The sequence below is a fragment of the Primulina eburnea genome, chromosome 15, assembly GCF_022965805.1.
Source record: "Primulina eburnea isolate SZY01 chromosome 15, ASM2296580v1, whole genome shotgun sequence".
Classification (NCBI taxonomy): domain Eukaryota; kingdom Viridiplantae; phylum Streptophyta; class Magnoliopsida; order Lamiales; family Gesneriaceae; genus Primulina; species Primulina eburnea.
The window spans coordinates 36,686,547-36,750,049 of record NC_133115.1 but is presented as its reverse complement, the minus strand read 5'-3'; the positions used below and the strand labels follow the sequence as shown (position 1 = coordinate 36,750,049).

General features: G+C 38.2%; 8 protein-coding genes across 16 annotated transcripts; 7 read left to right on the top strand and 1 right to left on the bottom strand.

The window, feature by feature from the left end:
• The first annotated feature begins 3,426 nt into the window (after window positions 1-3,426).
• On the top strand, window positions 3,427-5,628 carry LOC140814779 (transcription factor bHLH30-like). Its single transcript, XM_073173873.1, has 2 exons — window positions 3,427-3,900; window positions 5,077-5,628. Exons 1-2 carry the CDS (start codon window positions 3,697-3,699, stop codon window positions 5,530-5,532), a joined length of 660 nt encoding a protein of 219 aa, XP_073029974.1. The 5' UTR covers window positions 3,427-3,696; the 3' UTR covers window positions 5,533-5,628.
• A 659-nt stretch (window positions 5,629-6,287) lies between these two features.
• LOC140814788 (uncharacterized) lies at window positions 6,288-9,426 on the top strand. Of its 9 annotated transcripts, none has more exons than XM_073173881.1 (6): window positions 6,288-6,403; window positions 6,920-7,045; window positions 7,269-7,563; window positions 7,653-7,772; window positions 8,875-9,011; window positions 9,113-9,426. In XM_073173881.1, exons 1-6 carry the CDS (start codon window positions 6,323-6,325, stop codon window positions 9,287-9,289), a joined length of 936 nt encoding a protein of 311 aa, XP_073029982.1. In that variant the 5' UTR covers window positions 6,288-6,322; the 3' UTR covers window positions 9,290-9,426. The 9 variants fall into 9 exon arrangements, with proteins under 9 accessions (XP_073029982.1, XP_073029980.1, XP_073029981.1 ...); XM_073173879.1 differs by having other exon boundaries at window positions 7,653-7,871; XM_073173880.1 differs by having other exon boundaries at window positions 6,290-6,403; window positions 7,653-7,865.
• Window positions 9,427-10,431: 1,005 nt separating this feature from the next.
• On the top strand, window positions 10,432-12,425 carry LOC140814600 (senescence-specific cysteine protease SAG39-like). Its single transcript, XM_073173632.1, is given in 3 exon segments — window positions 10,432-11,253; window positions 11,256-11,603; window positions 11,694-12,425. Coding segments are annotated over 3 exon segments (999 nt in total). The 5' UTR covers window positions 10,432-11,192; the 3' UTR covers window positions 12,284-12,425.
• An 852-nt stretch (window positions 12,426-13,277) lies between these two features.
• LOC140814451 (senescence-specific cysteine protease SAG39-like) lies at window positions 13,278-14,635 on the top strand. The gene is made up of 2 exons (XM_073173450.1): window positions 13,278-13,743; window positions 13,844-14,635. Exons 1-2 carry the CDS (start codon window positions 13,314-13,316, stop codon window positions 14,428-14,430), a joined length of 1,017 nt encoding a protein of 338 aa, XP_073029551.1. The 5' UTR covers window positions 13,278-13,313; the 3' UTR covers window positions 14,431-14,635.
• Window positions 14,636-18,149: 3,514 nt separating this feature from the next.
• On the top strand, window positions 18,150-19,244 carry LOC140815708 (uncharacterized). Its single transcript, XM_073174771.1, has one exon. The coding sequence runs from the start codon at window positions 18,150-18,152 to the stop codon at window positions 19,242-19,244; it is 1,095 nt and encodes a 364-aa protein (XP_073030872.1).
• A 12,788-nt stretch (window positions 19,245-32,032) lies between these two features.
• Window positions 32,033-34,111, top strand: LOC140813680 (magnesium-chelatase subunit ChlI, chloroplastic-like). Its single transcript, XM_073172313.1, has 3 exons — window positions 32,033-32,262; window positions 32,483-32,601; window positions 32,937-34,111. The coding sequence occupies exons 1-3, from the start codon at window positions 32,157-32,159 to the stop codon at window positions 33,984-33,986; spliced, it is 1,275 nt and encodes a 424-aa protein (XP_073028414.1). The 5' UTR covers window positions 32,033-32,156; the 3' UTR covers window positions 33,987-34,111.
• Window positions 34,112-35,810: 1,699 nt separating this feature from the next.
• LOC140815707 (pathogenesis-related genes transcriptional activator PTI5-like) lies at window positions 35,811-36,278 on the bottom strand. Its single transcript, XM_073174770.1, has one exon. The coding sequence runs from the start codon at window positions 36,276-36,278 to the stop codon at window positions 35,811-35,813; it is 468 nt and encodes a 155-aa protein (XP_073030871.1).
• Window positions 36,279-39,174: 2,896 nt separating this feature from the next.
• LOC140813834 (uncharacterized) lies at window positions 39,175-46,266 on the top strand. Its single transcript, XM_073172588.1, is given in 16 exon segments — window positions 39,175-39,957; window positions 40,102-40,157; window positions 40,672-40,730; window positions 40,874-40,945; window positions 41,208-41,291; window positions 41,786-41,893; window positions 42,042-42,104; window positions 42,211-42,291; window positions 42,948-43,013; window positions 43,600-43,755; window positions 44,054-44,131; window positions 44,697-44,735; window positions 45,195-45,277; window positions 45,589-45,661; window positions 45,820-45,927; window positions 45,929-46,266. Coding segments are annotated over 16 exon segments (1,920 nt in total). The 5' UTR covers window positions 39,175-39,232; the 3' UTR covers window positions 45,998-46,266.
• The last annotated feature ends 17,237 nt before the right edge of the window (window positions 46,267-63,503 follow it).

Here is a 63,503-nt window from a genome sequence, read left to right as displayed (position 1 = left end):
ACCAGTGACTGTCACCTTTTGCATGCATGTCCATATCTAAGTCAATATTGTCCACTCCTGACAAATAAATGCATTCCTCAATCAGTAATATATATTTTCTAAAGAAGACTCAAAAACTCTAGAATGTTATATCCTGGAAAGCCAATCTTTCAAGTATCACTTCACAACTTTTATGGTGTGGTGCAAATCTCGTTAATCATGCAGATTCATGAACATTACAAAGTTCATGGCCTGTGTGTGTTCGCAGAAAGAATAAAACTTACTGTTGTCATATTGAGAATTTACAGGTGTCGATCTTTCTTGCCATTTATATGCCAAATAGGCAAATATATAGTTGTGAAACTTTCAATTTATATATACGCAAGAGGCTCCTGCACTTGATTAAGTTTCAATAATTGGAGGAGGAACTGTATTTAAAAGCTAAGTTTGATGATAACTGATTACATTATATATAAAAACAATTTGCATATAGTGCATTATTAAAAGAAAAAAATTTAGAGGCGCTGAAGATTTAATAACAAAAGAATTTAGAAGTGCTTCATCTCCCCAACTCTTGTGCTTCATCTGCCATCTTTAAGACAATCTTTGGCATTTCGTATGAATGGTATTGACATGTATAAATAGGGATGTGCCTAGAAAGACACACCGAAATCCGATTTCTCCTCGTTCTAGTGCCCTTCTACTTCTGCTCGTTCTGAAAAGCTTATGCAGTAAGCAAATTAATTAGAATCACGAGTAATCCTAGAGTTGAACACTTGAAAGCTATTATCTATGCAGTAAGCAAATTGATTAGAATCACGAGTAATCCAAGAGTTGAACAATTGAAAGCAATATCAGATTGATAAGATACTTAAGGTACACTCGTGATCATGGACTGCGATATACCAGATACCCTGCTATTATGGAAGCATACAGTGATGCAAATTGGATATCTGTTATGAAATACTCAAAATCTACAAGTGGATTTGTATTCATTTTAGTAGGTGCAACATTTGTGTGAAAATCTTCTAAAAAACTGTAATAGCCAGATCTACGATGGAATTTGAGTTTATAGTTCTTAACAAGTGTGTTGAAGAGGCTGAATGATTGCGTCACTTCTTTGGAGATGTTCCAGGATGGGAAAAACCAGTGCCGGCTATATGCATACATTATGGTAACCAATCTGTGATTGAAAAGACACAAAATAAAATGTATAAGGATAAGTCTAGGCATACACATCGTAGACACAATACTATTAGACAACTACTCTCAATTAAAGTTATTTCTGTTAGCTATGTAAAGTCAAAGGATAATATAGCGGATCCGCTAACAAGAGATTAAACGAAGATTTAATTGCGAAAATGTCAAGGGGAATGGGGCTCAAGCCAATAGAATAAATTGGTGTGAATGAGAACCCAACTTACGTTGAACGGAGATCCCAAGAACTAGGTTCAATGGGACAACCTAATCGCAATGACTTGGTATATATCACTGCAGGGTTTATCCCTAGCCCATTTTTATTATGAAACAGTGAATGTAGAGGATAAGCTTACGGTTTTTAATGATTGTGATGAGAAGAATATAGAATCACATATGTGACAGATAAGTGGGGCTTCTTCGAAAGAATTGTAAGGCTCAATTATATACCCTCTCGTAGAACCAAGCGTGTGTTTATGACAAAAAAAAAATACCTTTTTATATTTTGATGGATGTGAAATTAGAAAACTTATAGTCGATTAATTAATAATTCAAATATACTCAAGATACGTGTAAATTGTGTATTGAATTCTCATGGAATACAAAAATCACATGTTACATAGTAATCATATTTTATGGCATGTGTTTTATCCGTGTAAAATATGACATTAGGATATGCCCTTTCATACTTTTGTGCCGGCTAGGTCTTCAAACAGAAGCCACAACTAATTCATTGACGTTATGTTATTTTTCTCTATTTTGACTTTAAATATTCGGCCTAGACACTGTGATTAATTGCACCAATAATAATAGTTCATTCGTCTCTAATATATAATAATATTTATTATGTTATTTTAGTAATAATATGCTTATATTTAATTTGAATTCTTAAAATTAATTTAGTTGTTAAACACTCACTAAATAAGGATAAACTATAAAATTTGCATATATAGATGTCTTTTCTTTTAAATTTATATATGTGAAAACAATATATACATATATACACACTATTGGAGTAATAATACTAATCATTCGTGCCTTTGTATGTGGAAGTATATTTTGTTTGTGGTTATGGTCGTTAGGTCTGGGTGAAATGAATACGGACATGGAAATGCCGAAGTCAGAATTCAGAGTTTTCAATTTCAAAAGGAATAACGTATAACGTGTAAATATCTTCTTCAAACATATTAGTTTTTGGTCGGCCCAATAAAATAGTTTGATTGGTAGGCATTTAAGGCTACTAAATACTAATATATTTTAGGTCATAAACCAACTAATTATTTTTCGTAATCAGGTTAAGTTGTAATCGATGTAAATTTATTTATTAACGATGATGCAAAGAGGAATATTAAGAAATGTAGATCATAAACTTCAAATATAATCATCTATATTTATATGGGTTTTCATTTTAATTATGATGAATTTTGAGTTCTGTCAATAATATAGACATTTGAAATTCATTATTCTACTATGTGTTACTAATGTCTAAATAAACAAGATATAGATTTAAGAATTCATCTACTGTTTCAATGTTAACGACAATAATATAATCGAAATTCATATGTTTCAAATTCATCTATGCAAAAGCAAGAGTTTTTTTGTTTTATTTAAAAAAAAAAATCAATTTCTAAATCTAATGTTTACACCTAATTTTTTAATTTTCTTCGAAGTATATATTAACGTATTTTAACCTTCTCTCATACTATATATTGTTTTTATTGAAGTAATTAATAAAATTATATTTTAAAATATATTAACATCTACTCTATAAATTGATTCTTAATATATTGCTATTTGGCATGGAATCTAGTTTATGAATATTTTATTCACAATATACAAATGAAAATATATTATTTTCAGCTTAATTTCTGTATTTATTATATTAATCTATTCATTAAAATAAAGATAAGAAATTAAAAATGTTACCTAATTTTTTTTTTTATATTTTGATGCATTTAGAATTATTGGTGCTGGACTACCGAGGCTATAATGTTCCCCTGATAAAAATAATAATAAAAATCTTAAATGTAAAATAAATCGTAAATCGATATTTACAATAATTATTTTCTGAAATTTTGTTATTGGTATTGATTTTTCCTTATATTTTGATAGATTGAATTTTATGTTATAAAAATTAATGTACAAATTTTGTACCTTTACATTATTAAAAAAAAACATGCCCACCCAATTGACTTTTCTTCTGTTTTGTCTATTTATATTATATATATTATCATTTTCTCGTAATTTTCTATTGAAATGGGCTAAGTTCCGACTCGTGTTCTTTTGTTGCCAATCTCGAGATTTGTTCGGCAACGCTTTCTTTCGGGTTTCCTGCCTCTACTTTGCCCACATCTTTCATGATCCTATATATAAATACGTAAGTTTCTGTCAAAAGATTCAAGATTTGGATTTCACGTATTGATTACGCTTGAGTTGGCGTATTATGATCAAAATCCATAATTCATAAATATCGATCCTCGAGTCGTTAAGTTTATTTGAAACATTTTTGTGGCGGGTTCGATGCCGGTTAAACAATCATTGGTTTTGGATGGTGAGAAGGATGAGTTAGTGAAAATCTCGGGGAGATTGGGAAAAGAAAATGGGGTCTCAGACGCAAAAACATTGGCTGCCCTGAAAAGCCATTGTGAGGCAGAAAGGAGGAGGAGAGAAAGAATCAATGCACATTTTGCAACACTTCGAGGTCTTGTACCCAGCAATGAAAAGGTTCGTAATCTCCTTGTTGGCTAGTTCGTACTGATAAATCTGTAGCATTTTTGTTTGATATCCATGCATAGTTTACCCGTGAATTGGATATGATGTTTTACATACCTCACTTGTCTAATGAGATGAATGAGATTTTAGCTTTAGTATATTTCTCAATCCCCTTTTTGTGCGACTGTTAATAGCAAGGGATGGTAGCGAGGCTTGTTTGTGCTTAAGATATATAAGAAAGAATCTTTTAAGTCAATTTTAACTGCTCTACTCAAGTTAACTCAAAAGTTAGCATATTCTTGTTGGCCTAGGAGTTAATTTTGAGCTGATATGTTTAACATAATACCTTGTTTGTGAAAATGGAGATTTATGATGCTCAGTGCACATATCAGGAATTGTTTAATACTTATGTTCATGTACATGCGAGTTTGGTGCATCACGAATACGGTTTTGCTTGGCATTAGATTGATGCCTGTGATCGAGTGTGTGCGTCCCCTCTTCTCTTCTGCGATCTTTGTCCATAAAGTCATTCTTAAAATGTCAACATACTCTATTGCATTAAATTTGAGGAAGAGAAGGTGAAAATATATCACCTAGTCTCTATATGCATAGTTTTTTTTATTACAATATGGTTACAAGGTCAACATGTATTATCGTGATTCATTGAATTCTTCTTTTTTTATGTACAAGGTTTTTTTTTTTGGGTTATATCAGCGTTGAACAAACGTTGAAAGAGATGTTTATAGAATACGTAAGCTCACATAATGAATAGATTAAGTTAGGTGATATGTCCTGTTCGTTGTCGCAAAATTTAACTGCCTCAAACTGCGAAGACAAAACTGGCCCTCTCCACGCACGAGATGCTTATTTGACTAACCTGAAATAAAAATCGATGCTTGTTAGTCTTTGGCTTTTTAAATTTGACTTTCTTATTGTACTTTGGAACTGTTGGCTGAATTTCATATTTGTCCAAGAGACAAACTTAACTTAGTTCTTTGAAGAACACTTGTACCAACAGAGAAGAGATCATTTGTGTCTAATCTTTAATTAATGAGATACACGCGCAGGATTGATTTGTAGTTTATCAAGGATATCAATAAATTACAAAAGAAATTAAAGTACTTTCATTCTAAATATACATCTGAATGCTCAGATGGTGTTAATTCTCTAAGATTTGTTGGTAAACAGATGGATAAAGCCACATTACTAGCTGAAGTCATCAGCCAAGTGAAGCAAATGAAGAAAACCGCGGCATGTGCAAGTGAAGGTCTCCACATTCCCATGGACCACGATGAGGTGAAAGTCGAGGAATTTAATGAGAATCAAGGCGATGACACTAGAACATTCTCTTTCAAAGCCTCTCTTTGCAGTGATTACAGGCCTCATCTCTTGTCTGATTTAAGACAATCTATAGATGACCTTCCTGTGAAATTGCTGAGGGCTGAGATATCTACATTGAGGAGTCGGGTTAAAAGCGTTTTCTTCCTAACTGCTAGTGAAGAAAGGCCTGAAGCTCGGGATGTACTAATAAACTCTGTTCACTCAGCTTTAAGTAATATTCTTGATAAGGTCTCTGCATCAACTCAGTATAGTCAATCATTCTTCCCTCGGAAGAGGTCAAGGGCTTCTTACTTCGATTCCTAACCTATTTTATGTCACAAGAATTCCTATGACATTTTGTCATGGTTGGTGGTCAGTTCAAATCTTTAAAATTCATGCATACATCAAACTACTTCAGAGTAAAACCATCGTTTTGTGACATTCAAATAATAATAAAAAAAGGTATTTGGATATATTTCTTTCAACCAACACCGTACGGTTAGTGGCATGGACCTAAAAAAAATCTTATTTTGTAAAAAATATCAAGTTAAATTGCTTTTTTTTTTTACCACAGCAGCAATGGTCCAAGTGGTAGAATAGTACCCTGCCATGGTTGAATAGTTTTCATGGCATTGGCTCTAGGAATATTTGGAGTTAATTATAAGAATTGACGTAAAAAATCTCCAGATCGTGGAAGATGGATTTGACATACGGATGTTATATGTATTTCCAAGTGTATGGACATTAGATTTAATAATAATAATAATAATAATAATAATAATAATAATAATAATAATAATAATAATTCTTCTGCAAGTATTAGGAAAAGAAATCGAAATTCTCACAGCTAAAAAATCTCCAAACAAGTTGAGTAATCCAAATCTATATATTTTGAAATATTTGCTCCTGACAAAAAGATAAGTTTTAAAAATTAAGTTAAAGTATTATTTTTTCTAATTGGAGAACAAATTATTATTATTGAGTTTTGAAATTTAAAATCTCATCTTAAATTTAAGATTTTTGTGTAAGTACAAATTAATTTCTACATGTTAAGTATTTTCAAGAATTTTTTAGGAGTCAAATCTCTCTTTTTTACTTTATTATCTCGATTTCCATGATCTCTGCCTCTGGGGTTACGTCAGTTGCCTACGCTCGTCAAAGTCCTTGTGTTCGTCTACCTGCTGCCAACATATTCGTATTTCTTTTATCTCTTACATTTGCGATTGCGAAGCCTTGTTCCGTTAAAACTCTTGATAAATTTTTTTTTGTGGATTGATCGAGGTCTTTGAGTTTAAGGTGATCGGGGCTTTTTGCTGTTTCTCTAGGTCCAATGTGTTTCAAACTTTTTTCATAACAATTAGCACTGGTTTCAATTTTCATCTTCGTTAATTTCGTGTGTGAGTTTTCGATTTTTTTGTTGTGCTCGAGTTCTGATTCTTTTTGTGGCTTCTCTTGTCTTGTATTTATGATTGTTTCTTTGAGTTCTTGTAGCCTTTTAATCAATTCGGTTCCGGAGTTTGATTCCTCGGCAACTGAGTGATTTTTACTCTTTTTCATTAGTGGAATGCTGAAAATACTGGTTTATCACTTTATGGCTTAAACGTGAAAATGTTGAATTTTCACTGTGTGTTCGTGTTATTTTTTAGCATATGGAGTATGTTTTTATCTTCAAATTGCCAATCTTCTGAATGATGGTTTGTTTATATATTAGTTGGGGCTATCTGCAGAACGTTTTCTGAGAGTCATGGATTCTGGGAGTAAAGGTCAAGCTTGGGTTGAGAACCTACGTCACCGTTTTAGTACTTTCTGTTCAGAGGCTGATGAAATCATATGCCAGGTATTACATGAAGTATTGCAATTTTTTACAGTAATATTACCTCTTTATATTGCTTGCTTAAATTTTTACTCTATTTTAAAGCACTAGCGCACACACATTCATAAATTCTTTCATAAAGTCCATTCATTGGTAATGATATGGTAGTTACTGCCGTACTTCATCTAACTTTGGACTATAAAAACGATGTCTTGACATCCTCTGACGTGATCTTTTACTTGGACAGGATTCTGTCAAATACGTTCGAACTCAATTGATTACAGCAGGTGAAAATCTCATGCACTTGTGTTCCGAAATAGTAGAAGATGTTATCCACGACATTTCTGTGAATTCTGCTGGAGAAAATGGTCTAGCTTCCCCTACACTGGAACAAGATGTGAATTTTCCTGCTCAGAAAATGTTGAGCATTGGTATTGATACGGACAAGGACGGGAAATCATGTGCAGTGAATTCTGCATCCAATTTATTGTTAATCGAACCTGTGGGGGAGAGATGTACTGATATCCAAGCCGATGGAAAAGGTAATAATGTAAAATTTGTGAGGATGCTTCTGTTGTGGAGACGTTAGATTTCTCTCAAATTTCAGTTTTAACCGCCCTTCTTGAAGCAGATGAGGCGAGCAACCGTTTCGGCAAACATACTCTTGATGGAGATGAATGTAACGTTCATGCTTATTCTTCGACCTCAGCTCAAACTCCGGCAGCCAATTCTTCTGAAAAAACAGAGGAAAGTAAGAATTTCGTTGAGTTTCAAGGCTATGAACTACCAGACGATGAAGTTACCTGTTCTAGTTCTGTGTCTACTAAAGCAATTAAGTCTAATGGTGATGGTCCGTTACTCCACGCATTTTTTTTTCTCTTTATTCGTAATAAATAATTAAGTGTTTTTGCGGAGTAAGCCAAGGATTTTGAAATTGCTTGGAACATTGAATCTTGATTGCTCATTGAATATTAAACCTTTGCCCTTTGTTTCTCTGATACCCTTAGGCCTGATACATTAGTTTCTTTTTTTTTCATTTGAAAACTCCCCAATAAGCCAATTTTTTTGAAAGTAGTATGAAGGCCTGTCAAAGACCTTCTAAGTTTGACATGTTTGTGACTTTCACATATTCTGCTATGTCAGAACTTGAGCTTGAAACCTTCGGTGATCCCGGGAAGCTGGGATTTCTGTGTTAGCCTATTGCTCCTGCAGTTTACCAGCTACACATTTTATGTTATTCTGAACTTCAATCTTTCTGGGATTATTTTTTGCAATGAATCTTCTGAAGTTATATATGATATTTGACATGGTTCGTTGTCTATGTTACATTCTTTAGATTTGCCCTAGACGAATTTCTCCCCCCTTCCCCTAAAAGAATTTAATCTTTCTTTCAATTTAAGAGCTGAATTCTGTGGCTATAGAATGAAGTAAATTGTAACAATACTGAGGCTCGGGTTGAGATCCTCCAACCTTTCTGTTTAGATCCTAAACTTCGCCGAAATTCCAAGGAGATTCAGCTTTTGGTCTGCATATTCCTTGCATGGAGACCTCGATGCTTCTTTGCTATGGAAATTAAGAATTGGCTTGCCTTTGCCTGCCCTCTGTATAAAGTTTCCTCGTATACTCGCCAATCACATTGACTCAACACTGTGTGAATTGAAAATAAATCACAAATATCGATCAGTCATTACCATTTGTCATACATCTAAACTTTCATGTCCCGCAATTTACATTAGTTTTGGGGAAGATATAAAATGACAGTAGTTGACTAGTAAATATTGATTTAGCAACTGCGTGAATGTTTCAGAAAACTTAAGGCAAGTATCGAAATCTCCATTTGATCTTTTGTACAGTGTGCACTAGGCAATTTCCCATTACAGAGTCTGATCAATCAAGTTGCTGTCAGAAACTTGAGGAAAGCATCATCATGGTGAATAGTGATGAATGCTATTCAGATTTGGATATGGAAACGAATTACCGTTATCTTGAGGTTCCTTCATCTCATTCTTAATTCTGTCTTGAAATACATTGCAATTCTCCTTTTTCTAGTGTGGAATGTAGTCATGATGTTGCGTTCTTATTTACTCACAGAATACTAAGGTAAAGTTATGTCCATTGAAGAAGAAGATAGCCAGTGAACATTCATTCGACTGTCAAGGTATATATTCAGAAACAGATCGAATGACAGAGAAGTGCTGCACAGAATTTCCATGTGCCAAGGATTCGAGGATGGTGAGTGAAGATTTCTGTGACTGGGAGATTATCTGATTGGGATATTTGGAGACCAAAACATTTGGTACGGAAAATGAATAATACCTCGAGACATTGAATTGTTTAGATATTTTTGAAGAGAAAATAAGGCGGAACTCGTGAAATAATAATTTGAATTGCTTGGAGTTATTTTTTAATTTTCTAACATAATTTATTCTTATGTTAATTAGTCAATGACCATGAATGTCAAATTTGATATTAATATTAATCACGATTTAAATTCTATAATCATTATTTCTCCTTATAATTTCTTTGAAACTTACATAGGTTTCATCTTGTTGCAATTGTTGTTTATAGTATTTGTAAATGGCTAAGGAATTAAGATTGAAAATTTGATATTTTCTTGAAATTGCATTTATCCATAATTGTTTTGGCCTCCAGTTTCTCTCAAAATAATTGCATGTGAGTAGGTGCAAAAGGAATAGAGAAGAGTTCATTTAATTTACTTGTTTGGTTGTCGTTTTCTTTTTCAAGTGATATGTCATCCGTCTTTTTTCGATACTTCTAGGATATATATTTATTGAGGGCAAAAACTTGTGTTAGACGGTCTCACGGGTCGTATCCGTGAGACGAATCTCTTATTTGGGTCACACATGAAAAAGTATTACTTTTTATTCACACATGAAAAAGTATTACTTTTTATGCTAAAAGTATTATTTTTTATTGTGAATATGGGTAGAGGGTTGACTCGTCTCACAGATTATGATCCGTGAGACGGTCTCACATGAGACTCACTCTTTATTGAGATATTGCATTAATGATAATAGATTATTGAGATCATGCTATAAATTTGAATTGACATATGTTATATTATCTATATATTCTGCATATCATTTCATCTTCATCTAAATTGAATTGTTATTTTTTTTTTTTACTTTCTTTAATATATAGTGTATGGATGAGTAAACATTTTTTAGAGTTTGTTTCAATCCAGATTGTTTTACATGTGTGTTGTTTATTATCATTTACTAGTAATACAAGTTTTTGAGATTGAAATTTTAATTATATATATATTTTTTAATACATATTATATATAATTAGTAACTACACATACTTCATGCTAATTGCTATAAATAAAGGAGAGAGTTCTGTTTTTGTCCTTTAAAATGAAGGTATGAGATAATTTTTCTGTAGTTCAGCAGTCTCAATAGCTCAGAAATTTATATTTTGCTATCTTTTTAAGTATTTGTCTAGCCTTGATTGAATGAACTCACTGGGGATGGGGATAAATTTTGTCAATCGAAAAAAATGAAGAAAAGATAACACAGAACCAAGAAAGGGAAATCAAGCCAATGTAAATAATAATTAAGGCAGAAAAAAGGAAATAAAAGCACTGTAATTTGAAGGAACCAAAAATCAGAGCACATCAACTGCTCAACTGTCGCACCAGACGGCCATTTTTGTGTTATTCAGGGGTCTGTTGTTTGGCCCATGGATTCTCATGACTGAGTCAAAGGTAGAATGCGAGAATATAGATATGACTGTTGTTACAGAATCTTTGATCATCATTTGGATACTTTTCGATTCTGTTCTAGTTATAGTTCGAATCCATTAAAGAAAAGTTAATGATAATAATAAGACGTGGCTCATGAGGTCATCGACCTAATAACCAAAATAGATATCAGCAACAGAATATTTTAGGCAAAATGGAGCAACGTCCACGGAACTGAATCTCAAATGTCCTTCTACAACTTGCCGGGCATTCCAGGGACTTCGGTAAAGCTCCTTCCGTTACCTTCAAAGCGACAAGGAAAATCTGATGTGACCTTTGAAGAACACAGAACTCCATTAACTTTATAAATTCCTGTTGCCTAATGAATGGATTTCCAACACTTTCCATTCACATCACTAATTGGATTCATAGAAGAAAATTCCGCTTTCCAACGTATAATTATAAAGAATGGCCTTGTCACCTTCTTGGAAGCTGATTTTTGCTGCGATGGTGGCGTTGGTGATGTGGGCTGTGCATCTATGGCCGAGAGGCATGAGTCGTGGATGGCACAATATGGAAGAGTCTACAAAGACGATGCTGAGAAGGCGAAGAGATTCAAGATATTTAAGGAGAATGTGGATTACATTGAATCTTTTAATTCAGCTGGGACTCGCTCTTACAAACTTGCAGTAAATCAGTTTGCTGATTTGACCAACGAAGAGTTCCAAGCATCACGTAATGGATTCAAGATGAACTTCCACCACAAGTCATCAAAAATAATTTCGTCCTTCAGATATTCGAACATGACTGCAGTTCCACCGAGTGTTGATTGGAGAAAGAAGGGAGCTGTTACAGGTGTTAAAGACCAAGGACAATGCGGTGAGTTAAACAAACCATTAAAACTACACTAAAATCTTGTTTCTGCATATTTTTGGATGATTTTTCAAGTTCGTTGGGAAAAAAATACAGGATGTTGCTGGGCTTTTTCAGCCATTGCAGCCACGGAAGGAATCCACCAGCTCAAAACCGGAAAATTGATTTCGCTGTCCGAACAACAACTAGTGGATTGTGACACAAGTGAAGATCAAGGCTGCAATGGTGGTCTAATGGACTATGCATTTGAATACATGATTGGAAACGATGGCATAACCACAGAAGCTAACTACCCATACGACGGAGAGGATGGAACATGCAACTCCAATAAAGAGTCCTCCCATGTTGCCAAGATCACAGGCTACGAAGATGTCCCAGCGAACAGTGAGTCGTCATTGCTGCAATCGGTGGCTAACCAGCCAGTATCTGTTGCCATTGATGCTGGAGGATCCGATTTCCAATTCTACTCAAGTGGGGTTTTTACAGGAGAGTGTGGTACTGATCTAGACCACGGCGTTACTGTAGTTGGGTACGGAAAAACTAGCGGCGGAACCAAGTATTGGCTGGTTAAGAATTCGTGGGGAAGTACCTGGGGTGAGAATGGATACATTAGAATGGAAAGGGATATTGGTGCTGCAGAAGGGCTCTGTGGCATTGCCATGCAAGCTTCTTATCCAACTGTGTGAAATTGCTGATGTACAAGTCCCCCTAATACGTGTATTATACTGTAATTTTTATGATATATGCGTCATAATTTATGTGTATCCTTCCTTGTTCATATGCAGGTGGATTTACTTGTAAATCTAGCTTGTAAAAGCAAGGCATGTTATCTGGTTAAATCTTTGGTGGCAACTGATCGATTTTTATTGTTGTGGATGTTAATTATGAAGCACGTTCGAATAACTTTTATTTTGACATTATAAAAAATTGTATTCAACACTAGATATATTTAGATACAAGACCCCCACAATATTTCTTTATTTTGATCGCACATTTATTCGTCGACGATCCGAATCTGATGTCTGATTCCCATGATTTTTGGGCATTAAAATCCGTAATAAATTTTACATTCTCTCCAGCGTAGTCTTAGGTCCGGGTCTGATGTCTTATCTTCCCAGCTTCCTGTGATGCGTATTTTTAGAACTAAGGCAAGTACGTGGAAATATTGTCCTAATATGTATTATTCAAACCAAATGTTCACTGATTTCAAAAAAAAAAAAAACCAAATGTTCACTCCTAATTTTTTTTTTAAAAAAAAGGAAACTAGTTGATATTAGTAAACCCGTTTAATCGTTTACCACACCACTATTCTCACATTTTTATTACTTTTAAAATAATCTTATTAATAATAAAACCCATAAAAAAATAAATTATGATTATTAAAAAAATAATTAAGATAATAATATTGATAAAAAGAAAATAATAAATAAAGTGGGGTTACATGAATGAACAATGAATAACCATAAATTGAAAGTTACAAATGGGAATAAATGGCAAGTTTAATTTAAGTGAGTCGAGTAAATATGCATGAGAGTTAAAACTTGCGGGATCTAATTTATTCAAATCTCGCCCCTGGAGACTCGTTCAATAGATCATGATCAATTAAATGAATAGGTAGCTGTCAAGGAATTTATTACAACCTATAAATACCCCAATTCTTGCCTGTTCATTTCCATCTTACAATTAAGGTTTAATACAATAGTATAATTATCCTCCATGGCTTTCCAATTCGGTAAAATCATTTTTCTTGCACTTGTATCCCTTCTTGGGATGTATTCATCTGTAGCAACGTCTAGAAGCATTCCAGGCCGAACCATGGCCGAGAGACACGAGCAATGGATGATGCAATATGGTCGTGTATACAACGATGGCGTCGAGAAGGCCAAGCGATTCGAAATATTCAAGAACAATGTGGAGTTCATCGAATCTTCTAACCTTGACGAAACCAAGTCTTACAAGCTTGCCATCAATGAATTCGCAGATCTTGCCAATGAAGAGTTTCGCGCTTCTCGTGGCGGATACATGATATCACCCGACATGAAATTTTCCACAAACTTTAGACATGAAAATGTGACTAAAGTTCCAGCGAGCCTTGACTGGAGAGAGAAAGGAGCTGTTACTGGAGTAAAGAACCAATTTTCCTGTGGTAAGTCGAGACAAAAATTCGAGTAAATTAATGAATTTTTTCCGTAAAAGTTGAAATCTCGTTCTTACTTGACAACTCATGTATGCACATACGTACACAGGGTGTTGCTGGGCATTTTCAGCAGTTGCAGCCACGGAAGGAATCAACAGGATTAAAACAGGCAAGCTTGTCTCATTGTCCGAACAAGAACTAGTGGATTGTGATACCAAATCTAATCAGGGCTGCCACGGAGGATACATGAATGATGCGTTCAAATTCATAACTCACGAAGGCCTCTCAACAGAAGCCAAATATCCATACAAAGGAGCAAATGGCATGTGTAACACCAAAAAGGAATCCTCAAGAGTAGCAAAGATCACCGGATACGAAAAAGTGCCGGCTAATGATGAGTCAGCATTACTCAAGGCGGTGGCAAAGCAACCTGTGTCTGTGGCTATTGATGCGAGCGGACCCATTTTTCAGTTTTATGCAGGTGGCATATATACGGGTGAGTGTGGAACTAATCTAAATCATGGTGTCACAGTTGTTGGGTACGGAAAAAGCGAACACGGGAAAAAATATTGGTTGGTGAAGAATTCTTGGGGCGCAGCATGGGGCGAAAATGGATATGTAAAATTCGAGAGAGATTTTCGTGCTAAGGAAGGGCTTTGCGGGATAGCCATGGATGCCTCTTATCCAACTGCTTGAAATAATTGTTTCCAGAGCCATTTTTTGCTTCCTTAATAGTTGTGTGGGTTAACCAGTATTGTGAGGTTTGCATACTCTTAACTGTATACCTCTCAGACTCAACAACTCACATATATATGAGTCTGCTTTTTTTCCTTCTGATCATGTTTTCCCGATTAATTACTTCTGCATTTATCGAATGCAGATAATGAAATATCTTCTACAATTGAGCCAGTTTTTTCATCGTACGTACGAGAAATCTTGCATGCAATTATCAGCAAATATAAGCACATTTATCGTCAAGAGAATCTTCAACAAATAGCTATACATTTGAAGACATGATAAAAATTTATGAGGGCCGGATCAGATATCACAAAAAGTTAATAAATTTTTGGGGGACATGCAGGCAAAGAATTAAATATAATCAATAATCGGATGTAATTTTAAAGTCATTAAAACATATTTTATGCATGCATGCTCTTGCTCACGCTGAGATGATCTTCGATAACATATCGGCCATATGATATGAAGATTAAGAATCAATTGAACTTCCAAAACTAGTTAATCCTGTAGATGAAAAAATCTATAGTAAAGCACTATATTGTAATTTTTCACATTTTAAAAACTTCTCATGACTTAATTCTTCCAACCTATATATCCTTTATCTAGTTATTTAAATTTAATATTTTTTCACCTTACTAAAATTGTATAGATATAAAATATTTTAGGAACATGCATATATATATATATATATATATATATATATATATATATATATATATATATATATATATATATATATATATATATATATATATATATATATAGCTTGCACTTTAATTTGCAAGCTACTTGTTATATAACTGATGATATATATAAGTACAATGAATCGCACTATATATAATTGTCATAATGATAAAAATGAAATAATAAATGAAGTTGCAAAAACTAATGAACTTCCGAATTTAATTCACATTAATTCAACTTTTTATGAGGGGGTTCAGCTTTAGTATATTATCCACGAACAACTTTTTTAGTCTAATCTCACCCCCATGAAAGGTAGAGTAGATGCTACCTGTGGGGGCAGTGTTCTCACAGGATCTCAGCCATTGATTTTATATGGTGATTAAATATGGGCTTTTGATCACTTCATGGGGTGTATGTGTGTTTAAATCTGGGCCTTTGATCACCTCATGGAGGCAGTGCCTCACAAGATAGGGTGAAATGAACCCCCATGAAATATAATTGATCGTTTTTCCGTTCTTCATTATAGCCGTAAATGGGGTCACATGAATGAACAATGAATTGCCATAAAAGTGAAAGTGATCACAAATGGGAATAAATGTCATGATTAATTTTATTAAGTGAAAGTCTCACAATAAATATGAGTGAAAAATTGTGTCGACAATGGGAATTTGATCCTTCATATCCTCTACACGAGTCGAATCATCACGAATGCCAAAAGCTTGGAAGGTATGCACTATCAGTACCCCTTGTATTTTCAACTTTTTAAAATTCGTAAAATCAGAATAGACTCGGATAAAAAAAAATTTGTTCTGAGCCGTCCCTTCATTTTCTAATAGACATGATTTTGGGTACAGATTTGATGGTGGGCACATCTTAAGGAGATGGAAGGGGGAAAAGATAAAGTTTGGTGATGACTCCCTAAGTTTAAATTAATGGAGTTCTTTAGAATGTATCTGCGGTTCCCAAGGCCAACACTACCTTCAAATAAAAGGCCCAATATCTCAAATCACATTCGAGGTCAGATTGCTTCTTTGTCAATTCAACTTTGTTCATTTTTTGTGCAGGATCAAAATGAATCTATGATATGCAGGATTATCAAGTGACCACCATATTTCTGTATTGGACACCAAAACTTGAAAGAAGAAATGATACATTGATGTTTGGAGTATTTGATGTGTTGGAGAGGAGTAAAAGAGACACCAACCATTTAGAACCGATTGCCACAGAAATTTAGTAACCAACAACGACTGCATTTACAAAATATGTTTAAAATATTTTTATGAAAACTTTATGTTGTTACGGTGAGTGACTCTACAATAGCAACAATAGCAATCTCATTCCTTGGGTAAGTTATAAATTAAGCCATTTGAATTTTTGTTTCGGCATTAATGTCATGGTATATGTCTTAATTAGTCACATTTTCTTACTATAATAATCATGTTAAAATCAGACTTTGTAGTCAACGTTGTACTGACTATACGTAATAGGTTTCTAAAATTGCTGCAATTTTAGTTTTGCTAATTCCAAGTATAAGCTTACACAGTCAATTAAGTAATGTAACCAAACAAAGTTCTTTGACATCCTTGGTTTGATGCATCATTGATATGAGAGGTGGCGAAAATTAACAGCACGAAACAAGCAAAATTTGTTCTTCCCCATCTCAGCTAAGAAACTAAAAATATATTACAAGCAGTGGAAAAATCTTGACTGATTTGTAACATTGTGGCTTATATTTTGAAACTTGGATTAGGAAGCCAGATATTAGAAATGTTTGAGATGATGATATGGATCAGGTCCTTCAGGACTCACTCTTTCAGGCCATTTGTTGGAGCTTTGATTCATCTCTTTGGTTCCAAATCGAGCCTCCAGGGACCGTCTTGCCAATGTTATAGGCTTCACAGGGTGAGCTACAATAACTGCAGATGAGAACAAGAGCCAAGTTATAAGGCACATTATGTAGTGCTTGAAGCCAGACATCGTAATTTGTCTTAGCGGATCTTACATGGCTGGTTAATAGATAGCGGACCCTTTATATATTGTTTCTCGAGTGCATTTGTTCTTATCTTGTCTAGGCCGAATGAGATTCAAAAGCCACGTTCATGTCATTTTTGTTGAGGCGTCGACTTCAGTTGCTGTCGTTGAAAGAAAACAAAGCCCACATTCATTCTGTTAGAAATTCACTGGTTTAACTTTTCATGCTCATGGATAAAGCAAAGTCCACACAAGATATACATTTTCGAATGGATATTGCTGATACAGAAACAGAAATTCAATGGACAGAAGGCAATACTTTATTAACTTTGGAGTGTGATCGTTGATTTGGTCTTCGTTGGCAGATTTGATGATTGGTCTTATTGACAATGCCTACCTTGATGGGATGGGATCTTACTCCGATCCCTCTAAATGCGCAGAAAGATTCCTCATGATCACAAGTTCCACGTTACTTCATGAGCCAGAGAGAAATGCGGAAGGTAGGAGCAACGAAGAAGAAGATGATATATTAGAAAGAATAACGTACGAGATTCATGTATCTAATTTGTTTTTGGGTTTTTATCTTTTGGATGGCTAGTCACCAAAAGGCTATACTACAGAAGATCACAACGCAATTAGCTCGCCCTTGGTATTAGAGTCAGTTACTTGTTACTCAGCTTCTGTTAGTTGGCTTCAGTTGATTAGTTAGTTTAGCTTCTGTTAACTGCTTACTTGTATAAATAGGACATATGAGCTACTGATTTTCCCTCTCTCGAAATAATATTTCTTTCAATTCATCATTCATAATATGGTATCAGAGCAAACCTAATTTTTTTCCGTCTCCAACTGGATCGCCGGATGCATTCTCCGATCACTGCTTATCTTTCTCGTTGATCGTAATCACAGCTGCATTCTCCGATCACTGAGGTCCTTCATCGAATATCTACTGGATTAAATTCCGATCTACGGTGAGTTCATTTCATCTCCGAATCCATAATCTTCTCAAATAGAAGCACACATCCATGGCAAACACAAATCAATCTGCGTGGAATTTGCCATCACGATCGGTATTTGATGATCCTTCGAGCCCCTATTTTCTACACCATTCAGATAATCCAGGGCTCATACTTGTCTCTCAACCCCTCACGGGTGATAATTTTGCATCATGGAGTAGAGCGATGCGAATTGCTCTTTCCGTTAAAAACAAGCTGGGATTTGTTGATGGTTCGATTTCCAAACCAGCCGCTTCTGAAGATACCTTGCTTAATGCGTGGATCAGGAACAATAATATAGTCATTTCATGGCTGTTAAACTCAGTGTCTAAAGACATATCAGCAAGCATATTATTTGCGGAATCAGCGAAAGAAATTTGGACTGATCTCCAGGATCGTTTTCAACAAAGCAATGGGCCTAGAATCTTTCAACTACGCAGAGACCTCATCACCCTCAGACAAGATCAAGATCCGGTCAGTGTTTATTTTACCAAAATCAAAGCTATTTGGGAAGAACTGAATCACTTTCGACCTATGTGCAACTGCGGAAAATGTAGCTGTGGTGGAGTCAAAAATTTAGAAACTTACTTTCAAATGGATTACACCATGATTTTTCTTATGGGGCTAAATGATTCATTTCATCACATTAGAAGTCAAGTATTACTTCTCGATCCACTGCCACCGATCAGCCGTGTATTTGCTCTAATGGTCCAAGAAGAAAGACAGCGATCCATTGGCACCCAAATTTCTGTGAATGCATCAAACCAGCACATGGCATTCACAATCAAGAATGAAGAATTTTCCAATCCAAACTCCATGAGTGTGCCAAATCGTAATATGGCCTTTGCAAACAAGAATGATCAAACTCAGTCACATCTCCGTAGTAAGCCACCACCGAGATTTCCAAGAGGCAGACCATTTTGCACTCATTGTAATATTCATGGCCATACAGTTGAAACATGCTATAAAATACATGGTTTTCCACCGGGCCTCAAAACCAGATATAAATCAGGGACCAAGAATTATGCAGCTCTAGTCAATCATGGGGCTGATCAAGGTTATCACTCTAATCAATCTGAAAGTTCCCCCAGATTAACATTGACAAAAATCAAATGGAACAACTAATGGCCTTAATGATTCGTCAGCTTTCTGGCACTGATAAAAATGACAACCACCTTGAAAGTGCCAACCATCTATCTATCTCAGGTACATGTTTATCCGTTTCAATCCCAAGTATACTCGATTCGGCTAATCATTGGATAGTTGATTCGGGTGCTTCTAGACATATTTGCTCCACTATAAGTATGTTTACTTCTCTAAAGGCAGTGGAGAATTCGAGAGTAACACTACCTAATGGTGCATATGTGGATGTTCGTTTGTGTGGTGACATTAGACTGGGAGATTCTTTACTTCTATTGGACGTCCTTTATATACCAGATTTCAGATTTAATTTGTTGTCTGTCGGCTCTCTTATTGGAAATACGCAAAATATGATTAGTTTCTACTGTAATTCATTCATCATCCAGGACATGACAACAAAGAAGATGATTGGCAAGGGTAAGAGGATGGAAGGTTTATATGTTCTTGATGCTCGCTCATTGCACTCAGAAGTCTCGGTCAATCAAGTTGGAGTGCAAATTTGGCACAGTCGCCTTGGACATCCATCAATAAAGGTTCTTCAGAATTTAAAGACACTTATTTCCTTTGATAAGATTGATTCTCATTGTGAAATACCTTGTTCGATATGTCCCATAGCAGAACAGAGAAGGTTACCTTTTGTTTCGCTTAATAACAAGTCTTCAAATGCATTTGATCTTGTACATTGTGATACATGGGGGCCTTATCATGTCCACACAGTCAATAAACAACGGTTCTTTCTAACTCTAGTGGATGATTGCACAAGATTCACATGGATCTTTCTAATGCAACACAAATCCGAGGCATTAGGTGTAATCTCCAGGTTTTGCACCATGGTTGAGACACAATTTGATAGAAGAATCAAGGCATTTCGAACCGACAATGCTAAAGAACTTGCTTTTACAGAACTCTTTCAAGCTAAGGGGATATTACACCAATTTTCATGTGTCGAAACGCCTCAACAAAACTCGGTTGTAGAGAGAAAACATCAACACCTACTCAATGTGGCTCGTTCTTTATTTTTTCAGTCAAAGGTGCCTCTAGATTTATGGAATGAGTGTGTCATGACTGCTACTTACATAGTGAATCGGATCCCTTCTCCGTCCAGTCAAAACAAGTCATCGTATGAACTGTTGTATCAGAAATCAGTTGATTACTCTTACTTTCGAGTTTTCGGATGTCTTGCTTTTGCATCCACCCTCACAGCTCATCGTGACAAATTTATGCCACGTGCCCGCATATGTGTGTTTTTGGGATATCCACCAGGCATGAAAGGATACAAGCTATTTGATATAAGGAACAAGGAGATATTTGTTTCACGCGATGTACATTTTCATGAATCAATCTTCCCTTTTTCTTATATGTCGTTTGGAACAGAGATCGTTGATCCATTCCCATTCACTGTTCTTCCACAACCAGCTCCTGTTGACACACAAGTTCCTCTGGAATGTCTTTTTCAGCCTCCTACCCATATAGACACAACACTAAATGATCCTACACATATCCCACATGAGCCACATGACATGGTCGATGGAGATGCTCTTGGTGATTCTCGAGTCCCTGTCTCTGATTCATTATCTTTACCCGTCACTCGCCACTCCTCCAGGTCGTCTCGACCACCTTCCTACTTAAAGGATTACCACTGTCATATGCTCAAATACAATTCTCCGCCTACTTCGACGAGTGCATACCCTCTCGTTCAGTACATATCATATGATTCCTTATCTCCATCTTATAGAACTTTTGTGCTCAATGTTTCCTCTCACAGTGAACCGCAATTCTATCATCAAGCTATCAAATGCGATCTTTGGCGTGCAGCAATGACAGAAGAACTTGATGCAATGCAGACCAACCACACGTGGTCTGTGGTTCCACTTCCAGCGGGGAAACAACCAATTGGTTGTCGTTGGGTATATAAATTCAAATACAATTCTGATGGCTCCATTAACAGACATAAGGCTCGCTTGGTTGCTAAAGGATACACGCAACAAGAAGGCGTGGATTTCTTTGAAACCTTCTCCCCGGTTGCCAAATTAGCTACTGTCAAAGTTCTTCTTGCCTTAGCAGCAAGTAAAAATTGGGTCCTTGTTCAACTTGACATCAACAATGCCTTTTTAAATGGTGACCTCTCCGAAGAAGTATACATGGATCTTCCTCTTGGACTTCCTACCCCTGATATGCATTGTCCGGCAGGTACAAAACTTGTATGTAAACTTCACAGATCACTTTATGGTCTTCGCCAAGCGTCTAGGCAGTGGTATATCAAGTTTTCCCATGCCTTGCTGGACTCTGGCTTTAGGCAGTCTTCTTCTGATCATACCATGTTCACTCGGGGTTCGGGCAACTCCTTCTTAGCCTTGCTTGTATACGTTGATGATATTATCATCGCAGGCCCATCTCTTCATCTCATTCAAGAACTCAAATGTGATATTCAAAGCAGATTTAAGCTTAAGGATCTAGGACACCTCAAGTACTTCCTTGGTCTTGAAATAGCGAGGGCATCTAAGGGAATTTATCTATCCCAACGACAATATACGCTGCAATTACTTGAAGACACTGGTCTTCTGTCTTGCAAACCAGCAACAGTACCCATGACACCACACACACGCCTTAGTTCTCTTGATGGAGATCCACTTCCAGACTCCACCCATTATAGACGTCTCATTGGCCGTCTTTTATATCTAACACTATCCAGACCAGACATAATGTTTGCAGTGCACAAGCTCAGTCAATTTATGTCCAAACCACGAACAACTCACCTAAATGCAGTATATCAAGTTCTACGGTACCTCAAAGCTAGTCCTGGTCAAGGGATCTTCTTTCCAGCTGCATCTGACATTCAATTAAGAGCCTTCTCAGATGCTGATTGGGCTAATTGTGCTGATACAAGGAAGTCAACAACAGGTTTTTGTGTTTTTCTTGGTGAGGCCTTGGTCTCATGGAAAACTAAAAAGCAGATGACAATTTCCCGGTCGTCCACTGAGGCCGAGTACAGGGCACTAGCTACTACAACAAGTGAAGTGTTATGGCTCACACAATTACTCAAGGACCTCAATATCACCTTGTCAACACCGGCCACAATATTATGTGATAATCGATCCGCAATTCATCTCGCCAACAATCCCATGTTTCACGAACGTACCAAACATATTGAGATTGACTGTCATTTCATTCGCAATAAAATCAAGGATGGATCTATCAAGCTTTTACCTATTCGTTCTCATCTACAGCTTGCAGACATGTTCACAAAGCCACTCTCTCTGCCCACTCTATCTCATTTGATGTCCAAGATGTCTGTACAAAATATTTACAGTACATCTTGAGGGGGCGCTATTAGAGTCAGTTACTTGTTACTCAGCTTCTGTTAGTTGGCTTCAGTTGATTAGTTAGTTTAGCTTCTGTTAACTGCTTACTTGTATAAATAGGACATATGAGCTACTGATTTTCTGTAGTGACCCGTTCCAGAATCACCTACTAATTGAAAACTAAGCATGCAATTAACTTAATAATTACTAATCAGAGATAATAGCGGAAACAACTAACAAATGATAGTTATACAACCCAAACGAACTCTAGAACAACTCAAAAGAAGGTAAAGAATATCTGGTACAACCATATCGAATCAAATGATACCGAAACTAAACCAACCGGCTACTCAACGTCCTCCTCCTGCTCCTCCGGAACCATCCAACCTGAGACCTGCCCCGTGGGAATGGGGTGTCCAAGATAAACAAAACCGAGGACGTGAGCGATAAGAACGCCCAGTACAAAAGTATGAGTATACAAACCTATATGAAATGCACATGCTATGATATGATACCAGGGTAGTCAAGAAACAGGAATCACAAAGGATCTCAACAATGCTCAGTCTAGAGGCGCCAAGTGGATAGTGCCGCGCGGTCCAACCTCTGGGTCACTGCATCCACTACAAGACAGACGTGGACCTAAAATGTCCCGGACCACCGAAGCCCTCCCGACCCGTCGGCCACTGTGTACTCTCGGTGTCCATGCGTCCACAAGACAGGGCTGAGCGGCCCCAAGATATAGCTTATCTCGAAAGAGATACAGCTCAACAGCAAAGGCTATCTCGAAGGAGATACGGCTCAACATGAAATGCAACGTGCAGTAATAAACGTGACATAATAGCATGCACCATATGACATATATCAATGCACCACATAATCATGCAACACATATATGAATGTATACTCAACCAGGATATCTCGGATAGTACTTTCGTACCTCTATCACTGCAATCCTAATCCACTGGAACAACCAGACAACAGGTCTAATCCAAGCCTATTCATCAAAAGCATACCCAATGAACAATACTACCATGCTCGGCTAGCAAAACCAGTACTCCCTAGTACTACCAAAGGTTTAGGGTTAACCTTCGTCCGTCGACAGCCCTTTGATGTCGATTGCCTCGAAACTCAGGCGTCGCTATGGTACCACTCCTGGCAGCTCCCGGCTATCGCTCGACCAACAATTAATTCCTAGAAACCTTCCAACTCTCCAAAATGAGAGAAAACTCAAGAAATTGGCAAGTAAAAATGAGGAAATCCGAGCACTATTTATAGGCCATGTTCGGATCGTCCGAACCCTCTTCGGAACGTCCGAACTCCTACGTGTCCATCGGCTCTTGACAGCTCATGATCGGATCCTCCGATCATACACTTCGGACCGTCCGATCATGCACGTGTCCAGCTGCTCTTGACACCTCATGATCGGATCCACCGAACCTACACTTCGGAACGTCCGAATTCCCACGTGTCGATCAACTCTTGACACCTAATGATCGGATCCACCGAACTCACTTCGGACCTTCCGAACTCTTCGGTGCTTCCGAACCATCTTCGGACCTTCCGATCATGATTAATCACCATTAATCCGTTAATTACCCAATTCGGCATTCGGGCTACTACATTCTCCCCCCCTTAAAAGATTTCGTCCTCGAAATCAGGCTTAGAGAATGAACAAAATGAAATAACAACATCGTTCTTATATCTCAATTGTTGTTGAATACAACTGATATCTCGATTACAATTGAAAAACACAAACATATACAAAGCACAACTCAAAAGAGCTCTGGATGTTCTGAACGCATACGACTCTCTAACTCCCAAGTGGCTTCTTCAGTGCCTCTGCGCTGCCACTGCACTAAGACAAGAGGAATGATCTTATTCCGCAACACCTTGTCTTTGCGATCGAGAATCTGAACTGGTCGCTCCACGTAAGACAAATCTGATTCAAGTTGAACTTCAGAGGGATGCAAGATGTGAGACTCATCTGCTACGTATCGTCTCAACAAAGATACGTGGAACACATCATGAATACCGGACAAATACGGAGGTAATGCTAACCTGTAAGCTAAATCTCCCACACATTCTAGAATCTCAAAAGGACCAATGAATCTCGGAGATAGCTTACCCTTGAGACCAAATCTCAAAATCCTGCGAAAAGGCGAAACTCGGAGAAACACTTTCTCACCTGGCTGAAAATAAAGAGGTCGCCGCTTGGTGTTCGCATAACTAGCCTGTCGATCCTGGGCAATCTTAATCCGCTTCTTGATTACTGCAACTTTATCAATAGCCTGCTGGACTAACTCCGGTCCCTCAACATGTCGTTCACCAACTTCGTCCCAGAATAAAGGAGTACGACAACGTCGCCCATACAACGCCTCAAATGGTGCCATACCAATACTACGATGGTAGCTGTTGTTGTACGCGAACTCAATCAAAGGCAAATGATCCTGCCAAGCGGGTCCGAAATCCATAACACAGGCTCGCAACATATCCTCAAGCGTACGGATAGTCCTCTCTGACTGACCGTCAGTCTCCGGATGATAAGCAGTACTCAGACTCAGTGTAGTACCCAAAACTGACTGGAAACTACCCCAAAACCGTGAGGTAAAACGAGGATCTCTGTCACTGACAATACTGACAGGCACTCCATGCAAACGTACAATCTCCTGAATGTACAATCGAGCCATACGATCGAAAGTGAAATCCCGGTTATAAGACAGAAAATGAGCAGACTTGGTGAGTCGATCCACCACTACCCAAATAGCGTCACTATTTCTCGACGATAATGGCAAGTGAGTAATGAAATCCATCGCGATATGCTCCCACTTCCATTCAGGAATAGGTAGATTCAACAATAATCCTCCAGGTCGACGGTGCTCTGCCTTAACCTGTTGACAAACAAGACACTTGGAAACAAACTGATAAACACTGCGCTTCATCCCTTTCCACCAAAATCGTGTCCTCAAGTCTTTATACATCTTATTACTTCCTGGATGAATACTCAACTTACTTCGATGAGCATGAGATAAAATCTCCTCCCTCAAAGTATCATCTTCTGGTACTACAACTCGATTAGACAAACACAGAAGACCATTAGACTGATAATGGAAACCGCTATCTCCACCCGCTAACCGAGCTAATCTCTGAGTCTTGAGATCAGACATCTGAGCATCTCGAATCCGAGCGAACAAGGCTGGCTCAGATAAAATGGTAGCAACACGAATGCTCTCCATACCTTTCCGATGTTTGAAATTAAATCCCAACGAACAACAATCCTGAATAGTACTAATCATAGCACTGGTCTGAAGTGCAGAAACTCTCACTTTGCGACTAAGAGCATCAGCTGTGAGATTTGCAGATCCTGGATGGTACTTGATCTCGCAGTCATAATCTTTCAGCAAATCCATCCAACGACGTTGCCTCATGTTCAACTCAGCCTGAGTGAACAGATATTTCAGACTCTTATGATCAGTAAAGATTTCAAACTTAACCCCGTACAAGTAATGACGCCAAATCTTCAGCGCGAACACAATAGCTGCCAACTCTAGATCATGAGTAGGATACTTCTCCTCGTGAGATTTCAGCTGTCTGGAAGCATAAGCAATCACATGACCGTTTTGCGTCAACACACACCCTAAGCCTTGAGAAGAGGCATCGGTGTAAACACTGAAACCATCAGATCCTGACGGTAACGCCAAAACAGGTGCAGAAGTCAGAAGTCGACGAAGCTCTCTGAAACTATCTTCGCACTCAGATGACCACTCAAATGGAACATCCTTCCGAGTAAGTTGCGTCAAAGGTCTAGCTACCTGGGAGAAATTCACGATGAAGCGACGATAATACCCTGCTAGACCTAGAAAACTACGGATCTCAGCCACCGTCGTAGGTCGTGACCAATTTAGCACTGCCTCAATCTTGCTGGGATCCACAGAAATTCCTTCCTTGGAAATCACATGACCAAGGAATACTACCCGATCAATCCAGAACTCGCACTTACTCAGCTTAGCATACAATTGCTTCCCGCGAAGAATCTGCAACACAATCCTCAAGTGCTGGACATGCTCTTCCACACTATGAGAATAGATCAAGATATCGTCAATGAAAACCACCACAAACTGATCCAGAAAATCTCGGAAGACTCGGTTCATCAGATTCATGAACACCGCTGGCGCATTCGTCAATCCGAATGGCATAACTAGAAACTCGTAATGCCCATAACGAGTACGAAATGCAGTCTTGGAAATATCATCATCTCTGACTCTCATCTGATGATAACCTGATCGCAAGTCGATCTTGGAGTAAACAGAAGTACCCTGAAGCTGATCGAACAAGTCATCAATACGGGGTAATGGGTACTTGTTTTTGATCGTCACCCGATTCAGCTGGCGATAATCAATGCACAACCGCATCGATCCATCCTTCTTCTTGACAAACAAGACTGGAGCTCCCCAAGGCGAAACACTCGGGCGAATATAACCCTTATCAAGAAGATCCTGCAATTGCTGCTTCAGCTCTCTCATCTCTGACGGAGCCAGACGATAGGGGGCACGAGAAATCGGTGCAGTCCCTGGCATTAACTCAATGCCAAACTCCACCTCTCTAACCGGAGGAAAACCAGGAATCTCTTCTGGAAATACATCAGGAAATTCACAAACCACTGGAATATCCTCTATACCAACACTACCTGTGGACGTATCAATTGCATAGATGAGGTAGCCTTCCCCACCCGCCTCTAAAGCACGACAGGCTTTCAGAGCAGATACTACTGGCATCGGAGGTCGCGCTCCCTCACCATAGAAAAACCAACTAGAGCTCTCAGTCGTACGAAACTGAACAAGCTTCTGGTAACAATCCACAGTAGCTCGGTAGGTAGTCACAATGTCTATACCCAAAATACAGTCAAAATCTTCCATCTCCAGAATCATAAGATTCGCAGTCAACTCGTTACCCTCAAAATCTAAAGGACAACCCATCACTAGACGCTTGGCTAAAACCGAATGACCCATCGGGGTAGAAACAGAAAGAATGACGTCTAGAGAAACATACGGTAACTTATGACGTTTAACGAATCGTGCAGAAATGAATGAATGAGATGCTCCGGTATCTATAAGAACAAAAGCAGGAATACCGCATAAACAAAAAGTACCTGCTATGACTCTCTCGGTCTCGTCTGCAGCCTGATCCTGGTTCAACGCAAAAACTTGACCTTGGGCACGAGGTCGAAGATTCGAACTACCCACTGTCTGACCCTGCCTCCTCTGCTGAACAGTCGTCTGAGATCCAGAACCAGATCCTGCTCCACCTCGCAACTGAGGACAATTCTTCTTAATATGCCCCATCTCTCCGCACTGATAACAAGCTCCTGCGGCTACTCGGCATTGCTCCGATGGATGGTTCTTCCCACAATGCGCACAAGACTCCTTCTTCTTACCAAAGCGGAAAACACCGCTAGATCGAGATCCAGATCCAGAAGAAGACGAACCAGATTTCTTGAACGACTGAGATCGAGGCCTCAAAGTACTCGGAGGTCTAGAAGAAAGAATAGCCCTACCACGCTGGAGACTGATCTCTGCCTGGCGACACCGGTTCACTAACCCATCATAAGAAGTAGGATTATCACAGACAGTGACTCGATCAAAGATCTCCTGATTAAGGCCCTGGAGGAAATGATCATACTTGGCCTCAGAACTGCCACTGATATGAGGAGCGAAGGGTAATAACTCAAAGAATTTCTGCTGATACTCATCAACAGACATACTCCCCTGCTTCAGGTTCAAGAGCTCAATCGTCTTGGCCTGGCGAAGGGCTGGAGGAAAGTACAGCTGCATGAACGCTGCACGGAAATCGGCCCAAGTCGCTCTACCCTGAGACTGAACTATCGGCGCAGAAGTCGATCGCCACCACCTGCGAGCACGGCCCTCAAGAAGAAAACTAAGGGTCTCCATCTTCTGCTCATCGGTGCACTGGAATGCGCGGAAACAACTCTCCATGCGCTCTAACCAATCCTCCGCATCATCGGGAGTCTCACCGCCAACTAAAGGCTTAGGCCCCATCTGCATGAAACGATGCATATCGAAACGCCTAGGGCCATCCCGACGATGACGATGCTCATGGTGACGCCTATGATCATCCTGGTCACCCCATCGACCTACACTCCCCTGACTACTCCCGTCATCAAAATGGTCAGCCATCGCTACAAGATAGAATAGGGAAAATGGTCAACGGAAATCCCAAAACAGAATCTATACGCATGCTCTGATACCATAAATGTAGTGACCCGTTCCAGAATCACCTACTAATTGAAAACTAAGCATGCAATTAACTTAATAATTACTAATCAGAGATAATAGCGGAAACAACTAACAAATGATAGTTATACAACCCAAACGAACTCTAGAACAACTCAAAAGAAGGTAAAGAATATCTGGTACAACCATATCGAATCAAATGATACCGAAACTAAACCAACCGGCTACTCAACGTCCTCCTCCTGCTCCTCCGGAACCATCCAACCTGAGACCTGCCCCGTGGGAATGGGGTGTCCAAGATAAACAAAACCGAGGACGTGAGCGATAAGAACGCCCAGTACAAAAGTATGAGTATACAAACCTATATGAAATGCACATGCTATGATATGATACCAGGGTAGTCAAGAAACAGGAATCACAAAGGATCTCAACAATGCTCAGTCTAGAGGCGCCAAGTGGATAGTGCCGCGCGGTCCAACCTCTGGGTCACTGCATCCACTACAAGACAGACGTGGACCTAAAATGTCCCGGACCACCGAAGCCCTCCCGACCCGTCGGCCACTGTGTACTCTCGGTGTCCATGCGTCCACAAGACAGGGCTGAGCGGCCCCAAGATATAGCTTATCTCGAAAGAGATACAGCTCAACAGCAAAGGCTATCTCGAAGGAGATACGGCTCAACATGAAATGCAACGTGCAGTAATAAACGTGACATAATAGCATGCACCATATGACATATATCAATGCACCACATAATCATGCAACACATATATGAATGTATACTCAACCAGGATATCTCGGATAGTACTTTCGTACCTCTATCACTGCAATCCTAATCCACTGGAACAACCAGACAACAGGTCTAATCCAAGCCTATTCATCAAAAGCATACCCAATGAACAATACTACCATGCTCGGCTAGCAAAACCAGTACTCCCTAGTACTACCAAAGGTTTAGGGTTAACCTTCGTCCGTCGACAGCCCTTTGATGTCGATTGCCTCGAAACTCAGGCGTCGCTATGGTACCACTCCTGGCAGCTCCCGGCTATCGCTCGACCAACAATTAATTCCTAGAAACCTTCCAACTCTCCAAAATGAGAGAAAACTCAAGAAATTGGCAAGTAAAAATGAGGAAATCCGAGCACTATTTATAGGCCATGTTCGGATCGTCCGAACCCTCTTCGGAACGTCCGAACTCCTACGTGTCCATCGGCTCTTGACAGCTCATGATCGGATCCTCCGATCATACACTTCGGACCGTCCGATCATGCACGTGTCCAGCTGCTCTTGACACCTCATGATCGGATCCACCGAACCTACACTTCGGAACGTCCGAATTCCCACGTGTCGATCAACTCTTGACACCTAATGATCGGATCCACCGAACTCACTTCGGACCTTCCGAACTCTTCGGTGCTTCCGAACCATCTTCGGACCTTCCGATCATGATTAATCACCATTAATCCGTTAATTACCCAATTCGGCATTCGGGCTACTACATTTTCCCTCTCTCGAAATAATATTTCTTTCAATTCATCATTCATAATACTTGGGATTCCAGTGACAAAATAAATCTAATATTTAAATGATAAACCAAATATTTGATTGAAGACTTTTCTTGTTTTGTATACCAAAATCAAATTTCATTTCCATCTGTTGTAATAAGCTTTTCATCCAAGTAAAGAAAGTAAATGCATGCGTACACCTCATGAGAAGCTTTGGGTTACTTTACATGATCCCATGAATGAATGAGTCGCGGGCAATTGCAATTATGTATTGACAACTCAACAGTACTAAGAGAGCTTCAAGGAAGCTTAACAGTACTGTCGAAAGAAAACTGTGAAGGACAATGATTTATGCATATGCATGTTCCAGCCATTAATTCCACCAAATTGTGCGGCATTCATAGTGTTTTTATCTGATTCAATCTTTTCATCAAATGAGATATGATGATAGGGGGGCCCATTTATCTTTTCTTAATGCCGACCAAGTCCGGATGTGCAGCGTCATGCATGTCGACCCCTCTTTTTATTATTTTCTTATCAAGTTCTGCACTACTTGTGGACTTTCTTGAACGTTGAGAAGATGATCAACGTATCCAGGCACCGGTAATACTTCGTTAAAAGTTTATGTCACGTCCCGATATCGGAGTTAATCAACACCGATGTTTTTTAATAATCGCACAATCGAAAACAACAAGGATCTTAGTAAAGAATAAACCAAAACCAGTTTATATTATAATTTCCAAATAAATATATTTGTCTTCACAACAAAATAACTGAAAAAACGATAGAATTAATGCGGAAGCATTACATCTTAAATTAAATTTAAACTGCAAATCTCGAAAATCACCAGCCCCAAAACTGGTCCGACTCTTCTTCTTCGAGCCGTTAATCCTCAGGCTTATCTGGGAAATGGAGAGTAAGGGACGAGTGATATGGTCGTCACTCAGTAAGTAGGAGTCGTTCGAGCACAACATAATAACATGAATAAATTTCGAAACACATACCATGTACAACATGACTCATATCACATGCATAACATTGACTAGGCACTGAGATTCCTCTACTTTCCATTATTTACTGACATTGTCCCTAATTTTTACTCCTTTAAGGGGGCGTAACCATATAACTGTTATAATCTCACCGTGTAAGAGTCATAAACATGTCATATCGGGATTTTAACTCATATCCAGTTGAATCTTCACAATGCTCATACACACATCATACAATAATTGTATCGAGAATGGAATAGACGAAGAATTTGCACTCGACCAAATTTTCGAAAACGAAAATATGCATAACTAAAAATTAAACTTTAAAACAAGACAAACTTACCTCAGTTTTTGAATGCTAAAAATTAAACTTGAAAACAAGTCAAAACATATTTGCATGTTAAATTAGGATAAATCACCGATATTTCAAATTGAACTAGGACACATAATCGATATTTTCAATTCATCGACAAAAATTTGGCAAAACATCACGACCCAACAACTATGACAAAAGAATTTCACAATATTCTTGCAAAAATATGTAAATGGGTCTCCGAAGACTTATATGAAAGGAAAATAGTTTACGAGAAAACAGGGAGTATTTGAATGAAATTTTTTTTGTTTTGGATATGTGAGTAAATATTTTTTATTAATTTATTCAACAAGAGATATTTTTGTAATTTAATAGGCGAAAATTATTTTTTCAAAGTCATATGAGACCAGAGTGTGACAAAGGAGGAGTCATGGAAATATGATCTTATCCTGACCCAATTAAACCGAACCGGTGACAGACAACACAAATTCACGCCCTAGAGCCACTCTTACAAAAAATCAAAATTGTTCCATTGGTAGACATGGCGGGGCTCGTGGGAATTTCGTCCACCGCTGCAATCTTGACCCCTAGGCCACACTTTTCTGACTCCTCCAAGCCTTCATGTTTCTATCTTCCCACAGCACGAGGTACTGAAAAAAAACCTGTTCTTTATATTCTGGGAATTTGGTGCTTAAGCGATAATGTTGCTGTTTAAAGTTAGTATGGGTCTGGTAAAATTGATACATCCGTGAATTGTAGTGCTTAAAAGTTCAAAGATTGCAAATTTTTAGATGATAGAGAGCAATATTTGTTTTGATTTGTGAAAAGGTATTTTAAAGTTCATTGCTTTTTGTTAATTTGTTGCAGGGCTGAGTTATGGGAAGAAGTTTTGTGGTGGGATTAGTGCTCCCTTCAAGAAAGGGCCCTCTCCATTTCATGTCTCGATTTCTAATGTTGCGACTGCGACTAGTCCTGATCAAGATCAAGTAAAAAAATTTGTTTTGTTTTTATCTTTTCCCCATTAATGAACACAAACGTGAAGTACTTAATTCCATTTTGCTGATAAGGGCAATGGGCTACAAACCTGGAAATGTTGCCTTTATTGACATAAGTCTATATGATTGAGTTGATGAACTGTAATGATGGTGATTGAAAGTTGAAAAAGTTCATAATGTCATATCAATTAAGATAATTGTAGATCATCTGTGCCTGCAGTACTTCAATCTTAAAGTAATACTTTGTTCGGTTCTTATTATGAATACTTGAAGTTAACAAGTTTAATGTGTATAAAGTTGTTCTGCTGTTTGAATTTCTGGTGCAGAAACTTGCTGCTTCAAAGGAGAGCCAGAGACCAGTTTATCCATTTGCAGCTATAGTTGGACAAGAAGAGATGAAACTATGCCTTCTGTTGAATGTGATTGATCCAAAGATAGGAGGTGTGATGATAATGGGTGACAGAGGAACAGGAAAGTCCACAACTGTCAGGTCTTTGGTGGATTTGCTTCCTGAGATTAACGTCATTGCTGGTGATGCATTTAATTCAGACCCAGAGGACCCAGAAGTGCAGGGCCCTGAAGCAAGAGAGAAGAGTTTGCGAGGTGAACAACTCCCTGTTGTGTCGGTCAAAATCAACATGGTTGATTTGCCATTGGGTGCTACAGAAGACAGAGTTTGTGGTACTATTGACATTGAAAAGGCTCTTACTGAAGGTGTGAAGGCATTTGAGCCTGGCCTTCTTGCCAAAGCAAACAGAGGAATTCTCTATGTGGACGAGGTTAATCTTTTGGATGACCATTTAGTAGACGTTCTACTCGATTCTGCTGCGTCGGGTTGGAATACCGTGGAAAGGGAAGGAATCTCAATTTCACACCCTGCCAGGTTTATACTCATTGGCTCTGGGAATCCTGAAGAAGGAGAACTGAGGCCACAGCTTCTTGATCGATTTGGGATGCATGCACAAGTTGGGACTGTGAAGGATGCTGAACTCAGGGTGAAAATCGTTGAGGAAAGAGCACGTTTTGATAGAAATCCTAAAGAATTTCGTGAGACTTACAATGCAGAACAAGAAAAGCTCCAGCAACAAATTTATTCCGCTAGGGAATCCCTGTCGTCTGTAAAAATAGATCACGAAGATAGAGTTAAGATTTCCAAGGTCTGTTCTGAGCTGAATGTTGATGGATTGAGAGGTGACATTGTGACTAACCGGGCAGCAAGAGCCTTGGCTGCTCTCAAAGGACGAGATAAAGTAACTGCAGAGGATATTGCAACTGTCATTCCCAACTGCTTGAGACATCGTCTTAGGAAGGATCCTTTGGAGTCAATTGACTCGGGCTTGCTTGTGATTGAGAAATTTTATGAGGTTTTTAGCTGAGGCGGGCAAATTTCCTCATTTCTCTCAGTTTTGTTTCGTGATTTTAGTACTATTATTATGTTGAGAAAGTGTAAGAAAATGAAGATAGCTGGTGTTTGATGTACTCAGTGCTTCCATCTTGCTCATGTCGCAAGCTGCTCATTTATACTTCAGACATTTTTGCTGCTTACTCTGGGTTCACTATTTCGTACAGGTAATGTCAGCAATGTCAGTGGTTTCCCACCACCCCAAATCCCAGGAGCTAATACAAGAACACCTACTCGATCTACAAGAGTAACTTTGGGTAACATCTTATCTGCCCTGAGTTGTGTTACGAAATGATTTCACTATATGGTAAATACAGATCAAGATAAATCTCTGGTGTGCCAATACTAGAGTGACTTTGCGTAATTGACATTATTTGAATTGGTTTGATGGCGCAAGGATACTATCATCTTTTCCCTTGAGCATGCAACCATGAATAATTCAAAGGAACACAGACTTTGGATTCAATTTTGAACAAACTTTGGATTCAATTTTGAATTTCACCACCTGGTTCTAAATCTGAAGCTCAAGCTGAGACCCATCATCTTCCTTTAACCTTCGACAGAAATGGGGCTGAAAAATCATGGAAAAATAATGAGGTCATTTGTATGATGATGGCATATAAATACCAGTTAAAACAGAGTTACACTAGTGATTTTAATCGATTAACTATGAAAAAATTGCACACTCATGAAAAAAACACAAAAAATACAACACTTCATAAACATTTTCGGCCAAAGCAAGAACATTCTCGGCCTGATACCCCACAGGTATGAGTTATATGAAAAGTCTAATTTCCATACGTTTCGTGTTCCAACACTTCGAGCAGACTAGCAAGTTTACAGTGGTCTTCTGTTTTATGCAAGTTTTAGGCTTATCGTATGTTTTATAAACATGAAATTATGGAAATTTTAGATATATTTTAAAATTGAAAGTTAAAGCCAAACGGTGGAGAGAATATTAGTTATCATTCTAATCATAATTATATTAAGTAGAAGTTCAATAAAACTTTGGAATTCAGATGTAAGGTCTACAGAATATTTTTGGGCGATTTAAAATGGCAACTAATAACACTTCTTTCTGAAGGTAAGAAGCCAAGACTTGGGATTTTGTCTATTTTGTTCTTGTTACATGATTTTAACAATAGAGGATCGGGCCACGTGTTCTCTTTGTTTTCACATATCAATGATTGCCCGGTGACAAAGCAGCTGGACTAAAGCACACTAGACATTGGTTTAACTGGGTTAGCTTTAACAGGATATAGTTTTTTACATGTACCTGAAATCTGAATGAAGATATATGCTTCTGTTTTAATATCATAATCGATTCCTAGAATGTCTACTTTTGAATGGAAAAGGCCAACTTATGTGGTACATTTTTAAATCATTTCAGGAATCCAAATCGTGCAGTCCAAACGTTGTAATTACCATCATAATCTAGTGTTGAGCAATTGATCCCAAATGGATTAAGTTGTATGCAATAAAGGGAGACAGATACATGCTTGAAATGATAATATGAGAATCCTGAGGGATTTCTATTTTCAGATGTTCTTTGTTATTTCTTGGAAAACAATACGTAGCTTGTTTGTTAGTAGAAATATGATAAACTTGGGCCTGAATTTCTGTGAACACATTTTATATAACGCTAGTAATTTATTAACACTTATTTATGGACACACAGCTACAGCACTATTGACCAAGCATGGAGAGAAACACCATCACGCACAAATATGAACCAGAGCAACCATTTACTTACACACAATACATCCAAGATTTAAAACTTCCATCCCAGTGATTGATCTTATTGGCCAACTGTATCGTAAGATTTGATATCTTCTACTTCAAGTTCATGTCGAACAACAGAGCAAGCTTCTGATTTGACCGTACTAGAATTCTGTCGAATATTCCTGTGAATCGACGAAGCAGCCACCATTTCAGCAGGGAAATTAAGCAATGCCTTGGGACCTCGCATTCTGAAAGCTGCTCTATCATAAGCCAACGCAGCTTGTTCTGCTGTTTCAAATGTTCCAAGCCACATCCTCGCACCTTGTCGCGTCGAGTCCCGAATCTCTGCTGCGAATTTCCCCCACGGCCGCCGCCTCACGCCTCTGTAGTGCTTCTTCGTAATTGCATGGGGTGGGCGGAGTGAGTGGCACGTGACACTATCGTCTCTTTGGTGCAGCAGAACAGAGGTGCTGAGTGTGTTTGCTTCATTCAGGACTTCGAGTAATACTGTTTCTTGTGAATCGTTTTCATTTAGAGGCAGCATTTTTTCACTTCGTGGGAGCAAATGATGACAAGAGAAATTTGATTGATTATTCGGGTTCTAAGAGGCTGTTGATTTATTGGAATTTGGGGTTTGAAGGTGTTGATTGTATTGTTTTCTTGACGGGATTGGGTGGGTTTATAGACTTTTAATCTTGTGGAAAAACATTGGATAAAAATGAAGAAGATATAAAGCAGTGGGGACAGGGTACGTGTAGGGTGTGCTCTTCCTTGGATATTACAATTCAATTTGACTAGTATTTATTCTTTGAAAGCGTTCTTATAATATCATAATTCATAATAAACATCAATACAAATATATTATCTTTTAACTTTGTCAGAATTATGTCTGTATCGTAGAATTAGCAAAACATGATGCACGTTATGACGTCACGTGTGGTTTCTGGAGGGGTAGGGGGGGGGGGGTGGGTCCCGTAGATGACAAGTCAAAAATGAAGTCTCCACACGTCACTGCACCTGCCCTTTTCCAAACGTGTTGTGGAAGAAAAATGGAGACCCCAAATTTCACGTGTTTGAACCATGGAAAGATGCATTTGGCAAACACAGAAAAAACAAGTGGGAATATCCACTTCCTCCGTGACATATGCAGCTTCTTGGAAACTATAGTATTTTGTGCATGTAGTACATGATTCACATTAAATTTTATTTAATATATAATATATATGAATATTTATAACTAATAAAGCTCTAGCTTCGAATTTTATAGATAACTAGCATTTCACGCTCGCGATAATTTGCATGCACTAGTATTTTATATAATTATTATTTTTTTAATCTTTAAGTTATTTATTATTATGAACACATTTAGTTATTTTTAGATTAAAAGTAGTTACTCTAAAAGATTCGTATATTATCATATAGTATAGAGAAAGAAGATACATACAGAACCAACAAAATTATTACCTTTGTCCTTTCTCTTGCTTAATATTTATAAGTTGGTGGGTCAGGTAATTCTACATTGGGGATTAAATGTTTCTATCAGTCGAGGGTGTGGACTTTGTAAATGTGGGGGGCTGGGACTATATTTAAATTTGCAGAAAAAATACCCACACATGTGTGTGCGTGTGTGTATATATACTCGATCATTATATGTGCCATTTTTATCCCTCGTGCAAAAACTGAATAGACTTGGATTACTTAATCTGCCTCACAACAGAACGAGAAATATGAGAATCTAGACAGACTTAAGATCTAAGTAGTGTTTGCCAGCATATGATTCATCGAGTTTAGTTGATGAATCTCTGTACCATGCAGATTCCCAGTATTGTTGACATCGAAACCATTTATCGTTAAAATATAAAAAGAAGCATGTACTTGTTGGGCCGTCGGAATCAGGAGGCAAATCAGACATTCTCTGACTACTTTCAGGTGGCGATTGTTGAAGAGAAATATTGTCCATCTCCAACCGCTTATATATGTGTCATCTATTGATCGAGCCGCAACGTGATCGGATTTTGACACGAAATTCGCAAATTTTGTTTCACGTTATTTCCTTCCGTTTTTTTGACGATCTGGATCGATTTCTGGCTGATTGTTGATCGGAAAAAGTAATGCAGTGGTCGGCCGAGACAAGGCGATAGTGGGTCATGTCCGGAGTCTGGTATGGTTGGGGAGGATCTGACGACGCTTTTCGTGTTTAGGGTTAGGGTTTGGTGATATGATTTGATGATTTTTGGTTGAATTTAAGGTCTTGTTTGGTTGTTCAATTTTGAACCAAATTTTGAAATGCATGATTTTGACATTTTATCAAATTTTGACTTTCGCAATCCTTATATGTGAAATTAAATTCGACTATTTCAAAATTTAATTGCATGAAATAAAATTAATATATTATTCATTATCATTTTTTGTTCATTTCAATAAAATATTCAGATAAATAATTATGATGTGTAAATATTTTATTTCTTACATATCGGTCTCTGTATTTTTTATTTGACTAAATTAAAGTAAATTAAATTTTTTTGTGAAAATTTAAGTTAAATCAATATCATATCTCAAATAGGTTAAATATAAATTAAATATTAATAAAATGATTTTTGATATATGTAGATGTTGTTAAAACTCAAAATAAATCATGTTTCAATATGTGAAAAATAGTCGGCCCATAGTAAGACAATTTTTTGACCAAATTGCAAACACAATAGATTATTTTAAAGTGTATCTAGATCTATGTGAAAAATAAACGGCCAAAAAAATATTATTTTCAGGCCAAAATTTTTAGATATAATATATCTTCTTCAAGTGCATTTATATCTATGCGAAAAACAAAAAGAAAAAAACTATTTTTTGACCAAATTACAGACTTAATAAGTGAAAAAAAAGAAAACAAATTTATTTATATTTATGTGAAAAATAATCGACCCAAAAGAAGATTATTGGTGTCAGATTGTAAACATCATATGATATTAAATTGTAGTAAATTTATGCGAAAAATGATCAGCCCAAAGAAATGTCATTTTCTGGCCAAATTTTACACAATATATAGTATTAAATATACGATAATTTTGAATTTATCTATGCATGCAATTTTTGGTCCAAAAAAATGCATATTTTTTACCGGATTTATTATAAGTATTTAATAATCATGATATTTAATTGTACCACTTACAACACTACAACCAAATGTTGAAAAAAAAATATTTTCTAAATAAAAAAATGTCTAAACTTTGCTACAACCAAATATTGAAAAAACAAAATATTTTCTAAATAAAAAAATGTCTAAACTTTGCTAAAAAGCAGAAGTTTGATTTATTGAAAATGTTTATGGTTATATGAGATTGATTATTATTATTTTTTATTTTATTTTTTTGAAAGTAGATGATGAATTATTATTATAATTATAATTATTATTATTGTGATTAATTTTGCTCTGCGGTTTTAAAATTTCCAGGGTCCTAAATTCCCAAATGATAACCTGAAACTCCGTTCTCTCCTGTTATGCAAGCTCCGAACATGCGTGCATTTCGATTCCTCAACCCCTACAAGAATCTCCACACTATAACATTCTTGAACTATAGCCATCGTATCTACTGCAAATCCCATAATCCCCGCAAAATCCATTCCACTCCCCATCGCAGGTCTCCCGATGAATCTGCCGCTGCCCGCTGGTCCGCGTTCCCTGATCCACCGCCGCCTGTTGACGCAGCATCAACGACCGCTGCCCGCTGGTCCGCGTTCCCTGTTCCACCGCCGCCTGTTGACTCAGCATCAACGAGAAAATCCACCGTGCAAACTGTTTACGACCCTACCAGCGGCCGTGTAACCACTACACGAGAAGTGAGTGACGGCAAAGAAGCTAATTCTGATGGAGGACCCATCTACAATGCATCCAGTGTAGAACAGGGGAGTAGAATATACGGTGATGTTATAGGGAGTAGTAGTGTTAGAGGCAGCATCAAGAAGAAGGGAAAGAGTAGAAGTGTCTATGTTTGTGAGGACTGTGGATATTCCGATGGTCAGTGGTGGGGCACGTGCAAACAGTGCGAAAAAGTGGGTACAATGAAGCGATTCTCCACAGAGGATGTGGAGAGGAAACTGAGTGGGACGGAAGTGTCTGAAAAGATGGTAAGAACCTTGTTGCCGAAGGAGCTGGGTGCTCCAACCCCTATTAAGCTCACAGATGTGTATAGTCGGATTAATGTCTTGGATTGGCGTATACCTTTGTAAGTAGGAAAATACTTGCATCTAAAAGGATTGATATCAGATTCTATATAGTATTGCCTGCAGTTTCACTTGTAGTTTGTTTTCTCCATCAAAACACCACAAGCACATGGCTTTACGTGATATTGTTTATCCTAACTATTCAGGCCAGGACCATTTGGAGCTGAAGTGGGGAGGGTTCTTGGGGGAGGTCTGGTTCCAGGTATTCCTGTTTTTTTCTTTCCTTTTAAGGTGTTCTCTCAAGGTAAACTTGAATCATCAAATAGTTTGAGAGCGACTAGTTAGTCGACAACATTTTTAAGTCAATATTAAGTAGCAGCACGACCTTTGCCTTTAAAGAAATTCTCAGCAGTTCCAAAACGGCTTCCAGATTGAGAGCGGCGATATTGCATTTAAACTTATACATTTTTTAGAGCTAGAAATTATGGGCTTCTTTCTCCAACAGATGTAAAATAGATATTGTAGCTATTTATCCGACCTGCATTGCATCATATAAATCCTCCTTGAGTGCAGAAACTAAACTTAGATGGTTTCAAGGCCTGAGGAATAGTTGAGAACCCACATGAAAGTTATAGCACATCAATCGGTCACTGTCATGCTTATTTCTCAGTTCACATTCTACCACTAACTTGTAGTATCTGTTCCAACCCTGTCTCTGCTCCTATGATTTGTTCATTTCTGGTACATTTTAAAACTTTTAGCATTTTGGCGTACAGGTTCTCTAGTGTTAGTGGGTGGTGATCCTGGTGTTGGTAAAAGCACACTACTGTTGCAGGTACTTCTTTTGTGTAAATGATGTGCAATACAATTTCAATATTTTTCTTTAATGTTGAATAGATAATAATCGACTGCAACATCTATGCTTGATTGCTTCTGTGGTATCTAATGTGACATCGCATTTTACTCTGTGAATGTAAGATTGCAGATTTAATTGCACTAGGAAATGGAACCGATGATCCAGCTAGAGTTATTTATGTATCTGGTGAAGAGGTATTTTTTTAATTACTTTATGCTTGATGTCAGTTCTCGTATGGTTTTATTGTTTATAAACATTGGATAACCTTGCATGCTGCGAACATATTTTTCCATTTTGTTGAAATATTCTTCCTAATGTATGTTTTATCGAATGTCAGTCACATTCGATCTTAGCCCGGTGTTTTCTTTGTCCTTGACACATGATCAAGCTAAACATCGGGATTCAAGTATGATTTGGAATCTTTTTCAGATGTGTTGATATGTCTTTCTATGACAGAGTGTTGAGCAAATTGGAACCAGAGCTGACCGTTTGAGCATTGGGACTGGAGAAATTTTTCTGCATTCAAGTACTGATATTGAGGTTTGCATCATTAAAGTGCTATACATCATGCCTAACAATTTAGTTTACAGATGTATAAAACCACTCTTTCCTTTTGCCTTGACTAATACTCTTTTTACCTTGTGGAGTTACAAGTAGGTCCTAGGATTACTTGACACAAAAATAGGATTACTTGACACAAGATTTTTGGTATAGTCGAGCATGAAGGGAGAATTTTGAGAGTTTTGAACGGTCAAAATGCTAAAAGTTAATGCATAGTTAGATAAATGATCTAATCGTTGGATGTTTGAAAATCTGCATGTTTTGGAAAGCATTTTTTAGGGGGGGGGGGGGGGGGGGTGGGGTTGGGTGGGGTTGTTAAACATTAAGTTGTATGCATTGTTCTTATAGAACATGACAGGGAATGCTTTGGGTTTGCTGTGCATAAATAGTTATCATTGAGAAAACAATCTTAGGAGACATCATTCATCATCTCACCGTGTCTAATAGCTCATAAGTTTTTTGCCATTTGACAGGATATTTTAGAGCAGGCTCAGCGTCTTTCCCCGAAGGCAATCATCATTGATTCTATTCAGACAGTCTATCTGAGTGGAGTGACCGGAAATGCTGGAGGTGACACGCAGGTATTGAACCTTCTGAGTCTTTTATCCACCCCAAGATTTTTGTGAAGAAACACTATGAATTGAATTTTGTGGAATAATTATAAAATAGTCTTTTGTGTGTGGTTTCTTCAAAATAAGAATGTTGTAACAATAAACTGGCAATCGGCAGGTAAAAGAATGCACGTCTGCGTTACTTCGTTTTGCTAAGAGGACAAACATACCAATACTTTTGGTTAGTAAGAGTTCAAATAATGGTGATTTTTGCTAAATATATAGATAGTAAGTCATTGAGACACTACCTTGGCTGATATTGTGGCTATGCTTCATGCTTATTGCAGATTGGACATGTGACGAAAACTGGAGATATAGCTGGACCTCGTGTATTGGAGCACATTGTGGATGTTGTTTTATATATGGAAGTTGGTACCTTGTTGAGTTTCTTTCTTGAAGCAATTAGATTGTTTCTTGTTGTGTTGTCTTGATGTTTGCTTATTTAGTTATACCATGTGGACTATCAGATGTTTCTTGTATCGATATTTTTAAAACTATTTCAAATTTGTTTTTTTTTTTTACTTGCAAACATATAGATGATCTGTAAGGTGATTTATTATAAGAAATGGTAATGATGATATACAACTTTTATTGCAGCAAAATTGAAAATGAAATGACACATTTTGATTTGTAAACCTAGTAATTTTGCCCTTGTCCCCAAATAAGTTTCTGCTGTGATGATGGAATGATTTTAAGAGCAGTAAGTGATGTTTTGTTGGCTCGTTGATTTGGGCATTCTTCTACTAGAGAAATGCTAACAGATTTTGGAGCTTTTGTGGAAGTACTCCAGAATATTAAGTTTCTCTGGCGCAGAAGTTACTGTTTTGTGAATAAGCAGCAATAATGCTTGTAAATAATCATTTTGTTTCTCTGATCACCGTCCACCTTTCTTAAACTCGATGGCTCACTGCAAATGTAAAACATTTCCCCTTCTACCTGCTCTTCCATGTGTTACCTTTTCATTATTATATATGGTGTGAAACAAATTATTTATCATTGAAGCTGTATTGTCGTGTGATGTCAGGGTGAGAAACTTTCATCACATCGAATGCTTCGATCAGTAAAGAATCGATTTGGCTCCACGGATGAGGTACTTCATCAGTTCATTGTATACCATTATGCTTAATTTTTATTCGCCTATCTTTTTTAGTTTCAACTATAGATATTTATGTGAATACGATAATAAATTCTGTCTTATTCACAGTGAGACCAAAAAGATTCATCTGTGAAAGTATCACCTGAATATTCATTCAAAATTTCTTTTAAAACATTGTTGATTGTTCACATATTGACATTATTGTCTCGGATCATCCTTATTTTTTTAATTAAAAATTTTCTTTGTTCGTTAGGATTCTCTTGAATTTTTGCTGAAGGAGTGATGGTCGATTCTTGCATCAGTTTGAGTTTATGCACCCGCACCCAGGCCATATTTTTCACTGTTTATTCACACGTATGTAAGATATATGGATAAGAATTTACCTTGAGATAAACGTGCAAAACAATAAGAATATCTAATAAATGTTGAATCTGGAATGTTCACCTGTGAATTTAAATGCATTTGTGTAATTGGGTGTGTGATGCTGCCAAGTGATCTTGTGTAATTGGGTGTGTGATGCTGCCAAGTGATCAAGGCACGTCTATACAATCTTGACAAAAGAGTGGTAATTTTCTTGCAGCTTGGAGTTTTTAAAATGTCACAGGCTGGGTTGCAAGGTGTTTCAAATCCAAGTGAGATGTACTTAAGTGAGCAGCACTCTGTTTCAGATTATTTGGCTGGATTGGCTGTCACTGTAATAGTGGATGGATCTCGTGCATTTCTCATTGAAGTTCAGGTACTGTACAACTTGTGTTTATCATCGAGCCTATTTTTGGCATGGCTGAGTTAGATTGTTTTTTCCTGGAAAGTTTTAGTTCTTCACTATCCGCTCCTTTGCCTTGAAATTTTGGTATTGCTTTATGACTTATGGATAGCTAATTTGTTGCTTAGTGATCACGAGGGTTCATGTTCATCTGAAGTAGGACAGCAGAACATGAGATTGTAGAATGCATATGGTTTTTCTGAAATGGTATTGATAAAAACATCCGTTTTACGTGCTTCATTCATTATATTTATTTGTTATATCTCTGTAGGCATTATGTGTGGCTAGCTCATCATATGTGAGACACGTAAATGGTGTTCAAGCTAGCAAAGCTGACATGATTATCTCCGTAAGTGGTTTTCTCTTTTGGTTTATTCAGTTCGTGCTTCCAGTGGAGGTGGAGCTTTGTCTTGTGATTCGTGATTCCTTGTTATGTAGAGGATGATATTCATAAACAAAATATTTCTTCGTTTGATCCAGCTTAACATCATCTGCTACTTACCAGCTATGCTTTGGGCTCCAGTTGTGGTCCTCTCTTCATATAAAACATCAAATTACCTCTTAAAATAATGTCAAACATGTTATTAAGTTGAAAATGCGACATCTTCTCTTACCACTTCCGGAAGATGCTGTTTTTCTACTCAAATTAATTGGAATGTTCTAACTTTTGGATTTGATAATGTTATTCATCTTTTATGGAGAATTGGCTTTAATCGCTGACATAGATCGAGTTGAAGTTATTTGATTGTATATTATTTTTTTTTATTTTCTTTTACTTGGCGACGGAAGTACAACATTCCGCATATGGTTGCCTTTTGTAGCAAAATTTGAGCTTTGATTTCGTGAGAATTGCTTATCTAGCCTCCTTTTCTGAAACAGTATTTTAATGATCCCACCTACATTTGCTGGTGCAGGTCATCATAAAGCAAGCTGGTCTGAAGCTACAGGAGAATGTAATGATTGTTACTCGCATAATTTGAATGTTTACATCTCTTCTTCTGACATAGCTCAGTCCTAACTCGCATTTAAATACTCTTTCTTCATTCTGTTTTCCTTTTTTTAATGATGCACAATATTTGAGTAAATATAACTAAAACGCAAAGCAAGAAAAAAATTTACTTGATTGTGTTGGTGATTTATTTTTTTTGGCTCATGCAACCGGAAACAATAGCATAAGAGAATGAATAGCAAAACATCGACTCGTATTTATATTTGTAGGAAAAGTATGAACTATTGCCATTAAGATTCTAATGATACACATAAATTGTTACCTACATGTTGGTTTACTTGCTCATAATTATTTGGGTTTGTTTTATATATGTAATTTTGAAAAGATTCACCTTGAATCATGGTTTAATTACTGGCAGCACATCTATGTTATGTTATATAGTTTCGTCTCGTTGTGTTTGCAGGGAATATTTGTTAACGTTGTCAGTGGAATGAACTTGACAGAGACAGCCGGGGATCTCGCAATAGCAGCTGCAATTTGCAGTAGGCATGGATTTTATAACTATTGATTTCAATATTTTTCCTATTTGTCGTTATTGCTGGGCAAACAAGTTATAATGACAAATATGTGTTTTTCGCATTTATGTAATTCTCAAATGAAACTAATGGACATTCTTGAATATCGGTCATGTTGTCATGAAATATGGACGATATTCCTGATATTTGTACTATGGTGCTAGAATTAACCGTTTCTAGCAGTATGATTTTCAGAAAAGTTTTAATAGCTAAATCATTTGCATGAATATAAATGCCTCAGTTTTTGCTATATTTAACTAGACTGATTACCTTGCCCTGTAGTTTCTTGGAATTCCCTATTCCTAATGGCATAGCATTCATTGGGGAAGTCGGTCTTGCTGGCGAGCTGCGCCTGGTACGTGCATTTCTTGATTACATTTAAAATTTAGAAACATAGTCACAAGTGATTTTCATGTAAACACTTTATCTGCAGAGTTGGACTGGAAATTGTTGTATTTTTTTGCTAAAACAAGGGGCACCATAAACAATATTGATATTTCTTTAATTTTTTAGGTACCACAACTGGAAAAAAGGGTCATCACCTTAGCGAAGTTGGGATATAAGAAGTGTGTTATCCCGAAATTTGCCGAGAAATCTCTCTCAGGCACTCAGCTTCAGGGATATGGAACTATTGGGGTGTGACAATTTGAAAGAGATGATCAACACCGTGTTCCGAAGTAGCTCGTCTTGATAATTGACTGCCAAATACGTAGTTGTTCGTTAAATATAAACATCGCCTTGATATTGACTGCCTAATATGTAGTTGTGTAGATTGTATTATCAGCCAGTATTTTTGTTCAACACCAACAGGCTTAGTTAGGTTAACTATTTCGTTCATTCCCTTTAGTAAGGCAGTGTGAGGAGGCTTGTAATGTACTTCAACATAGTTTGGATGCCAACCACGGTGCCATGTATTTTTTTGTTTTATTTATATTAATATCGTTGTTTTAATATTTCTAACAATAATTTGTAGATTTTCCAAAATAAATATTTGATGTGTAAAAATAATCTGAAACACGTGAAATTACATTTTACACTAAAATTTATGTATGCACATGTATCATGTGCTAATTCCCCATGTAATTAGGAAAAGTGAAATTATATAAAACCGAGTAAATATTTTATCTGAACGATACGAAGAAGAAGATTTCCACAGGGAAAGGAACGGGCCAGAAGCCACTCTTGCCTCATGCCACAGATAATATGCATGTTCAAAAGGACACCAACGATGTTTCTGTTATGGTATTTGTGATTAGCCTTTAATGTAGGAATATTTAGTGACCTTCAGTATTTTGTGGACGTCACTCATCAAGAAGATCATAATCTCTTCGATTTTGAATTGCCAATAATTTCACCAATTTTTCTCAACTCGCTGATTTCCCGTTATTCTGATCAACTTTGTTTGAAGCTGAGATTTCTTGGTTCTTGTCTTTTTTCAGTTTTTTCTTTGATTAAATATTCGTCATATCCAGAATGGCGGGTACGGTTTACCTGAAAACCAACCGCTTTGAGGTTAAGCTCGAAGCCATCACGTTCAAAACAAAAGATTTTGAATCTTTATGCAAAATGGACTTCCTCTTCCCCGAAGGAAAGATCTGGGACCGTCCCCCTATTGTTGGGCTCGACGTGATGCGCCACCCTCGGGATCCATCTGTTCTATTGGTTTTGTTGTGTTTTGGTGTTGGTTGTGTTATTCTTAGGTTCAAGTCCGGGGAGGCATTGCCTGTTCGTATCAGAAATTTTCTTTCGGACAAAAGAATCCATTTTGTTGGATTCGGGATCCCTGAGAAGAAAGATTTGTTTCCATTTCAAGAACTGGGATTAACAAAATGTGAAGTGGACATTGGTTCTCTAGCTGCAAGAATTTTGAAGGACACCAAATATAAGAGATGGGAATTATCCGAGTTGGCCCGTAAAATTCTTGGAATCAAGAGAATGGTCGGCCTGACGGATGCAACGTCGTTTGAGAGGCACGAGCATATCAAATGTGCAATCTGCCAGCTCTTCATTACCAGCGTCATTGCCATGGGGTTAATGGGTGCAAGTGATAAGAAAAAACTGGATGATTCTCCGAAGAAAAGCTCGTTTTTCAAGAATTTGAATTCCCTCCATCTTTTAGCCGAAGGATTGTTCAAACTACCTAAAAGCAAGAAAAAAAGCCAATCGCATAATCATTCTAAAATTGAAGAAGTGGAGCATATGCTTGGAGACAACGTTCTCGAACATCCCGAATTTAGAGACATCCCTTTTCTCATCCATGATATTGGAGATGATTCGTCTCATAATAAGTTTAAAATGAACTCCTCTGATCTTTTAAAGAAAGAATCTTCTGATGATTTAAACGAGGCATTTTGTGCCACCAACTCAAGGTTAAAAGGAATCTTGAAGTGCCCCGCGGCGGATTTGCAATGCAACTCATCCCCACCCAAAATGTTATCCACTTCATCGACTTCAAACGATCTAACAGACTCACAACGACGGTTAAAAAGGGCCAATTCCAAAGGGTGCAATGTCTCCTTCAAGTGACGTTAGATTTCTTGGTGTGTAGCAAAGGTTGTTTGTTTTCTATGTACAAATCCTGTCCAGTTTCTTCAGGTCTCTTAAGTAGGATCCTAGCAATTGAAAAAGGGAATTCTAGTTAAAGGATTGTGTTTATTTTTCAATCTCTCTTTTTCTTTTTGGTGGGTGGTAAGGAATGGTTAAAAACAAATGCAGGTGGGCTGTTAACATAGCTTGGCTTCTTTACGAGCCCAAAAAAGAGGAAAACTGCTGAATTCTCCCACAAGTTTGGGCTTTGTTCAGGAAGATTTTTATAAAAAAACACACAAAACACACACATCCTATATTTCAAAATTTTGATCGGACCAACAAAAGTAAAATGGAAAAATACCTTACACAAACATGTAAGAACTAAGTAATAGTTTCAACATTATAAGTATTTTTTCTCGATAAATAAAAAAATCATCAAGTAATATGATTGCAGATTGCCTGTGTAAGACAAAATCTTTTCCTAACCCTTGTGTCACTATCCCACGACATTATTATTCTCAAAATATTTTAAACCTATGTATTAATAAAAATAATATCAGAAAAGTTTGAGTTTCAAAAATTGACAACAAAATTATACTGATTCGGTTGCATTAAGAAGAACAGAAAAGCAGCAGAAATCCAACATAATGTTAAATAGTTTCATGATTTATTACTGTCCCATCTCAAAAAAAGTACACCGTAGCACAGCCTATATTTACAGTCAGTAAATAAAGGACGTTGGTAGTCTATTCTGAGGTCAAATGAATCAGACCAACCTGACAGATTTACTTTTAATTTATGCACACAGTGTACAAACAGATTTTTCAACCTTGTACATCAACACACGCTGATTAAAAGGCATTTACCGCACAATTATCAAACTTATACGTTTAAGGGGTGCACCGTCGTCAAACGAGACAGATTCTACGTATTGTTTCTTAAAATGAATTGTTCGAGAATCTTTTTTTAATTTTATATATATATGACGCTTAATCTGTCACTCTACTCTACAGATTTACCCAAGATTTCTTTAGTACGACAAAACACCCTTTTCTTATTCTTCTAAATACCTTGTAACTTTCTAATTTAATTTTGGAGAAAAATGAAGCTTTGGCGAGAATGGTATTTTCTTTGATAAAAAAGAAAAAGAAAAGAGAAATGTATTTTCACTCCATAAAGAAGGAAATGTTTATTCTCCATTTTCAATTTGAAAGAAATTAATCAAAACTTGTGGAAATGAGAAGCTACATATCTTCTAATAGTTTAGCTCCCTATAATAACATCATAATAATATGATATAATAAGTGGTGCAATTGAGTTCAGGTAGAAAAAATTTTAAAATACTTGAACTCGAAATCAAGATCGACTCGAATTGACTCGAATATTAATTTGAAGCTCGAGCTTTATTCAGTAATGTATCGAGTTAGTTGGAAAAACCCTATTCAGATTTTGTTTTATTTTTAATTAAATAAATAAATTATAAATATATATGCAATCAAGTAGCTATATATATATATATATATATATATATATATATATATATATATATATAAATCGAATCTTTCTAAGCCACTCAACGACTCATTATATACTTGGGGTTATACTCGATTATAGACTCGATACACTAGTTATAATTTTGAATTTGCATAAAATATCAATTAGTAAAATGTATATGGTTAATTTCTTAAATGAACATTGTTTTTTCATTAATTAAATATTTTGTTTTTGAAACATCGCACAATTTGTGGCAAAAGTTTTTCTTTTTAATATTTATTAAACATCATTTCTATCAAAATAATTTTAAAATAATAATATATTACGTAAATATCTTACATAATATTTGTATGTTTTATACATGTAATGCATGTGTCTCGATGACTAGTTGAAATAATTTAAGTAAAAAAAAAACTTTTATAAGGCGGTCTAATAATTCAATTTTACGAGAAAGATATCCTATTTAAGTTATCAATAAAAAATATAACTTTTTATTTCAAAAATATTGTTTATTATTATAAATATGATTATTGTTGAATCGTTTCATAGAAGAAAAAAAAGCATGTTAATTAAACAGTAAGATATATATGTATGAACTCGATAATTGAATCTCTTATTGATGTGTAATAAAATATGTAAACAAAATTGGTCCGACAAACTGGAAGTGTGCATTTATCGTCCCACACAAACATAAAAAGAAATGATTGGCGGAAATTATTAAGATTTAATTCAGCAAAAGTAGCTAATTAAGATATGAAATTCTTGAGGCCACGTGTTGATGATTTTATCAAATATTTTCCACTTCAATGCATAACCTCTACAAACATTTTAATACTTCTTTTATTTGCAATAAAAACTTATTCTATTTCAGTGCAAAACGTCTCATATTTATAGTAAATTTTTTTTATAAATATTATACATTTTATTAATTAAAAAAGATATTAGTCAATCGATAAATTAATAATTTGTTGTTTTTAATTTTTTTTGTTTCAGTAAACATAAATTTAATTATATAAAAGTTATTGTGTTTATCAATTTCCATATCATTTTATTTGAATTAATATATATTAAAATCTTTTGTGTGTGTGTGTGTGTGTGTGTCTGTATATATATATATATATATATATATATATATATATATATATATATATATATATATATATATATATGTAGTTGAAGTTTATTGTTTTTATTAATTAAATAATATTCAATATCAACTAATCAAATAAAATTTATAGCATAAAAAAACAACAATATAATTAAATTTCATGGAAAAACAAACAATATAATCATATTTTACTAAATTTTTCTAATTATATTTATAATATTATAGAATTATTAATGTATGATATTGGCTGTAGTATATATAGTTTTATGCACGACGAGTCTTCCGAAAAATTATTGTCATATTAATTTATTGAAATTATTGATTTAACATATTGTTTAAAGTCGAGACCGAGAGAAAATATGATTTTAGAGTAATCATTAATTTATCGAATATTAATTTATCGAGGTTTTACTGTTCTTTGAAAAATGATTCGTGTTGTTTGGTAGAGGAAGATTGTGTTCGATTGTGGATATATTTAAGATCATTTTTCCTTCTCAGGAAATTTTAGTTAATAAAAATGGTAACAATGGGGAAATTTAATGCAAAGATTTAAAATACCAGCATTCAAACTTAAATTACATTTATTTTTTTTTTTATTTTTTAACATTTAAATTACATTGACTCAAATTTCTTCATAAAATTATTGGTGCATATTTATATATTATTATTTAAAATGTACTGGAATTCGTGTCGAGTTCCAATTTGTTGGATTCGAAAATAATAAATGAGATATTTATGGTCGTGAGCACTGGAGACCGTAAAATATGTCGTCGTTGCGTGGATTTCAGAAGGTGGGACATCCAATAAGATTTTATTTTATACCGAAGAAAGATCGGCAGTTTTGTGACCGTACGATCCACACAAATCGATGGCTATTAATCCTTTTCAGTAGCCGACATCGATCTGTTCTGAAAACGACCGGTCTAGTTCCTTTTGGCAACTTTCTCATTCCTTTGCCACGTCTTGCTTTCATTATTTTTAAAGCCTTTATATGTATAAATAATTCTTTTGCTTGGATATTTAACTGATTTGAGTATCGAAGTGATTACGTCGAAAAATTCTTTGGATAACTCCTAAAATTTATCGTTTTCAAGTGTGTAGACCATTTAGCTTGTGGTCATTTTACCCGGTCAGCAACATTCACAGGGGAAGGAATGCATATCTATCTGAGAAATTGTCCATCAAGCTCACTCAATTTCTCTGAGAAAACATAAATACTAGAAAACATAATATATCTATATTATTCCAAAAATCCTCTTTAGTGGAATTTCAGATCTCTAAATCTATATCACTATATGTATTCAGAATAAATATATATTGATGATACCCCAATATGTCCCGGGCAGTTGATCCCGGGAATGCTAGGGTCATGGGTCAGGCCCATGAGCGATGCCCGGGTCAGGACAGCCCATCTCTCGAGTGGTTGATTCAGGACATAGCACCAGAGTTCTGGTATGACTTCTCTTCTGACATCTCGAAGCGAGGGAGGCATTTAATGATGTTGAAATACACGCGGCCGACCTATTAACATTAATGTGACTGGACAGATGGGATATGATCAATACATGATTTGACATGTCAGAACAATAGGGTATAATCAGCCGCCCTAGTATATTTAATGCGCACGTCCCAAAAAACGAGGTCATCATTATTTCCTCCACTATAAATACCAGGTTTTGCATTTATTCCTGCATTCAGATATTAATGAACATTTAACACACTCATTTATTGCACACCAATATCACAGCCATCACTTGGCTACATTGGTTTCTTGTTTGAGTACCCTGCTGACTTAAGCATCGGAGTGGCCACGCCGGGGACCCCCTCCGGCGCCCATTCACGTGGTTGTTTTTCTTATTGGCAGATCTTTCAAAGGTCAACGAAGAATCTTCTTCCCAGTCCGCCGTCTTAGCTCATATTTCTTCCCGTATTCTTGATAGCTTACCTGGTAGAGTTACCGACCCGACTCCACTGTTCGACCCGGGTGGCATCATTGGCGCCGTCTGTGGGAAATCTGAGTCCTAAGACGTGGATATGGCTCCTACTAGGAGAGCAAACCAAGACGCCTCTCGAGCCCCAGAGGAAAACAATACACGTCTCTCTGGCGCAGGTGGTCCCCCCCCTAATGATCCTCAACCCACCATTCATTTGACTCCCGAAGAATTGAAGAAAATCATAACCGATGCTGTCAACATGGCTAACGCCAAAAAGGCTGCTTCTCACCAGGCCAGTCAGCATGAACAGCAGCGTAAGCAAGCACAAGAGGAAGAGAGAAGGGAAGGGGAAAGAACACCAGGAAGAAGCCCGGGAAGGGGAAGTACACTTTGTGACGGAAGAAGAGCAAGAATCGGTGGAGATCGAGTCGGGAAAGACTATCCGGATAGCTCGGGACATCTGCGCCACCACCCGGGTAAAACTCTTGCAATGTTTAAAAACTAATGCCGATATCTTTGCTTGGTCTCAGCAGGAACTGACCGGGATCTCGCCCCAAGTGGCCGAGCATAGACTAAATATCCTCCCAGGGTCCCGGCCAATTAAGCAAAAAAAGCGACATTTCGGCCCGGAGAAAGATAAAATAATTGAAAAACAGGTCGAAGCATTGCTGAGGGCTGGACAAATTAGGGAAGTCCATTTCCCTTCTTGGCTATCGAATGTAGTTCTCGTCCCAAAGTCTGCTGGGAAATGGAGAATGTGCGTAGATTTCAGAGATCTGAATAAAGCTTGCCCGAAGGATTGTTACCCACTCCCTCGGATTGATCAGCTAGTCGATTCCACTTCTGGGTGTGAAATCTTGAGTTTTTTGGATGCATATCAGGGATATCATCAGATCCCTTTAGCTACAGAAGATCAAGACAAAGCTAGTTTCGTCACGTCTGGGGGAACTTTCTGCTATGTTGTAATGCCTTTTGGACTAAAAAATGCAGGGGCTACATATCAACGACTGATGAATCTTGTCTTTCAAAAACAGATAGGCCGAAATATTGAAGTATATGTGGATGACATTTTGATTAAAACCCGAGAAGTCGCCCATTTCATCGATGATCTGATCGAAACCTTCGCCACTTTGAAGCAGTATAGGATAAAACTTAACCCGGCCAAATGTGTGTTTGGGGTTAAGAGTGGCAAATTCTTGGGGTTCATGGTCACGGATCGAGGAATCGAAGTCAACCCAGAAAAAATCAGGGCCATCATGGATATGCCCTCTCCTCAGTCGGTTCGAGATGTGCAAAAACTGACAGGGAAAATTGCAGCTTTATCACGCTTCATTTCCCGATCTGCACACCGTAGCTATCCTTTCTTTCAAGTTCTGAGGAAAGCACAGAAATTCGGCTGGGATGATAACTGCGAGCAGGCCTTTCAAAATTTGAAAAAACACTTGGCTGAATTGCCTGTCTTAGCAAAACCCGAGCCCGGAGAAAAATTGTGGGTCTATCTCTCAGCCACCGAAATTGCTGTTAGTTCCGTGCTCGTCAAGGAAGAAGGGACCGATCAGAAGCCTGTCTACTATGTCAGTCACGCCCTTCGCGGAGCCGAAATGAGATACAGTGAATTAGAAAAGATTGCTCTAGCTTTGGTAATGACTGCTCGAAAGTTGAGACCGTATTTCCTATCACATCCCATTGTGGTCCTCACTAATTCTCCTCTCGGCAGAATTATGACTCATGCAGAGGTCTCGGGGAGGATGATCAAATGGACTGTATAACTCGGGGAATACGATATTGAGTATAAACCCCGGGCTGCAATAAAAGCACAAGCGCTATCAGATTTCTTAACAGAAATGATCCAGCCCAAGGAAGAAAAAGTGTGGAGGGTATTTGTTGATGGCGCTTCAAACATAGCAGGATGCGGAGTGGGGGTCGTCTTGATCTCCCCACTCGAAGAAAGGATTAAATTGGCTTTAAGGATTGACTTTAGGGTCACGAATAATGAAGCAGAATACGAAGCTGTCTTGGCAGGGTTGCGTGCTGCCCGAGAGATTGGGGCATCCCGAATCATCATTTATTCCGACTCCCAGCTGATTACTCAACAAATTAAGGGAGCTTACGAAGTTAAGAATGAAAAGATGCTCAAGTACTTGAATCTTATCACTTCTCAAGCGTCATCCTTCACAGACTGGAGTATCGAACAGATTCCCCGGGAAGAAAACACCGAAGCCGACACATTGGCTAAATTGGCGGCTTCCTTGACAGAAGTAAGCACCCGGGAGATTCTCTATTGTTCGAAGCTCGTATCCTCGCTTGAAGAAGAAACACCCCCGCTGAGAGAAGACTCTTGGGTGACTCCTCTCATAGAATATATAAAGGAGGGAAAACTTCCAGAAGACCGGACCCAAGCTGTAAAGATCAGGAAGCAGGTACCCCGATTTGCCCTTTTAAATGATGTTTTATATAGGCGATCCTTTCAGGGCCCCTTACTCAAGTGCCTATCGGGGGAAGAGACAGAGTATGTCCTTCGGGAAATACATGAGGGATGTTGTGGGGAACATCTCGGGGGAACGGCTCTATCGCGGAAGGTTATTTTAGCAGGATTTTGGTGGCCCCAAGTAAACCAAGATGCTGCCCGGCTCGTCCAGAAATGCCAAGGTTGTCAACATCACTCTAATTTCCACCACCGCCCAACTGCTAACATGCAACCGATCTCCGCATCATGCCCTTTTGACCAATGGGGATTGGACATCGTGGGTCCCTTTCCGCCAGTTCGCGCCCAGAAGAAGTTCCTCCTGGTAGCTGTGGATTATTTTTCTAAATGGGTAGAAGCCGAGCCGTTGGCAAGAATCACCAAGGATGAAATCATGAAATTCTTATGGAAAAACATTGTCTGCCGATATGGCATCCCCAGGAAATTGATTTCAGACAATGGCAGACAATTCCAAGGAAAAAAGATTACCTCTTGGTGTCAGGAAATGAAGATTATGCAATCTTTTACCTCAGTAGCCTACCCTCAAGCCAATGGCCAGACAGAGGTAACCAACAGGATCATCGTGCAAGCTTTGAAAGCCCGGTTGCAGGGGAAAGGAAAAGATTGGGTAGAAGAATTACCCAGCGTCTTATGGGCTTATCGGACTACTCCTCGGACATCTACTCGGGAAACCCCATATGGTCTGGTTTATGGATCTGAAGCAGTCTTGCCAGTAGAAATCGGGCAATCTTCCACTCGAGTGGAATCCTATTCGAGCAACAATGACTTATCTCGAGCCCTGGAGCTCGACCTTGTGGAAGAAAAAAGAGATCGGGCGGTCATCCGGATGGAAGCTTATCGCAGCAGGATCATAAAATCCTATAACAAGCACGTCCGAAGAAGTGATTTTCACGTGGGAGATCTGGTTATGAAAAAAGTTAAACCGGTGGGTGATGTGGGGAAGCTAGAAGCCAAATGGGAAGGGCCTTTCAAAGTAATCAGAAAAGTCAGTTCTGGTACGGCCTATTATCTCGAAGATCCTCAAGGACGTGTTCTTAAAAGACCATGGAATGCTTTTCATTTAAAGAAGTATTATGCTTAAGAAACATTTGTATCTATTATTTCTACACTGAATGAAGGAAATTACTCGAAAGAATTCTTTTAAGTCCAGGGACCCGTACCCTGGCCCGGTGGACCCGTACCCCGGATAATCTTTTAAGTCCAGGGACCCGTACCCTGGCCCGGTGGACCCGTACCCCGGATAATCTTTTAAGTCCAGGGACCCGTACCCTGGCCCGGTGGACCCGTACCCCGGATAATCTTTTAAGTCCAGGGACCCGTACCCTGGCCCGGTGGACCCGTACCCCGGATAATCTTTTAAGTCCAGGGACCCGTACCCTGGCCCGGTGGACCCGTACCCCGGATAATCTTTTAAGCCCAGGGACCCGTACCCTGGCCGGATGGACCCGTACCCCGGATTATCTTTTAGGACTTATACCCAACCCGGGTAAACCGTATCCCATTTAGCAATCGAAATTACGAAATTTTTCTAAAGGGAGCAAAATCGAAAAAAAGAAACATGCATACATAGATCAGAGGAAAGAGGTTACAAAAAAAAAAAAAAAAGAGAGTTGTTTATTCCGCAGGAGGGTCCCGCTTATCCATATCTTCCTTGTCATCATCTGGGAGAGATGCAACAGCCTTCTCCAAATCTGGGAAATCTTCCATATCCGCTGGAACCAGGCCAGCTTCCTCGAATTGCTCCAAACACTTGTTAAAGCCTTGTTCAAAGTACGGGAAAGCTTTTCTGGCCAGCATTCGTTTAAAATCCGAAGACTTCAGGAAGTGTGACATCTGCTCTGTCTGGGTCTTCCTCAAAAGGGCCACTGCCGCCTGAAAGTCCTCAGCCCGGACCCGGTGGTATTCTGCATCTTCTCTGGCAGCCAGCATCCCTTCTCTAGCCTCAGCAGCCATCGCCTCGAAATCCTCGGCACGAGCCCGGGAGGATTCTGCTTCTGCCCTGGCCGACTGCGCCTCCGCCCGAACAACAGATAAGTTTGCCTGAAGCAGATCCATCTGCTGTTGCCAAATGGCCTTCTCCCGGGCCAGGACATTCTCATGAATTTCCCTGATCCGGTTTACTTCCTCTTGGAGCTGACCATGCGTTCCCTGAGCGGCCTTGGTTTGGGCATTAGCTCTCTTGGCTATCTTCGCCACTCGTTCATGCCCATGAAGTAACATTTGTAAACCCTGGTAATGAAAAGGTCAGGAAAATTTGCAGGAGAAAGGAAGAAGCAAGAGAGAGGGAACCCAAAAAAATGAACTTACCGAGAAGGTCCGGGCCGCTCCTTCGCTTAGGAGCATATTAGGGTGCATTCCCTGAAGATGTGCCACCTCGTCAGGTCGGAGGAAGCTCCCGATCACTCCTAGTAGATCTGAACTGATGGTATCCCCAAAAATATTGGGTAGAACCAGAGGCCTCGTCGCCGAAGTGCCTGTAGAAGGATCAGCCAAAGCAGGGGAAGGGGTCATCCCCTCGGGCTCATCTTCCACCACTACCGTCTCCACCCGTGGCTCCGTGGTGGCTCTCCTCTTGCGACGGTTCAGGGAAGTTGAGTCTTCCTCCCCTCCCGAAGAGATAGGCCCCACCCTGGGAGAACTGGCCCCTGCTTGGGCATTACTCTCTGCTTCCCGGGCCAAATCTGCCTCGCTGGCTCTGTGTTCTTCTGTTTCTTGAGCTTCAGCTGCCTCCCTAGCACGGCGTGCTTCCAATTCACCAGCTTCGGCCGCCTCCCTGGCCCGGCGCTCCTCCTGTTCCTGGGCTTCCTTCGCCCTTTTCTCCGCTCTAATCCTCTTTTGCTCCGCTTTCCTCTGAGCAGCAGCCTCTAGAAAGCTTGCTTTGATCATGTCTTCTTCGGCTACATCAAGAACACAGTGGGTCAGCAAGGTAAAGTTGCGAAAAAAAAAAAAAAAGGCCAAGAAAAGCGATTTACCCGCCTGCGACCCGGGTTGATCAAACTCGTCGATGATCTGATCTACAGGGTCTTCAGGCCGGGACCCGATCCCGTAATAGGCCAGATTGTTCGACCCAATCAGCACTGAAGATAAGAAGGATTGCTTTCCTAAAGCATCCCAGGCATCGGTAAAAGGAGGAAGAAGTTTGAAATCTCGGGGAAGCTCAGGTTGTTTAGGCATGGAAGGAAGAAACCCCAAAGCACAGGTGGGGAGAGTCGGAAATTTAAGAAAGAAAAATTTTGTTTTCCATCCCTTCAAAGAAGAAGGGATGTCGGTTAAAAACCGATAGTGCATCCGGGCCATAAAAGAAAAAACCCCGTCATTAAATCGACAGGAATAAAAATAGTGAAAGACGGAGGAGTTAATGGGAATAAGTTTCATGCGGAACAAAACAAAAGTAGCTGCCATAATACGGAAAGCATTGGGATGAAGATGATTAAGAGGAAGGTTAAAAAATCGAGCAACTCCTTCAAAGAAATGATGAACCGGGAAACGGAGACCGCTCCTAAGCTGCTCAAGGAAGAAAGCGTGGTATCCGAGGGGAGGAGTATCAGGATGGTCAGTAGGTCCGGGAATCCTAATGTCATAAGTAGAAGGAATAGCCCCCAGGGACCGAATGTCTCCTAAACTACCCGGACGGAGAGTGGAAGACACTGTAGAAAACCAGAAGGGCCCTGTTATTTTACCCTTCCCTCTACTCGGGGAGCCCAGGGGTCGGGAAGAAGACGCTTTAGCAGTCTTCTTGGACAAAGATCGAGAGGGAATAGTAGGAATACCCCTCGGAATCTGAACAGACTGGTCAGAAGGGGTGGGAGAATTGTCCTCCGATAGGCCCCTAGCATTTTTGCCAGAGGTAGAAGAAGTGGAATTGGACATGATGGAAAAGAAGCAAATAAGACACAGAAAAGAGAGACTTACTGAGAGGAATTGAGGGTGATGGTTGATAGTCGGAGAGATCGCCGGAGAAATCTACAGAGAAGACCGAGGAAGAAAACAAGCAGGGCTTCGCCGAAGAATAAATTTGCAAGTGATTTTTAGAAAAAGCGATGGATCGCTATATATAAGGGAGAGATGGAATTTATGCCGTTGATCTAGCATAGATTGGACGGGCTAGATTAGCCTTGGAAGTTGAGCGGCATCATTCGGCGGGAAAATTGAAAAGACAGTTGCTCAAATCGAGGCGCCATGGTAGCTGAGAATACGTACGGGCTCTGACAACACGTCATCAGAATTCTATCATTATGACTGCGCAATGATTGACTGAAAAAGCGAAGAGAGGGATTGGGATAATGCCATATCTCGGCCTTATTCAGATCCCGGAAGAACTAAAGTTATCGAAGGAATACCCACTATACTCAGATTGGGACTTACCGATTTATCATATGACTATTCTTTTATATCCATGCGTGAAAAAGGTAAAGAGGTAATACGCCCCGATAGAATCCTTTTATCACAATCAAGAAAGAAAACATGCCAAGTCCCGGCCTCTTACGAGGTAACTCGGGAGCAGAGGATCCCATCACCCGGCTAAAAGGCCCGGACAGCATGGGACCCGACGTTCGGATATGTTTAGGCCTACCTTTTTCGGTTTTCGGATTGATGATTAGTTTAGCTGGTGTTAAAACATTTGCAAGGAATTAAAAGAAGACGCAGGAATTAATTGTCTAAATTTTCATTAAGGGAATGGTCGGCGTCTTAATACAGAAATTTCAGTGGCCACTCGACCTTTCCACTCATCCATCCAGTCAGTAACTTCTTGAATGCCAAGATTGACAAAGGAATCAGTGCTCGAGACCTTATTTAGATGCCGCCATTCCTTCCACAACATGGCATGCAGCAGGTTTTGGTCAGTCAGCAACTCTTCAATGCGGGATACCCCTAGTTCCCGCCTGTATTTCCTCGTCACCATCCTTTGAGAACGAGTGAGGACTGTGCCGTTCAAATAAAGAAGGCCGATGAATTGAAGCTTATGCCAGGTACATACGACTTTGGCCAGAATGTACTCATCGACATTCTTTTTGAAAAGCTCTACATAGGGACGTAACTCCGCTGGGATTTGACTTTGCACACCAACAGAAGAGATGGCACTGCTGCAAGTGCTGGAGTCGCTGGAGCTCGACATTGTTCTGATTGGTATGGGTGCATCTTATCCACCAATTTATTTATAGGAAAGGGAGGAAAAGACGTTTGGGATGAGGGAATGTGAAGAGCCTAAGGTTAATTAAAGCATGCCGTCATTTATTGGGAAGGAGAATGTATCATAGCCATTAAGACCAGTGCACGTGGGCGATTATTAAGGGCCTCGAAAATTACGTGGGGTAGACCAAAAGGCGGATGCAGTTATCAAAACGACCCCGAATATGAAAGGTTTCCCGAGATAATGTTCAATGATAATGCATGCATCATTATGACTACCCGGATATCACAAACCTTGGAGCTTCGTATCCTCTCTAAGAGATTGTCAGGGCCCAACGTAATGTTTCAAAGCAAAGCCGGTGATCAACCATTACCGTGGGGATACTTTTGTTTGGTTTGTTCAGCAGGTATTCAGTAATAAAGACTCATGCCAGATCTTAAAAATACAAAGCAAGGATGAAACAGAAGAATAACTTTATTCACTTGCTAGCATTTCTACTAATTACAGCGGAGTATTCTTCTTCTACAAAGAGTATCCACATGGTTTTCCATTTCCTTAGCTCATTTGGGGAAGACTTGAGGAAGCCCTCGGTGCTTGTAATGCCCGAGAGGATTTTCATCTCCTTAAGCAACATCAGCTGGTAGATGTAATCACCCTCGAAGATGTTCACCTCTTCAGTCACGTTCAGACGTTCCCGATACTTCTCCATCTTTACCACCAGTCTAGAAGCATTAGCTTCTCCGGTCTCGTGGAGAAGTTGTAATTTCTGAAGTTTCTCCCAGTAACGAACAATCTTATGGAACACTTCATCTTCTATCTCGGTTTTCTTCTTCTCAACTAATCGCCACGAGACTTCTTCCATATCTGAATTCGACGGATTACTGGAGCTCGCCATTTGACTCTTGTGACCAACTATTTAATGGTAACTTGGAAAAAATAAAAAAGATGTTGCTATATTTATAATAGCAAGGGGCTAATCACAACCGTCGAATCTTTGGATACATAGACGGTCAGGACGGACATTGGGAATTGCACCAGAAAGTTGAAAAGACGTACACGCCTATCGAAATATTGCGATAAATCATCCTCGAAAACATAAAAACGTGGGAGGTATGATTGATTGATGTACATCGCGAGTCTTCACCATACACCGACGTCTGTGTAGCTATGCTCAGTCCAGAAGGTGTATCAAAATGGCTTTCCTGACCGGGCACAAGGGACTAATCGGGACAGCGAGTAGACTCTAGCCCGACTATTTAAGGAAGGAGTGATGATACCCCAATATGTCCCGGGCAGTTGATCCCGGGAATGCTAGGGTCATGGGTCAGGCCCATGAGCGATGCCCGGGTCAGGACAGCCCATCTCTCGAGTGGTTGATTCAGGACATAGCACCAGAGTTCTGGTATGACTTCTCTTCTGACATCTCGAAGCGAGGGAGGCATTTAATGATGTTGAAATACACGCGGCCGACCTATTAACATTAATGAGTGACTGGACAGATGGGATATGATCAATACATGATTTGACATGTCAGAACAATAGGGTATAATCAGCCGCCCTAGTATATTTAATGCGCACGTCCCAAAAAACGAGGTCATCATTATTTCCTCCACTATAAATACCAGGTTTTGCATTTATTCCTGCATTCAGATATTAATGAACATTTAACACACTCATTTATTGCACACCAATATCACAGCCATCACTTGGCTACATTGGTTTCTTGTTTGAGTACCCTGCTGACTTAAGCATCGGAGTGGCCACGCCGGGGACCCCCTCCGGCGCCCATTCACGTGGTTGTTTTTCTTATTGGCAGATCTTTCAAAGGTCAACGAAGAATCTTCTTCCCAGTCCGCCGTCTTAGCTCATATTTCTTCCCGTATTCTTGATAGCTTACCTGGTAGAGTTACCGACCCGACTCCACTGTTCGACCCGGGTGGCATCATATATGAAATAGTTCTAACGTACGTTGAGAAATTACTTAAATTGGAAAAAATCGAGGGCCATTAATTATTAATCCTTAAAGATTTTTCAGCAAAGAGCAAGAAGTCATCGTTTGAATAATATTATACGTACCTATATATATATATATATGGTGGAGCGTATAATGGACGAGAGTCCAAGTACGATGAAATATAATAGAGCAGTGGGCACAGTGAGCAATAAAGCAGTGGTCAGAGAGCGGCTTTGGGGGTTGCCCCACAGGGGAGGGTTTCAGTAAAAGCCCGCGAAAAAGTCGAGGGGATCTCTGTAAACGCCACACCCCGCTTTCTCACCAGTCCTTGTCTCTCTACCCCTTCATTCACTTCTACTTCTGTTTATTTTTATATTTATTGTTATCACTTAACCAGACCGCCCACACCCACCCGTTTCGTCCACCCAATGTCGTCGACCCATATTAATCTCTATTCAAACTTCGACTGACAATTTATTTGTAGCCTTTAAGTTTAGTAATTTGGTGATCAAAGACGACCTTAAGATAAGAGGTTTAGTGAAAACAATAATTTTTTAGACATATTAGATGACTCAAACCAAAATTCCAATTTTAAAACGATATATCGAGCTCGATACTAAATTTTAACAACTCATCTCAACTCCAAAAAAAAATTGTTCTCATATAATAAATGTTTTTCTATTATTAAGAAAGTTACACCTTACAAAAAAACATGCGTGGATGTATTTAGATACGACAGGATCATCATATTAATAGATCGATCTATTGTATTATCTATTAACAGAAATGCATCTTATAACAAGAAATCACAGTATTCCACAGTCGGATTACTCGGATACTGCATATATCATCCAACAGATAAATTATTACCCTAGCTAGGCTACGTACTTCATGCCTGCATGCTGTCTGTCATTTTGTATATTGTCCGTTTTCAAGCTAATTAGAATATGCTTCCCACAATTTAATTAGGCAAAGCTTAATTAATAACCCAGCTAGTTAAACAATTTCTGTACAAACACATTGATTACATTTAGTTTCGTAATTAAGGAAATCGGAGTCGGTCCATGATAATGCATGCATGTGGGATCAATCCCACGTGGTTAGGAAAGGGTTTGGTTAAGTCGATGAATTAATATGTTTTAAAAATATTATTTTATTGTAGTAGTGTTATTTTTAATTTTTAGAGTTAAATATGAGCTAAAACTAAAAAAAAATTAATTGATTCCCCAATCTAATATATATTTCTTGCCCACGTAGTAACGTACAAAATAATAGTATTATCAAAAACTATTTCTCAATTGTTCTTTAAAAACTACACTTGGAGAGCAATTATTGTTTTAAAAAAAATAGAAAACGTTTTAAATTTTTTTTATTTAAACACATACTTTAAAATTTCACTTATAAAACACTAAAAAAAACTTTTTAAAGTACTTTTCTAAACGGATCGAAAATTTTCTTTTACGTTCTACGGTTTTCTTAAACTAAATAATATTGCGTGCTTGCTACGTAGGTTGTGTGAAAAATAATTCCTATTTCCAAATAGTTGAATTTATTGTAATACA

Excerpts from the sequence above, each read along its gene's own strand:
- LOC140814451 (XM_073173450.1), top strand. The coding sequence starts at position 13,314 with ATGGCTTTCCAATTCGGTAAAATCATTTTTCTTGCACTTGTATCCCTT. Across the intron at positions 13,744-13,843 it reads AAAGAACCAATTTTCCTGTG|GGTGTTGCTGGGCATTTTCA; the intron begins GTAAGTCGAGAC and ends ATACGTACACAG.
- LOC140814788 (XM_073173879.1), top strand. The coding sequence starts at position 6,323 with ATGATCTCTGCCTCTGGGGTTACGTCAGTTGCCTACGCTCGTCAAAGT. Across the intron at positions 6,404-6,919 it reads TACCTGCTGCCAACATATTC|TTGGGGCTATCTGCAGAACG; the intron begins GTATTTCTTTTA and ends TTTATATATTAG. Across the intron at positions 7,872-8,874 it reads AATTAAGTCTAATGGTGATG|TGTGCACTAGGCAATTTCCC; the intron begins GTCCGTTACTCC and ends TCTTTTGTACAG.
- LOC140814779 (XM_073173873.1), top strand. The coding sequence starts at position 3,697 with ATGCCGGTTAAACAATCATTGGTTTTGGATGGTGAGAAGGATGAGTTA. Across the intron at positions 3,901-5,076 it reads TTGTACCCAGCAATGAAAAG|ATGGATAAAGCCACATTACT; the intron begins GTTCGTAATCTC and ends GTTGGTAAACAG.
- LOC140815707 (XM_073174770.1), bottom strand. The coding sequence starts at position 36,278 with ATGCTGCCTCTAAATGAAAACGATTCACAAGAAACAGTATTACTCGAA.
- LOC140815708 (XM_073174771.1), top strand. The coding sequence starts at position 18,150 with ATGGCAAACACAAATCAATCTGCGTGGAATTTGCCATCACGATCGGTA.
- LOC140813680 (XM_073172313.1), top strand. The coding sequence starts at position 32,157 with ATGGCGGGGCTCGTGGGAATTTCGTCCACCGCTGCAATCTTGACCCCT. Across the intron at positions 32,263-32,482 it reads CTATCTTCCCACAGCACGAG|GGCTGAGTTATGGGAAGAAG; the intron begins GTACTGAAAAAA and ends AATTTGTTGCAG. Across the intron at positions 32,602-32,936 it reads CTAGTCCTGATCAAGATCAA|AAACTTGCTGCTTCAAAGGA; the intron begins GTAAAAAAATTT and ends TTTCTGGTGCAG.